Source organism: Vulpes lagopus, chromosome 4 (genome assembly GCF_018345385.1).
Source record: "Vulpes lagopus strain Blue_001 chromosome 4, ASM1834538v1, whole genome shotgun sequence".
Classification (NCBI taxonomy): Eukaryota; Metazoa; Chordata; class Mammalia; order Carnivora; family Canidae; genus Vulpes; species Vulpes lagopus.
In genome coordinates, this window is record NC_054827.1 from 20,749,687 (window position 1) to 20,821,775 (window position 72,089).

Here is a 72,089-nt window from a genome sequence, read left to right on the forward strand (position 1 = left end):
AGAGTTCTCTCTCTCTCTCTCTCTCTCTCTCTCTCTCTCTCTCTCTCATTTTCTTTTTGGAGGGGAATACGGGCAGATTTGCCAACAGGCTACATAAGACTAGAGTTTCCTTGATTTTGAACTTCCTTTCTTGTGATGCAACCCTGCCGTATGCACAGGTAACATCTGGCCTTCATTATGCTACCCTGTAGGAACTGGGGCATGGGGAATTGCCTCAAAGAAGAATTCTAGGCCAAGGTAGAGTAAAGCTAGTAGAACCTCTCCCATCAATGGTTTACAACTAAAAACTCAGAACAAAACGATAAAGGAAAACCCTTAGTTATCTGAGAATTCTGAAAAGTATATATGAGCAAACATTCAAGGAAGACAGTAAAAACCTGAAGAAACAATTGTATGAAGGTAGTTTTATTTTGTTTTTTACTTTTTCTTCATTGGGTATTGTCCTGATGGCAATCCTAATTGCAGAATTGTGCAATGGGCATCAGAAACCCTGTTTTTTTTTTTGTTTTTTTGTTTTTTTTCTGGCAAAAGACCCAGGAAAAGGGCCATTGTAGGTGAAGGCTGTGGGTATAATATCCATTTGTTTTCTCTTGTTTCTCTCATGGTCAGCCTGGAGGTAGCCTCCATAACAGAAATATAAAGTGATAGTGAGGGCATCTAGAACTGAGAGAAACTATTTTTCTGGCCAGAGAAATCAGGGATAAAGTATCCTATGATATGAAGAGTGTGTGTGTCAGGGGCTCACTGTTATTTTTTTCTCTATCTTTTCTATTGCTGTTTTGCCCTTAGGGTTGCCATAGTCACACTGAAATAATTGTATGTTGGCAGAATGAGCAGCTAAAATTCTGAGTGAAACCTTATCTTGCAGGCCAGAGGGCTGGGGAAAATGTCTATTGAGATCCAAGGAGGTAGGCACAATCATGGAGGTGGAGAGGGATATGCCCCAATTCTGGGTATAAGCCAGCATGAGTCTCAGATAGTCTCAGATTGTACATATAAGGGACAAACCCAAAGAAACACAGCAAAAGCACTGAGACATAACATATAATAAAATTTCAGGCTACCACCTTAGGGGTGCACAAGCAGGAAAACCCAAAAACTGTTGGAAAGGCTTTGAAAACTGAAGTGACATATAACCATTACCCCAGAAGGCAAGACAAAACTGTGGTCTGAACCTAACTGATTTGATTCCCTGCTAATAGAAATATCAGAATTCTGCAGAGGATTTTAGTAGAGCTCAGAGTCTCACAACATAGTATTTAAAATGCATAGGACACAGTCCAAACTTACTCAACATAGAACCAGGAAAATGTGACCAATTCTGAAGGGAAAAGACAATATGTTTTAATCCTGAGACGGTCCAGATGTTGACTTATCAGTCTGTAATTTTAGAATATATGTTCTAGAAGATAAAGGTAAAGCACAGGAATAAAAGATAGAAGTTTTCAGCAAATATATAGGAACTATGACAAGAATCAAATAGACAAACAATAACAACAAAAGCCAATCTCTGGAATAAAAAAAATTCACTGAATGGGATAAATAGCAGAATGGAGATCAGAAAAGAAAGTGTTAATGGAAGATAAAACAGTAGATCCCATCCCATCTGAAGAATGGAGAGAAAAATATGAAAAAATAAACTCAGCAATATAAAATTGTCTTCAATTAGTGTCATTGGAATCACAGAGGACAGATGAGGTAAAATTACTGAGAAAAATGGCCCTAAACCCCAAATATGGTAAAAGACATACATTTATAATTTCAAGAAGCTCAGTGAATGCCAACAGGATAAACCTAAAGAAACCTCTAACCAAGCTCAGATACATCATACCCAAACTGCTAAAAACTGAAGAAAAAAATATTTTGAAAGCATCAGTAGAAAAATGGCACATTACTTATAGGGCAGCAATGACTTGAATGGCTTTAAATTTGACATTAGAAATACTGGAAGCTAGGGGGCAGTAAAAACAAGTTAGACTTGATGAATTTAACACTCCCCCCCAACCCCCAGTAGTGAATAGAAGAAGCGTACAGAAACTAGAGAACCCAACAACACAATCAACTTCACCTATTTGACATTTATACAATTCTCCATCCAACATCAATACTAAATTTTACTTCATTAAAATAAAAAAAAATTATATGTGAGAATCAGTGTCAAGAAAATAAAATGTAAACCACAGACTGAGAGAAGAGATTTGCAAATTACATATTTGGGAAAGTAAATGTATTCACAATGTATAAAGAACTCTGAAATCCCAATAATAAGAAACCAAACAACCAAATTAAAAGACTCAAATAGATACTCCACCAGAGAAGGTATACAGATGGCAAACAAGTGCATGCAAAGATGTTTAATATTAGCCACTAGGGAAATGCAAATTAAAAGCATAATGAAATATAACTTCACACCTATTAGAATAGCAAAAACCATCCAAATGAAAAACAACCCCCCTGACAAGACCAAGTTTTGGCAGGGATGTGGGACAACTGGAACTGTTACATCACTGGTAAAATGCAGAATGGCACTGATTATAAAACAATTAACAATTTCTGCGTAGCAGATCCTTATAAAGTTAAATACATACTTACCATGTGGCCTGACAATCCCTCTCAGGAATTTATTCAAGAAAAATTAAAACATCCATTCAGGAGGCGGGGCAGGATGGCGGAAGAGTAGGGTCCCCAAGTCACCTGTCCCCACCAAATTACCTAGATAACCTTCAAATCATCCTGAAAATCTACGAATTCGGCCTGAGATTTAAAGAGAGAACAGCTGGAACGCTACAGTGAGAAGAGCTCGCGCTTCTCTCAAGGTGGGAAGATTGGGAAAAAAAATTAAGAAATAAAAAAGCATCCAAGGGGGAGGGGCCCCGCGAGGAGCCGGGCTGAGGCTGGGGCGAGAGTCCCCAGGACAGGAGAGCCCCGTCCCGGAGGAGCAGGAGCTGCACCAACCTTCCCGGGCGGAAAGGGGCTCGCAGGGGTTTAGAGCAGGACCCAGGAGGGCGGGGATGCCCTCGGGCTCCCGGGGACACTAACAGGCACCTGCGCCCCGGGAGAGTGTGCCGAGCTCCCTAAGGGCTGCAGCGCGCTGGGCGGGACCCGGGAGCAGCTCCGAGGGGCTCCGGCGGAGGCTGTGCGGGGAGGGGGCTGCGCGGCCCCAGAGCGCGACTCCAGAGCGCGACTCCAGCAATGCAGGCCCTGGAGCCCAGGGCGCGGGGGACACAGCCCAGGATCCGGTGCTCCCCCTGGGGCAGGCCGAGGCCGGGGGGGCCCAGGACAGCGAGGACGCTCCTGCCGCCGGGTGGTCCCGAGCTGTGCAGGTCTGCATCCCCCCCACCCCCAGCATCCAGGCCCCTGCGGACTGGGAGCTGCGGTAGTGACTGGGTAGCTGACTCTAGGGCTGGGGAGCTGACCGCCGTCAGTGTGGTTGTTCCTCCTGGTGTCTGTCACCTTGTACCTGGGACTGAGCAGGGGCCTCACAGGATAAACAGCTCCCAATGAGCCGTGCACCTGGAGGGGGGCTGGGCAGCTCCCCAGGTGCACACACCTGACAATCAGCACAGCAGGCCCCTCCCCCAGAAGGCCAGCTGGAAGGACAGGGGAAAAGCAAGGTATTGACCAAGCAGCACTGGAAAGATCCAGGGGAAGTCCAGGGATTTACAGTATATAGAATCAGAGGATACTCCCCCTCTCCTCCTTGTTTTTTGTTTTCTGTTTGTCCGCCGCCCCCGCCTTTTTTTTTTTTTTTTCCTCTCTTTTTCTCCTTTTTCCAGTACAACTTGTTTTTGGACACTCTGCACTGAGCAAAATGACTAGAAGGAAAAACTCACCACAAAAGAAAGAATCAGAAAGTCCTCTCTCCCAAAGAGTTACAAAATTTGGATTACAATTCAATGTCAGAAAGCCAATTCAGAAGCACAATTATAAAGCTACAGGTGGCTCTAGAAAAAAGCATAAAGGACTCAAGAGACTTCATGACTGCAGAATTTAGATCTAATCAGGCCGAAATTAAAAATCAATTAAATGAGATGCAATCCAAACTGGAGGTCCTAACGATGAGGGTTAACAAGGTAGAGGAACAAGTGAGTGACATAGAAGACAAGTTGATGGCAAGGAAGGAAACTGAGGAAAAAGAGAAAAACAATTAAAACATCATGAGGATAGGTTAAGGGAAATAAATGACAGCCTCAGAAGGAAAAATCTACATTTAATTGGGGTTCCAGAGGGCAATGAAAGAGACAGAGGACCAGAAAGTGTATTTGAACAAATCATAGCTGAGAACTTCCCTAACTTGAGAAGGGAAACAGGCATTCAGATCCAGGAGATAGAGAGATCCACCCCTAAAATCAATAAAAACCGCTCAACACCTTGACATTTAATAATGAAACTTGCAAATTCCAAAGATAAAGAGAAAATCCTTAAAGCAGCAAGAGACAAGAAGTCCCTATCCTTTATGGGGAGAAGTATTAGATTAACAGCAGACCTCTCCACAGAGACCTGGCAGGCCAGAAAGGGCAGGCAGAATATAGTCAGGGTCCTAAATGAGAAGAACATGCAGCCAAGAATACTTTATCCAGTAAAGCTCTCATTCAGAATGGAAGGAGAGATAAAGAGCTTCCAAGATAGAAACTGAAAGAATATGTGACTACCAAGCCGGCTCTGCCAGAAATATTAAGGGGGACCCTGTAAAAGAAAGAGGAAGTCCAAGGAAACAATACACAAAAACAGGGACTGAATAGGTATCATGATGACACTAAATCCATATCTTTTGATAGTAACTCTGAACGTGAATAGGCCTAATGACCCCATCAGAAGGCGCAGGGTTTCAGACTGGATAAAAAAGCAAGACCCATCTATTTGCTGTCTCCAAGAGACTCATTTTAGACATCAGGACACCTACAGCCTGAAAATAAAAGGTTGGAGAACCCTGTACCATTCAAATGGTCCTCAAAAGAAAGCAGGGGTAGCCATCCTTATATCAGATAAATTAAAGTTTGTCCCAAAGACTGTAGTGAGAGGTGAAGAGGGACACTATATCATACTTAAAGGATCTATCCAACAAGAGGACCTAACAATCATGAGTATTTATGCCCCTAATGTGGGAGCCACCAAGTATATCAATCAATTAAAAACCAAAGTTAAGACATACTTAGATAATAATACGCTAACACTCGGAGACATGGCACTTTCTGTAAGTGACAGATCTTCTAATCACAAAATCTCCAAAAAAATAAGAGCTTTAAATGATACACTGGACCAGATGGATTTCACAGATATCTACAGAACTTTACATCCAAACGCAACTGAATACACATTCTTCTCAAGTGCACATGGAACGTTCTCCAGAATAGACCACATACTGGGTCACAAATCAGGTCTTAACCGATACCAAAAGGTTGGGATCGTCCCCTGCATATTCTCAGACCATAATGCTTTGAAACTAGAACTAAATCACAAGAAGAAGTTTGGAAGGATTTCAAACACGTGGAGGTTAAGGACCATCCTGCTAAAAGATGAAAGGGTCAACCAGGAAATTAGAAAGAATTAAGAAGATTCATGGAAACTAATGAGAATGAAGATACAACCGTTCAAAATCTTTGGTATACAGCAAAAGCAGTCCTGAGGGGGAAATACATCGCAATACAAGCATCCATCCAAAAACTGGAAAGAACTCAAATACAAAAGCAAACCTTGCACTAAAGGAGCTGGAGAAAAAATAGCAAATAGATCCTACACCCAGAAGAATAAGAGAATTAATAAAAATTCAAGCAGAACTCAATGAAATAGAGACCAGAAGAACTGTGGAACAGATAAACAAAAGCAGGAGCTGGTTCTTTGAAAGCATTAATAAGCGGGCAGCCCTGATGGCTTAGTGGTTTAGCACTGACTTCAGCCCAGGGCGTGATCCTGGACACCTGGGATCGAGTCCCATGTCCCATGTCCCTGCATGGAACCTGCTTCTACCTCTGCTTGTGTCTCTGCCTCTCTCTTTCTCTTTGTCTCTAATAAATAAATAAAATCTTTAAAAAAAGTTAAAAAAGAATTAAATAAACTATTAGCCAGCCTTATTAAAAAGAAGAGAGGAAAGACTCAAATTAATAAAATAATGAATGAGAAAGGGGAGATCACCACCAATACCAAGGAAATACAAACAATCTTAAAAACTTATTATGAGGGATCCCTGGGTGGCGCAGCGGTTTGGCACCTGCCTTTGGCCCAGGGCGCGATCCTGGAGACCCAGGATCGAATCCCACATCGGGCTCCCAGTGCATGGAGCCTGCTTCTCCCTCTGCCTATGTCTCTGCCTCTCTTTCTCTCTGTGACTATCATAAATAAATAAAAATTAAAAAAAATGGTTTAAAAAAAAAACTTATTATGAGCATCTATACGTCAATAAATTAGGCAATCTAGAAGAAATGGACGCATTTCTGGAAAACCACAAACTACCAAAACTGGAACAGGAAGAAATAGAAAACCTGTACAGGCCAATAACCAGGAAGGAAATTGAAGCAGTCATCAAAATCCTCCCAAGACACAGAAGTCCAGGGCCAGATGGCTTCCCTGGAATTCTATCAAACATTTAAGGAAGAAACCATACCTATTCTACTAAAGCTGTTCGGAAAGATAGAAAGAGATGGAGGACTTCCAAACTCGTTCTATGAGGCCAGCATCACTTTAATTTCCAAACCAGACAAAGACCCCACCAGAAAGGAGAATTATAGACCAATGTCCCTGATGAACACAGATGCAAAAATTCTCAACAAGATACTAGCCAATAGGATCCAACAATGCATTGAGAAGATTATTCACCATGACCAAGGGGGATTCATCCCTGGGATGCAAGGCTGGTTCAACACTCACAAAGCAATCAATATGATTGATCATATCAGCAAAAGCAAAAACAAGAACCATAGAATCCTCTCAAGAGATGCAGAGAAAGCATTTGACAAAATACAGCATCCATTTCTGATCAAAACTCTTCAGAGTGTAGGGATAGAGGGAACATTCCTTAGCACCTTAAAAGCCATCTACGAAGAGCCCACAGCAAATATCATTCTCAATGGGGAAGCACTTGGAGCCTTTCCCCTAAGATCAGGAACAAGACAGGGATGTCCACTCTCACCACTGCTTTTTAACATAGTACTAGAGTCCTAGCCTCAGCAATCAGGCAACAAAAAGAAATAAAAGGCATTCAAATTGGCAAAGAAGAAGTCAAACTCTCCCTCTTTGCAGATGACATGATACTGTACATAGAAAACCCAAAAGCCTCCACCCCAAGATTGCTAGAACTCATACAGCAATTCACCTTGTGGAAGGATACAAATCAATGCCCAGAAGTCAGTGGCATTTCTATACACTAACAATGAGACTGAAGAAAGAGAAATTAAGGAGTCAAGCCCATTTACAATTGCACCCAAAAGCATAAGATACCTAAGAATAAACCTAACCAAAGAGGTAAAGGATCTATACCCTAAAAACTACAGAATACGTCTGAAGGAAATTGAGGAAGACACAAAGAGATGGAAAAATATTCCATGCTCATGGATTGGAAGAATTAATATTGTGAAAATGTCAATGTTACCCAGGGCAATTTACACATTTAATGCAATCCCTATCAAAATACCATGGACTTTCTTCAGAGAGTTAGAACAAACCATCTTAAGATTTGTGTGGAATCAGAAAAGACCCCGAATAGCCAGGGGAATTTTAAAAAAGAAAACCAGAGCCGGGGGCATCACAATGCCAGATTTCAGGTTGTACTACAAAGTTGTGGTCATCAAGACAGTGTGGTACTGGCACAAAAACAGACACATAGATCAATGGAACAGAATAGAGAATCCAGAAGTGGACCCTCAACTTTATGGTCAACTAATATTCGACAAAGCAGGAAAGACTATCCACTGGAAAAAAGACAATCTCTTCAATAAATGGTGCTGGGAAAATTGCACATCCACATGCAGAAGAATGAAACTAGACCATTCTCTTACACCATACACAAAGATAAACTCAAAATGGATGAAAGATCTAAATGTGAGACAAGATTCCATGAAAATCCTATAGGAGAACACAGGCAACACCCTTTTTGAACTTGGCCACAGCAACTTCTCGCAAGATACATCCATGAAGCAAGAAAAACAAAAGCAAAAATGAATTATTGGGACTTCATCAAGATAAAAAGCTTCTGTACAGCCAAAGAGTCAACAAAAAGAAAAGACAACCTACAGAATAGGAGAAGTTATTTGCAAATGACATATCAGATAAAGGGCTAGTATCCAAGATCTATAAAGAACTTATTCAACTCAACAGCAAAGAAACAAACAATCCAATCCTGAAACGCGCAAAAGACATGAACAGAAATTTCACAGAGAAAGACATAGACATGGCCAAGAAGCACATGAAGAAATGCTCCGCATCACTGGCCATCAGGGAAATACAAATCAAAACCGCAATGAGATACCACCTCACACCAGTGAGAATGGTGAAAATTAACAAGGCAGGAAACCACAAATGTTGGAGAGGATGTGGAGAAAGGGAACCCCTCTTGCATTGTTGGTGGGAATGTGAACTGGTGCAGCCACTCTCGAATACTGTGTGGAGGTTCCTCAAAGAGTTAAAAATAGACCTGCCCTACGACCCAGCAATTGCACTGTTGGGGATTTACCCCAAAGATACAGATGCAGTGAAACGCCAGGACACCTGCACCCCAATGTTTATAGCAGCAACGTCCACAATAGCCAAACTGTGGAAGGAGCCTCGGTGTCCATCAAAAGATGAATGGATAAAGAAGCTGTGGTCTATGTATACAATGGAATATTACTCAGCCATTAGGAATGACAAATACCCACCATTTGCTTCAACGTGGATGGACCTGGAGGATATTATGCTGAATGAAATAAGTCAATTGGAGAAGGACAAACATTACATGGTCTCATTTATTTGGGGAATATAAAAATTAGTGAAAGGAAATAAAGGGAAAGGAGAGAAAATGAGTGAAAATATCAGTGAGGGTGACAAAACATGAGAGACACCTAACTCTGGGAAATGAACACGGGGTAGTTGAAGGGGAGGTGGGTGGGGCATTGAGGTGACTGGGTGATGGGCACTGAGGAGAGCACTTGGCAGGATGAGCACTGGGTGTTACGCTATATGTTGGCAAATTGAACGTGAATAAAAAAAATTGAAAAGACATAGCAAAAAAAAAAGATTAAAAAATCCATTCAAACAAGAATATGTATATGAATATTTATAGCAACTTTCTTCATAATTGCCAAAAGTGGAAAAAATACTCCAAGTGTGTTCAATTGAGAATGGATAAATAAATGGCGGCACATCCATACAATGGAGCGTTATTCAGTATGAAAAGGAACAAACCATTAATGAATTTCAACTGCATATGCTAAGGAAAATGCATCAGATATAAAAGGTCATCTACACTACTTTATGATTCCATTTATATGTCATTCTGGATAAAGAAAACTATAGAGATGGTTGAGAGTTGGGAATTGGGTAAATTGACTTTAAAGAGATAGCAAAGAGGGGATTTTTTTGAGAGGGGATTTGTCTTATATTTGGGAGTGGTGATCACACACTGCTATTCAGTGTCAAAACTCATAGGACTATGTACTAAAATGATAAATTTTAGGACTATGTACTAAAATGATAAATTTTATTCAATGTACATTAAAAAGTAAAGACATGATTTTTTTTAAGACCTAAAAATTTTTAAAAGTAATGCTAACTGCCAAGAGATGGGCTAAGCTACTCTAGGTTATCACCACTGCCCACCAGGGCCTTCCCCAGTGTGCCACTTAGATTAGACCCCTGTGGAGCTTACCAAAACTCTACTTTTTTTGATTTGTAATGACCAATCTGGCTTTAGCGTGTGAAACCCAAAGCATTCCACCCACAGACCTAATAAAGGCATGTGCCTCAAGTCCTGCCTCTCAATATGATTGTAAGGGCTGTATGGTAGAACAAAGGTATGATAGGCATAATACTTGTAGAAGAATAAAGCCAGAGAAACTTCCCTGAGAGATATGAAAGCATAATATAAAGCTATATGACTTCAGAGCAATGAGACCTTGGCCGTATTGATCAGTATAATAGAGTAGAGCTCTTCAAAATAGGCATATACATCTCTACATAAATAGAGAAATTTTATATATCATCAAGTGGACACTCAAATCACTAGGATAAAAAAGCCATCCTGAAACAACAGGTGTTGCGTGAAAAAAAGAAAAATAAATCAAATTCCTATTTCAATCCATATAGGATGCCACAAAACATCATGTAACCCTTTAAAAAAATGGTGTGGCAAGAGTTCAACATTGGTGTTTCTCTAACAACAGCTGATCTTTTGTCCAGTTATAGTGATATTTCAGATATACTGGGAGGTCCCAGATGGCCCAATATATTGGCTCAAACTATTTGTGTTCTATGGAAATGAAAATATTCCTGCAAGTAATGTTTTAATCTACTGAGTATCATTTATGTCATATTAGGATCAAAGAATATGAGAGTTGGTTTTTCTTGAGATAGATGGAACAAAGTCTTCAAATTATCTTATTCTTTCCTGGAAGTCAATGAGAAATCAGTATATTTTCATTTACAGTTCTATCCTTTCCAAAAGACTTTGAAAAAATCTGCTTATTAAGAGAACATAATTTTTTGGTTTCTTCCTTTACAAGTTTAAAGTATACTGGATTGGTTTTTCTCATCCCTGACAGACATGTTCAGCCAAATATTTCTGAAAACAAACTATAAAGATTAGTTCTTAGTAAGTTTGGGAAGTCCTTTATTGATGTCATGGCCATGAAAGGCTCAATAATATTTTTGTCTCTAGAAAAGTTTCTGTATTTGAAGAATTTATAGAATGAAAATATTATTTCTCAAAACAACTTGACACTCAGATGATGCAATTTATTCAAGTTCACAACCTCGGTGAGGGTCACATCTGAGATTCGAATCCAGATCTGCCTGGTTGCAAAGTCAGTATTGGTTTTCCCCCTTTATCATTCATACACAGAAGGAATGAAATAGCAACTGTATCATGCAATTTAGGTAAATAACCAGGTGAAAATGCAATAAGTTATTTTCGTTTTGCCTTAGAAGGAGATATGGAGTTCATGTATGAGTTCAGGTACAATTTCATTTATGTAACTATAAACTAATGTTTGTATCTGATTGGTGAATATATTCCATCTTAAACATGTGTGTTCTTCCTTCCTATATGCATTTACCATTCCATTGCATAAAATGGATTTGAACAGATTTTTATAGCATAAAGTATTTGATCCGGATGCCCAGGTGGCCCAGCGGTTTAGCGCCTCCCTTAGGCCCAGGCCGTGACCCTGGAGACTCCGGATCGAGTCCCACATCAGACTCCCTGCATGGAGCCTGCTTCTCCCTCTGCTTGTGTCTCTGCCTCTCTATCTCTCTCTTTCTCTCTCTATCTATCTCTGTCTCTCATGAATAAATAAATAAAATCTTAAAAAAGAAGAAGTAAGAAAATTAAAATTAAAATCATTTCCAGTTTACATTGGAGAGTCTTAGGTAAATTACTTTCTTGTGTTGGTCCTTATGCTCTCCTGGACATCACTGAAGTGAGCTTTATTTCAGAAGAAAAGAAATTTGATTCACTTTGATGTCCCACTCTGAATAGAAAGCTTGGGCTTGGCAAATACTAAGGAGATTAAGATGTGAGAGATATTTTGGCTAATTTGAATATACTTTTGTTCATAATGGAAGGAATGGCCAGCCAGAGTCAAAATTTCGATCTTCAAGAATCAAGAAAAAATGACATATTCATAGCAATATCATAAATTGATTCAAATATGCTATAGAAACTTTAGTTCGACCTCATTGATGACAAAGTTTTAGAAATCTATTTTATGTTCATTTTTGTGGCCAATTATCCTTGGTCTGAAAATATTTTTTTTTTTTTACCATTTCTTAGGCTTTAAATTACAGAAATCACTTGAGGCAGATATTTAGAAATCTATTTTATGTTCATTTTTGTGGCCAATTATCCTTGGTCTGAAAATTTTTTTTTTTTTTTTTACCATTTTTACAATTTCTTAGGCTTTAAATTACAGAAATCACTTGAGGCAGATATTTTGGCAAATCATGTTTTGGGCATAAGTTAGAGAAATTTTTATTTTGCCTTTTCCATATTTTATTTGAAATAGGCTAACTATGATTTGGAAAATTCCTTCCAGATATTCCCACTGGAGATACACCAAAGAAATTTTCTCAAAGCTAAGAATTATATTATATATTTCACATGTATTTTTAAGTATTTAAAAATGTGTTTATTACATTTTTGTAACTTGATTGAATGGGGTAGCCTATCTTGATTAATTTTTTCCTTATGCACATAGCCAGAGGACACACAGAAATAGGAAACTAATACAGGAATATTGGACTTTTTCTACTTTCCCACGTAATGAAACAGTGTTATTGAAACTTTTCAGAGCCATCTAGTCCCTAAAAATACAATAGCCATTATAAGAATTTAGATAGATGATTGATGATAGAAAGATGATAGATAGATGATAGATAGATAGATGATAGATAGATAGATGATAGATAGATAGATGATAGACTGATAGTCCCTCTTTTTATTTTTTATTTTTTATTTTTTTTAAAACAAGTTTTATTATTATTATTTTTTTTATTTATTTATGATAGTCACAGAGAGAGAGAGAGGCAGAGACACAGGCAGAGGGAGAAGCAGGCTCCATGCACCGGGAGCCCGACGCGGGATTCGATCCCGGGTCTCCAGGATCGCGCCCTGGGCCAAAGGCAGGCGCCAAACCGCTGCGCCACCCAGGGATCCCGTCCCTCTTTTTAGAGAGGTAACTCAGAGATGTAAAACTTCACCTATTTGGGCATCTACAGGAAGAACTAAGGATTTTAAGAAATTTAAACTGGCTTATTTGCTCTTGGAATTTGGATAGGTATAACTTTGCAACCTCCATGGAGAGGTTTATCAACAAATTAAACAATTGTTTTTGCATTTGTTATCTATTTGCTATTAAAACAGGTCACCCCACACCTTGGTGGCTTAAGACAGGAATAATTTATTCTTCACATGGTTTCTGCTGTTTAGGATTTTAGGGAGGATTCGACTGGAAGTTCTCTCTCAACCAGGATCTTTTACGCAGTCACAAGCATGTGTTGGCTTGGACTACAGAAACCTGAAGTTTGATTGAGGGTGAAGTATATCCACTTTGAAGATAGATCCCTCATATGGTTGGCAATTGACACTAGTCATGGATTGGGGGCCCCTGTTCATCTTTCAGGACTGCTTGGTTGTCTTCACAGCAAGGAGGATACCTTCTCCACAATGGTCTGAAAAAGAATGAACCAAGTAGAAGCCTGGTTCTAATGACCTAGTCTCGGAGTCACACAAGTCACTTCTGCTGCATAAAATTAGTTGAAACAATTACAAAAAGGAAGGAACATAAATCGCTGTTGGGTGGAACGATGCCAATGTCAGATTGCAATGAGAGGCAGTGGGATGGAATGTATATTGGTTTAGTTACCTTTGTTAAATATAATCTGCTACTGTTCTGAATTTCAGATTCAAGAAATGGTGAGCACCCACCATGTTCCAGGCCTCTGCTTTGCTGTTTTGTTTAGGCTAATTTGAACTTTAAAATGACCTTGTGAGGGACACCTGTGTGGCTCAGTGGTTGAACATCTGCCTTCAGCTCAGCACGTGATCCCAGAGTTCCAGGATTGAGTCCCACATCAAGCTCACTACATGGAGCCTGCCCCTTGTCTCTGCCTCTCTCTGTGTGTCTCTCATGAATAAACAAATAAATCTTTAAAAAATAAAAAAATAGCCTTGTGAGCTAGATATTATTTTCTTCATTTTATGAAGAGAAAACTGAGGTTAAGATAAATTAACTAGTTTTTTCAGCTCTTCACATAAGCAATATAGAGGATACAGCATGATGATTTAGATTAACATGAATTCAAATTCTTGTTCCATTACTTACTATATGATTGAAAGCAGTATCAATAATTAGTTACAAATCCCCCCAAAACTTTTAGAAAAATGCATATTTTGTAACGATAAAACACATCACTTATATTGTGTTTCATGGTTTGCAAACGTCATTCACTTAATTAACCATTGTAAATTGTCTGACAGATAGGGAAACTGAGTGAGGCTAAGTGATATTTTCATGTCTAGGAAGAGGCACAGTCAGATTTAGAGATGCTTCAGGCAAGAACTACATCTGGAGTTACATGTACTAATAAATTCCCTATCATTATTGAAGCTATTTGAGTTGAGTTTCTCACATGCAACTAAAAGTAAAATAACGAATGAATGAATGAATGAATGAATAAGTAAATAAAACTAAATTAAAAATTCATGTGAAATCTGTTATTATGTCCTATAAAAATTAATAGTTTACTAAATTTGAAAGACTTGTTTACCTCCAACCAATATTAGTTATATTCTTGGAGCACAGAACTTTGAATGGAAAGAAATTATGTCCACCAACATGGAGAATCATTACAATACATAGTAGGTTATGTTGGGAATTAACAAAAAGACAACTGTGAGGCAGGTTCTTTTAACAAAGTGCTGAAAGAAAAAAGAAACTTGCGGCCAAGAATACTGTACCCAGAAAGGCTCAGAATTGAAGGATAGAGTTTCCCAGACAAACAAAAGTTAAATTCATCACCACTAAACCAGCCTTACAAGAAATGTTAAAGCAGCATCCCTAAATGAAAACTAGTGGCCATAACAAACAGTAAGAAGATTATGAAAAGAGGAAACTTCACTGGTAAAAGAAAACATACAGTAAAGATAGCAGAGCAATCACTCATAAAGCTGATATGAAGGTTAAAAGATATAATGTAGTAAAATAAGTTACATCAACAAAAATTAGTAAAGGGATACATAAAATTAAAAATGCAAAATTTAAATAACCATCAACTTAATATATATTGTTATATACATAGGATGTTATATATGTACCGCATAGTAACCTCAAACTAAAGTCTATAATAGATTCACACAAAATAAAGAGAAAGAAATCCAAGGATAACACTAAAGCAAGTCATCAAATCATAAGGAAAGAGAGCAAGAGAAAATAGAACATAGAAGAACTACAAAAATATCCAGAAAACAATTAACAAAATGGCAATAAGTACATACTTATCCATGATTAATTTATATATAAGTGGACTAAATACTCCAATCAAAAGATGTAAGGTGACTGAATGGATAAAAGAAAACAAAATCTAGCTATATACTGCCTGAAAGATACTCACTTTTGATCTAAAGACACATAGAGACTGAAAGTGAAGAGAAGAAAAGACATATTCCATACAAATAAAAGAGAAAAAAAAGGTGGAGTAGCAGTGCTTTTATCAGACAGAAGAGACTTTAAAACAAAGACTGTGGCAAGAGAAAATAGGAGTACTACACATACAATGGTGAAGGGATCAATTTAAAAAAAAAAAGATATACGATTTTCAGTATCTATGCACCCAAACCTGGAGCACATAAGTATATAAAGCAAACATTAACAGACATAAAGGGAGAAATTGACAATAACATAATAACAGTAGGGGACTTTACCATCCCACTTTCATTAATGGATAGATTTTCCAGACAGAAAATTAATAAGGAAACAGCAGCTCCGAATGACATATTAAACTGGATGAGTTTAACAGATATAAACAATATTTCATCCCAAAACAGCAGCATACATATTCTCTTCAAGTGCACATAAAACATTTTCTGGGTTAAGCCACATATTAGGCTACAAAACAAATCTCCATAAATTTAAGAAGACGGAAATAATATCAAGCATCTTTTCCAACCACAATGCTATGAAACTAGAAGTCAATTACAAAAAAAAAAAAAGATTGAAAAAAATGTGGAAGTTAAACAATATTCTACTAAGCAATCAGTCAATGAAGAACATGAATAGACACTTTTCCAAAGAAGACATACAGTTGACCAACAGACACATAAAAAGACGCTCATCATCACTGATCATTAGGGAAATGCAAATCAAAACAGCAATGAGATATCACTTCACACCTGTCAGAATGGCTAAAGTCAATAGCACAAGAAACAAGAGGAGTTGATGAGGATGTGGAGAAAGGGGAACCCTCTTTCACTGTTAGTGGGAATGTAAACTGGGGCAGCCACTGTAGAAAACAATATGGAGTTTCCTCAGAAAGTTAGTATTAGAACTACCCTAGGATCCAGCAATTGCATTATTAGGTATTTACCCAAAGAATACAAAAATGCTATTTCAACAGGATACATGCACCATGATGTTTATAGCAACATTCTCTACAATAGCCAAATTATGGAAACACACCAAGTTTCCATTGACTGATGAATGGTTAAAGAAGATTATATATATGTAGAATGTAATACTAGCTATAAAAAAGAATGAAATCTAGCCATTTGCAAGACATGGATGGAGCTAGAGAGTATAATGCTAAGCAAAATAAGTCAGTTGGAGAAAGACAAGTACCATATGATTGAACTCATATGTAGAATTTAAGAAACAAAACAAACAAGAAAAGGTGGGGGAAGAGAGAGGCAAACCAAGAAACAGACTCTTAACTATACAGAACAAATTAATGGTTACTGGAGGAGAGGGGGTGGGGGAATGGGTTAAATAAATGATGGGGATTAAAGAGGGCACTTGGGATGAGTACCAGGTGTTGTATGGAAGTGCTGAGTCACTATGTTGTACACCTAAAACTAATATTTCACTGTACATTAACTAACTGAAATTTATTATTTTTTCAAATGTTTTACTTTCATAGCTACTGTCTTGTTTCTTTATGCCACAGCAATATCAGTTTCCAGGTCTGTTCACAGGCTGGTCACAGAGTTGTTCTATCCTGTAAACACTAAGTTGGCATTTTCAAGTTCTTCTTGGGGAACTTTGATGCTGAAGGATTTACTGTAAACAGGATCAGTTATGCCTCTTTAGAAGGAAGTCTTCTTTGTTTTCACAAGCCTGAGTCCATGTATCATTGGATTTCCACAAAGGAGGCTGAACCTTGGCTCACATCTGTCTGAAGAAGTTGCTTGGCTCAAATGACATCAACATTCCATCTCCCTGCACTTGGGAGATAGTTCAGAGACAGAAGCAACTCCCCCAGCTCTACTTCATTCTGAGAACTGGGAATTAGCACTTTCCACCAGTGCCCATCCTTCACCAGGTCAGCTTCTGACAAAGGTAGGGAAACCTTTCCAATGACACAGTGGCAGGAGAACTTCTCAAAATCTACCACGGTTAGCAGCAGGATCCTCCTCCTCTGCACTTCTGGGAAGGGGGTCCCTAAGGTGTAACACTCCTCAAACAAGAGTTTCTGGGTCTTGCATTGGACAAATGACCCACCTCTGTTTAAAGTTCTTTTGGTCAGTTAGGAGACAGATCTTATTTTTTTAATTTTTTTTAATAAATTAATTTTTATTGGTGTTCAATTTACCAACATACAGAATAACACCCAGTGCTCATCCCGTCAAGTGTCCCCCTCAGTGCCCGTCACCCATTCACCCCCACTCCCCGCCCTCCTCCCCTTCCACCACCTCTAGTTCATTTCCCAGAGTTAGGAGTCTTTATGTTCTGTCTTCCTTCCTGATATTTCCCACACATTTCTTCTCCCTTCCTTTATATTCCCTTTCACTATTATTTATATTCCCCAAATGAATGAGAACATACACTGTTTGTCCTTCTCTGATTGACTTACTGCACTCAGCATAATACCCTCCAGTTCCATCCACGTTGAAGCAAATGGTGGGTATTTAGGAGACAGATCTTAATATAAGGGTTTGGGTGGGCCTTATCCTGGCATGAGTCATCATGGGAGGTGGGGGTGGCAGGTCCTTGGCCTAAATCACCCTCACTGTCGGATGGTTGTGCATCAGGTCATACAGAATGCTGAAGTGCAGCATACCCAGCTGATATTTGGACAAGCTCTCCTTATCTGTCAGAAAGTCCACATCATCACTGTTAGAATTGAGGGAGTATAGCTTGGGCTCAAACTTTCTGAAATAGCCAGCTGGAGCATAGGTCTGTCTGAGCATAGGAGCTAGGTGGGCTCCTTTTCGATGTTGAAAACGCCAAGTTCCATGTGTCTAATATCAATGAGTGGGGAGCTGGGTCATATGGATTTAAGACTTGAAATCCTCTAAATCAGGCTATACATAGACTTGGATGTGTCTGAGGATGAGCATCTTTGACCTATTGTAACTAATTAGAATTTAAATATAAACTTAAAAAAAAACCCAAAAATAATCTGTGGTATGCAATAAAAGCTGTTCTAAAAGGGAAGTTTATAGAAATACAGGTCTGCCTCAAGAGAAAAGAAAAATCTCAAATAAACAATCTAAACGTATGTAAATTTCAAGGCCCCAAGTTAGTAGAAAAAAAGGAAATAACAAAGATCAGAGCAAAAATAAATGTAATCAAGAATAATGCAATAGAGAAAAATCAGTAAAACCTAGAGCTGATTCCTTGAAAAAATAAAGAAAATTGATAAACCTTTAGCCAGACTCATGACAATAAAAAGGACTCAAATAAATAACATAGAAACTGAAAAAGCAGAAGTCACAGCTAATACCAAAGAAATACAAAGGATTATGAGACTACTACAAAAAATTATATGCCAACAAATTGGACAATCTAGAAGAAATAGATGAATTCCTAAAACATACAATCTTCCAAAACTGAATTAGGAAGAAATAGAAAATCTGAACAGACTAATAACTAGAAATGAAATTGAATTGGTAATCAAAAAACTCCCAGAAAGTACAAAAGTACAGATTGAGATGGCTTCACAGGTGAATTCTACCAAACATTCAGAAGAGCTAATATTTATTCTTCTCAAAATATTCCAAAAACTAGAATAAGAAGGAGAACTTTCATCTTTTGGGGCCAGCATTACCTTAACATCAAAACCAGATGAAACCACTACAAAAAGAGAAAACTATAGGCCAATATCCCTGATGAATATACACACAAAAATCCTCAAAAAAATATTTGAAAGCCAAACTAAAAAATACATTAAAAAATCATTCATCACAATCAAGTGAGATTTATTCTAGGGATGCAGAGAAGGTCCAATATATGCAAATCAATCAATGTAGAAACTACAATTATAAAATGAGTATGAAAATTGCGTGATCATCTCAATAGATCCAGAAAAAGTATTTGACAAAATTCAGCATCCATTCATAATAAAAACTCAAAACAACTGGGTTTAGAAGTCACATGCCTCAAAATGATAAAGCCCAAAATGACAAAACTATAGCTAATATCATAATGGTGAAACACTAAAAGTTTCTCCTCTAAAATGAGAAACAAGACGAGAACGTCAGTTCCCATTTTTATGACTAGGACTTCACCTGTGCCCATGGCTTGCTGAACCCAGTTTTACTGAGTATCCTCTGATCCATGATATGTGAGCATAATCCTTATCCCCCTATCCTTGATATCTAGGTCATTAATCTGCCTTTAGTAGGAAATCTGTTAAACCAGTTAAGGTTGATATCTCTTAGCATTTTTTTCATTCACTGACCTCTCCATTCTGCTTGTAGGCTATAAATCCCTACTGTCTTTGCTGTATTAAGAGTTGAACTCAGTTCTCAATTGAATTCAGCTGAACTAAAGTCTTTTTCCTCTACTTCAACAGTCTGAATAAAATCTGTCTTGCCATTTCTAACAAGGGTCTGATGCAAAGCTTTATATTAGCAATTGATTGATGCAATTGACACATGCAAACATACACTTATATTTTATTCAGCCTAACCATATGACTCATTGCATCTTTGCTTTATGAAATAGACTACTTGAAAAGTAAGAAGAGGCTCCATGTCATGAAAGAAAATAATTATTCATGAAACTTTTTAAAGAAAGTGAGGTAGGTTTTATTTAGAAGGACTCTTGCAATAGATGGGGCTACTGCATGGTTTAACAATAGGAAGAGTGGGCTCAACTGCAAAAACAAGGAAGAATGGAAATTTATAGCCAAGGAGCAGGGTGTGTGTGTGTGGTCAGTGGATGTAAATTACCAAAAGGAAACACCAGGGGTAAGGGGGTATTTTCTGGCTAAACTGACCTAACAGAATTTTGCTGTGTGCAAGCCAGTGTGATCAAATATCACATAGGGGATCATGGAGAATGAGGAATCTGATCAGATATTGAGCATGCTTAGATATTGAGGGTGGGAAATCTGGCTAAGCTGATGTAGTAGGATTTCCTCTAAAATTAGACAACGCAGAAATAAACAGGAAAGCCCCAAATTAGGTCCTACTCAAGAAGAGAGCTCAGAGAGAGAAGCCTCACCAGAGTTTGGTCAAGGAGAAAATCTTTGTCAATACCTCCAAGTATTTCTTCTCTAATTCAGAAATTTGAAATTTATTATATCTAGAAAGATAAATATTTCCCTATAATCTTAAAAATGATATCCAATGGGGCAGGTAGCTATTACTCTCCTGTCCCTTGTCTCTCTGCTTGTTAGTTTCCTTTATTTTAAGAGAAATGCAAAAATCCCAGCAAACTATTGAAAATAAACTAGGAGTGGATTGCTGGTAGAGAACTTTCTGGTAACTTCACACTCAGGAGAAGGACAAATGGAGAAACTTACTTTTTCCTGCACCATGTCAGTTTAGGTACCAGAGGACTGGGCAGTGGAGGAAAGAGGCAGATTAACCAGGAAAAATCTTATTAGAAACAAGAAATTTGACATGAAGACATTAACATCAACAGCCCTACAACTGTAGAGGATAGAGGTCAGGAACAGAGAATGAAGGTAAATGAAACAATCCCATGTCTGTATAGATTTCCTTGGCTCAAGGATAGGTAAGAATAGAAACTAAATGTAGGCTATTAAAATCATTGTAGAATGAGGAAGAAAAAAAATGTCTCCTGGGAATCTGGAAAAGCAAAACTCTGCAAAATGATTTATTAGAGGATCTATTTACAAATTCCAGGGAGGTGTTTAGAATAATCTACAGAATAAATAGAGATATGGTCTCTTTAGAAAAGGAGCAGCAGGTCACACAGAGAGAACAAACAGATAAAAAGTGAAGAAAATGGAAGTGTAGGTAACAGAACAGCATGAAAAAGAAGGTAAATGAAGTAAAGTAAAGATTTCAAATAAATAAAAATACAATATTTAAAGGCAAATTCATACTGGCAGTAAGAAATGGAAATGCTTCAGAAGAAAAATCAAATGTAAGGCAGATAACAACTTCAATAATGTTTCTTAAATGCAGATGAAGAAACATAAAATTAAACTAATGAGATGACAGAGAATGTAGAGTGTTCATATGCATAATAGATGTTCCTAAATTTAGTTCAAAACAAACTAGAGGGAAATCTCAAGAACATCTGTATTAGTTTGCTGGGACAGGCAGTGTTGTTTTCTGGGGAGATACCTCCTCCTGGCTTGCACACAGCTGCTGCCTTTTTTTTTTTTTTAAGACTTTATTTATTTGAGAGATAGAGAGCAGGGAGGGGTAGAGGTGGAGGGAGAAAGAATCTGAAGCAGACTCCACACTGAGCTTGAAGTCTCACTGAAGCTCCACAACCTCAAAATCACTACCCCAACCAGAAACAAGAGTTGGTTGCCTAGCCTACTGAGCCACACAGGTGCCCACAGGGCTGCCTTCTTGCTGAATCCTTACATGGCCTCAGTTTTCTCTGTGCGTGGAGAGAGAATCTCTGAACTATCTTCTTGTTTTCAGAAGACACCTGTCCTACTGGATTAGGGCCCCACCCTATGTCCTCATTTAACTTACCTAACTTACCTCCATAAAGGCCTTATCTTCAAATATAGTCACATGAGCTTTAGAGTTTCAATACATAAAATTTAGAGGAAACAATTCAGCCCACAACATCATCCATTTAGGAAAAAAAAAGTTTCAAAAGTCTCCCAAAGCAGTTAGTATCATAGTTGAAGAATGCAACCTTAAAATCCAGAAAACAGTGGAACGAGGCATAAGAAGTTTTGATGGGAAAATGTTATATAACTCAATTAATTTATATGTATGTTAGTACTTCATCTGTTAGAAGAACAAACATTAAACATAAATAAAAGCACACAAATGAGGAAGATATGACATTAATGGAGATTAAAGACACAAATAAAATGACTATTATACACTTCATTATAAAGCTAAAACTAAATATTAAAAAGTTTTCTAGGATGAAAGTTTAAATGTGGTAAAATATTTCTTAATTGAAATACTCAAAGACTGGAGAGTTGGTAACTAAGAAGCAGCAAAAAGAAGAAATAAAAATATGCCACATGCTTTGTTTTTTTTTTGTTTTTTTTAAATATTTATTATTTTATTTTTATTTTTTTAAATTAATTTTTATTGGTGTTCAATTTACCAACATACAGAAAAACACCCAGTGCTCATCCCGTCAAGTGTCCACCTCAGTGCCCGTCACCCATTCCCCTCCAACACCCGCCCTCCTCCCCTTCCACCACCCCTAGTTCGTTTCCCCGAGTTAGGAGTCTTTATGTTTAAAGTAGGTTTGACACAAAGATTCTCTGTCATTTTTGATACTCTTGATATTAACAGACTCCAGGAATTAGGCTAATGATTACCTATGAAAACATAAAAGTAATTATATCACTTATTTAGTTATTTTTATTTTTCCTATCTGGGAGAAGTTATATCCAACTTTCTGCAGGAAATCAAGTGTATATGATATAAAATATAAAAAAAATCATTGCCAGTAAAGGAAGTGGTAAAGGGTGCCATGCAAGAACATACAAAAACAGAGGTAGCCTTATAATATTCATGTAAGATAATGATTAAGAAAAAAAGTCATAAAAGATGTAGAACTGCATTGTTCAACATGGTATAAATATGGGTATTTAAATTTAAAATAATTTAAAATAATTAAAATTAAAAGTCCTTTCCTCAGTCATACTAGCAAGATTTCAAGTGATCAATAACCATGTGTGGTTAGTGGCTCCTATATTGTATAGCATAGATATGGAATATTTTCATTATAGCAGAAAATTCTATCGTATGGTGCTGTTCTAAAGAGCACATTAATATAGACAGAAGATGAAATATACATATTATATTTGCCTTTGAATTCTTTTCCTATTTCACAGAGGGACCCACTCAGTGTTTTCCCTATTCTAATATTTGAAGAAAATACTAGGTGAAATGTGAAAAAAAGTATACATAGAAGTGTATTCATTATGCTATTATTTCCAATATTGAAATATTAGAGACAGTTTTTTGCACAATACATTATATTGTCTTGGCCAAATAAATATGTATCTAGCACCATTAGGTATGCAGTAAAATTAGTTAGACTTTTTAATTGAAGTGAAAACATATTTATGATCCCTTGTTACAAATAAAAAGAATAATGCAAAAAGAGGAAGTACTTCTACAAAAAGTCCAGAAAAGAACTACGAAAAATCTAGAAAATGATTAGCAAAATGGCAATAAGTACATATCTAGCAATAATTACTTCAAATATAAATGAAATAAATGCTTCCATCAAAAGCCATAAAGTGCATTCACGACCAAGACCTAACTCTATGCTGCCTACAAGAGACTCACTTTAGGCCTAAAGACACATAGAGACTAAAATGAAGGGTGGAAGAATATACTCCATGCTTATTGAAGCTAAAAACCACTTGGGACACTTAGAGTAGCAATACTTACATCAGACAAAATATAAAAATATAATATATATATATATATATAAAATGCATACTATGTATAATGTATTAGACTTTAAAACAGACTGTAACAAGAGAGAAAAAATGATATTACATAATGATAAAAGATAAAGGGATCAATCCCAACAATGATCAATAATAATAGTAAGTATCTATGCACCCAACCTAGAAGCACCTAAATACATCCAGCAAATAGTAGCAGACATAAAGAGAGAAATTGACAGTAATACAATAATAATAAGGGACCTTAGCACCCTAATTACATCAATGTATAAATCATCCAGACAGAAATCAATGAGGAAACAGGGGGCTTTGAATGACGCAATTAGAGCAGATGGATTTAATAGATATACACAGAACATTCCATTAGAAAACAGCAGAGTACACATTATTTTCAAGTGTATATGAAACATTTCCAGGACAGAGCACGTTATCCCACAAAAAGTGTCAGTAAAATTAAGAAGATTGAAATGATATCACATATATTTTCTAACCAAAATGGTATGAAATTAGATATTAGTTACCAGTAGAAAACTGGAAAAAACACAAACATGTGGAGGCTAACCAATATACTATTAAACAATAAATGGGCCATGAAGAAGCCAAAGAGGAAATAAAAAAAACGCCTGGAGACAAATGAAAATGGAAACGCAACAGTTCAAAATCTTTGATATGCAGTAAAAGCAGTTCTAAGGGGGGAAGTTTATACCGATAACAGGCCTACTCCAAGAAAAATGTTGAATAAACAATCTAACATACACCTAAAGAAACTAGAAAAATAAGAACAAACCAATCCCAAAATTAACAGAAGGAAGGATATAATAAAGATCAGGACATGAATAAATGAAATAAACATGAAAACTACAGTAGAAAAGATCAATAAAACAAAGAGCTGGTTTTTTTAAAATAAACAAAATTGATAAACCTTTAGCCAGATTTATTGTGATGAAAAGAGAAAGGGCTGAAATCAGAAATGAAGGAGGAGAAATAACAAGCAAATCCCAGAAACACAAAGGATTATGAGAGACTACTATGAAAAATTTTATGCCAGTATATTGGAAAATCTAGAAAAAAATAATAAATTCCTAGAAACATACAATGATCCAAAACTGAGTCAGAAAGAAATAGGAAATCTGAACAGACCAATTACTAGTAATGAAATTGAATGAATAATAAAAAATTCCTAAGCAAACAGACCCAGCTGGCTTTATGGATGAATTCTACTAAACATGTAAGAAAAGCTAATATTTATTCTTCTCAAACCATTCCAAAAACTAGAAGTAGGAAAACTTAATTTCATTCTTTGAGACCAGCGTTACCCTGATACCAAAACCAAAAAGACACCACAAAATAGGGACAACTATAGGCCAATATCCCTGGTGAACATAGCTGTAAAAATTATCAATACAGTATTGCAAACCAAATTTAAAAATATATTAAAAGAATAATCCACCCCAATCAAGTGAGGCTTATTCCAGAGGTACCAGAATGGCTCAGTATCTACAAATCAATCATTGTAGTACAGCACAGCACAGTAACAAAATGAATGATAAGAACCACATGATAAAATTGATAGATTCAGAAAAAAGTATTTGACAAAATTCAACAGCCATTCATGATAAAAACTGTCAATAAAGTGTGTTTAGAGGGAACATACTTCAACATAATAGAAGCCATATATGAAAAACCCACAGCAAACATCTAGATAATGGTGAAAAACAGCCTTTTTCTAAATTAGGAACAAGACAAGGAATTCCATTCTTGCCACTTTTATTCAACATATTACTGGAAGTCTCAGTTACAGCAATCAGATAAAAAAAATGAAGAAGAAAAATAAAAGGCATCCAAATTGGTAAGGAAAAAGTATAACTGTTACTATTTATTGATGATATGATAATTTACATACAGAAAACCCTAGACTCCACCAAAACACTATGAGAAATAATAAATGAGTTCAATAAAGCTGTAGGGTACATAATTAACATATAGAAATCTATTGCATTTCTATATGCAAATAACATAGTAGCATAAAGAGATATTAAGTAAACAATCCTATTTGCAAGCAAAATATCTAATAAGGAGTTGATATCCAAAATATATAAAAAACTTACACAATTCAACACTAAAATAACAACAACAACAATGTGATTAAAAAGTAGGACTTGTGGTTGACTTTTTTCCTGCTTAAGAAATCTTTTTTAAAAAGCACAATGTTAATATATATCATACACTATTATGAAGAGGGCTTCAATAATGCTCAAATTCTATTAATCACAGATCTTAATTATACATAAACATAAATTGATGCTGACTGATTTTTTTAAGCAGAAAATAAGGATATTAAAAGGATATTGGGTAGCTTATAGAACCTCTAGAGGGTTAAGGAGGCAGCCTTAGAGTCTGCAAACAGAAAAAATGCCTGGAATCACCCATCCTGAGGATACTGCTGAATTCTGAATGGCTGGCTTGCTAGGTTGACTGTATGGGCAGTGAATCAGACACAACAATAGCACCATTGACACTCCTATCTGATGACTGTAGTGGCCAGTGAGGATGCACCACAAACCTCTTTCCTGGATATCATTAGCTCTTGGTTGAAAATCTACTTGATGATGTTGGGTCATGAGGCTGTGCCCAACCTGCAAAGGAAGTTCAAGGGAGCAAGTATCTTTGGCTTTTATGCTGTGTTTCTAGATCATGGGCAGCCCCCAAAGAGTGATGATGTCTCAAAGAGTATCTAGAATAAAATATGAAGGTATTCAGCACCATCACCATTGTATGCCTCCTTCCAATTCTTTCATGTGCCTACAGCAATTATGAATTAATGGTGATAGCATTTTGTTTGAATTTAACAATGAAATCATTAAGGATTTGCCTTGCATGTAAAATATTTTTTTTAGTTTTAAATGTAAGATTACATTTAATTTCTATGAACAAACATACATATCAAGTAGTTTTTATTAGAATTCTCATACATTTAGCCACAGAGAAGTTATGAAAATTGGCCAGAGTCACAGAGCTAATGAGCAATATAAGGATTTTAATCCAGGAAATCCAGTACCAATGCTCACGCTCTGAAATCTGAGGCTAAGATGCCTCCCATATATCTTAAAATAACTTTTTTTTTGGTGGTGATGGTGGTGGGAAATATACATATATTTATTCTTGACCAGATTTATTATATGGAGAGGTTTTTGTTTTAATTTATCTTGGGCATAAGACTGTGATATCCATGGAAAGTGTTGGAATTTTTTCCCAGGGAAGAAAACATTTGTTAACAATGGAACATTTTCTTTACTGATTTTCTTCCCAATTCCTCTCCTTTCCAAACCTGTATAAAAATGTTTGACTTCTTGGTTTAAATACTGCATTTCTCAAGGTCAAAAAAGAAATTTGGATGAATTTTAAATTAAATATTAAACATCAGAAGACCCATTAATGAAGGCAAAAGGCAACTGACTAATTGCAAAGGGCAATGAATGCCTTTAATTAATCAGATGTGGAAATTACCCTCCCATCCCCCAGAGTAAGAGTTCACCAGTTGGATATATTTACTTAAATGCTACAACTATCCCAAACTTTAAGTGAAGGCAAAACATATTAGATATTTCTTTTCAACTAAAGGTACTACAGTATACAGATGAACTGTAACTAGAGTTAGTGGCTAGGATATAACATAATATACAAATGGACTGGTGACTGGTGTACATATACATGGGTGACCAGGTATACCCATCTTGCTTTCTGGAGATGGGTGATTTGCAGAATGGCTAATACATGTGATTGCTCAAAAACTGTCCATAGAGACAATGGTTTTAAAGAATGTCTGCCTAAGTGACTTTACATTTGTATGGTAATGATTATTATTTATCATAATTATTTCAAATTGTAAGAATGTCCCTAAACTATGAAAGCAGTAGAGTCTTATTCCTCAGAAGTAGACTCTTATTCCTCAATATTTAAAAAATGAATTGAGTATTGGGACATCTGGGTGGCTCAGCAGTTGAGTGTCTGCCTTCAGTTCACCATGTGATCCCAGGTCAGGGATCAAAATCCTACCTACCTCAGCCTCCCCACAGGGAGCCTGCTTCTCCCTCCGTCTGTGTCTCTGCCTCTCTCTGTGTTTCTCCCATGAATAAATAAATAGAATTTTTTAAAAAATAGAGATTCTATACTTACTAAATGTCCATTTCAGTCTCAGTAATTGTGGCTATTTACTTTTATGGCACCACTAAAATAACAAGTAGTTCCTTTTCTGCCAGCATCTCAAGAAAAGTGAGTTTTGATCAGACTTTTGACTTGTCAACTTGTGTACATTGACTTTGATGCAACTGCTCTGAAGCATTTAACAAATAACTTTCTTTTTTTATCCACTTACAGTTTCATTAGCTATGATGGCCACATTTTCAACACAGGCATAAATGCATGGATTTCCTGAATAGCAAGATGCAGACAAACAAGATTTAAATATATTCATAGAACATTCTACTTGGAGCAATCACTTGGGACTTTATAAAATTACATAGAGGACTAGTTCTCAGGAATAGGGTAACTATTCCCAATGTAGAGCCTCTAGGTTATGTATAGATTATATTTAGCTAAAGGAATCTATTTTGTCTTGCCAGATTTTCTGTCAGGTATTGATGTTCCAACTAGCTTCCAGCTAGCTATTTGTTTCAATTCTGTTCTCTATCAGGAACACAACTTCTCTGGCTAGCTATTCAATTTCTTTTCTTAGGGTTCCTTTTACTCTGTAAATTCAATCAAATATTGCTATAAATCAAATGGGGCCCTTATTGTGTATGCATTATGTAACCATAAATAATTTGGAGGAAGTATTGAACTTGCCTACTTCATTCTTACAGCCAATTAGGCAAAGTTTATTTGGAAAATTACAGCCTAAACTTTGTCAGGATATGACTCCATCAGTGATTTAAACAAGCATATCAATTGGCTTGTGTATATTTTTGATACTAAATATAAACTTTTTATGTATAATTTCTTTTAGCAGCTGTTACTGGCTCCCTCGTCCAAGATGATTCCAAGAGCAGTTGAAGACAAAAGAAAAAAAAAAAAAGTACCAAGAAAATTGTGGGAAACCCTTAGGTCAAGGGGTGGGGATTGAGATAATTGGATGAAGTGATGACTCTGATCTGGGCAGTAGATAGCCTCATTAGGCTGTGGCAGAAGTAGTAAAGGACATATTTCTTGGAGTTCCTCTTTGCTTATCCACATATTACCTTGAGAAATACACCTGTAAATGAAGATCTCAGAAAAATAAGTGCTTCCTAACTGATCTCTAGTATTTTCTTTTCCAAATTCACAGGGCTGACAAATCATAATCTAAGGAGTGCCTTCTCTTTGGGAAGTGAAGAGTAAAATCCTAATATGTAGATCTGTTTTATAGACTGAGGATCTGGTGACTGGCTTTCTAATGCTTAGGTTTCTTCATCATTGGGCCTGGAGGTCAAAATGATGAGATATTTAAGGAGCCTAACAATTTAAAAGGGGAAAAGAGCATATTAAACCACAGATATCCATTGGGAGCAGACATATTAGAAAGATAGACCAAGAATATAAAACTAATCTAATGAAATATTCTACAAAATTATTAGGAAAAGACTAACAGTATGTCTATGAACAAGAAAACATGTTAAAAGAACAAGAATAGATATTAGGCAAAACTTTTTTGAAAGAATGAACAATACATATGAAGTAAATATCTGAAAACATAAATTTGAATAATGAATTAATTAATTGAAAGTAGATTGAGTAAATCTTCTAGAATAGAATTTGGGGAACTTCTTCTGTAAAGGGCCAGCTATTAGAGTTTAGGGCTTGTGGACCACACCTGGTGTCTGTCAGATAACTATTTAAGAATGTAAAAACCAATAAATAAACAAATAAAATGTAAAAACCACCAAGTCTCTGGCCATATAGAAGTAAGTTTCAGGCCAATATGACCCCTAGTTTGCTGACCCCCCTCAACTAGAAAGAAGAAGAAAAGAAATTGAATAGAAAGTATAAAAGTACACCCTAAAATATACATGGAAAGTAAAGGAATAATAATAGCCAAGATATTACAGAAGAATAAGAGCTGAGAGGAAGACTTGCCCAGTCAGCCTTAAGTTATGAACTTAAGGAAGAGCGTTATCAGGATGCCTGGGTGGCTCAGTGGTTGGGTGTCTGCCTTCGTCTCAGGGCATGATCCTAGGGTCCTGGGATCAAGACCCACATAAGGCTCCTTGCAGGGAGCCTGTTGCTCCCTCTGCTTATGTCTCTGCCTCTCTATGTCTCTCATAAGTAAATAAATAAAATCTTTTTTTTTTAAGAGTGTTATCTCTTAAACATTGTTTTCCATGAAGGAGAGTGCAGAGCCTGGAAATATAGTCATCCTATGGAAGTTTGATATAGACAAAGGCAAGGAAAAGAGAAACTCTTCAGTAAATAAAACTGGAATAAGGGTAAGTTGTCTATGTGGATAAAGACAAAAATGGATTCCTGTTTCACAGGTATTATTAGGTAAAACAAATTAAAATGAAGAAAAAGGGAAAGAAAAGAGGAAGAAGAGAAGGCAACTCAACATCTTTAAAACTATCAGAAGAAAATTGGTTGTGTAATGTTTACAGCTGTGGCAGACAACTATTTCTTTTTTTTTTTTCAGACAACTATTTCTTAAAATAAGATTAAAAATCATTGTCCTAAACAAGAAAAGATAGATATTTTTGACTAAATTAAATTTGTACACTTATTCACTGAATAAAACCTTTATGAAAATGAAAAGAAATTGCAATTTCATAGAAGATATTCATAATACAGAAAACTGGCAAAGGATTAATATCAAAGATATATAAAGAACTCCATAAACTAATTAAGAAAATAAAAAACAGATAGCAAAGTGAATTTCCGTGAAGAGAAAAACATATGGCTAGTAATCATATATGATCAGTAAAATGCAAATCAAGACCACAATGAAATATTATTTTATAACTCTTTTATGGCCAAAATTTAAAGGTGCACAATGCCATGTTTTGGAGAGAGTATGGGTTTACAACTACATACCCTCTGACCCAGTAATTTTTGTAGCCAAGAGAAATTTTTGCACGTATACAGCATAGATATACAGAAATGTTCATAGTACTGTTATTCATAATAGCAAAAAATATATATATATATCTTGTATTTGACTTGTATCTAACATATGTGAATAACTATTACAACTCAATAGTAGAAAGACAACCCTGAAAATTGGGCAAAGGATCTGAGTAGACATTTCCTGTAAGAATATACTGCTATTTTCCTTTTATAGAAAAGGAAACTGAGGCACATGGTGACTGAAAAGATTTTCCATAGTGACAGAGTCAGGATTGAATCTATGCAAACTGGATCATAACCTATACACAGATTAAATCTTGAAGATATGTCCCTTATGGTATTAAATCCCTTTTCAGATTTTAGGATGATATTTCTCCAGAAGGATCTAAGTGTCACTGTCCTAAAAACCTGCATTATTTTGACTACAAGCCAATGTTATGTTTAAAACAAGATTTTTGTTGCTGTTTTTGTTCTCTAAAGTCATGGCAAAAAGTTGGTTTAGAGGCATTTAATTCTTAAAATTCAGTCTATTTTAGCGGCATGTGATGGTACTGATGTCTATTTCCTGCCTACCAATTTACCTTTGCACCTGTACAAATCTCTTAAAGCTCTGGCTTCAAAACTACAATCCAACAATGAGCAGAAGGGATGCTGTTATCTTAACAGCAATTCTGAGTTACCAACTCCCTGGATCAAAGAAGCCAAGAGAAAGAGATTTTTTTTTTTCCTAGCAAGTGTGGAAAAAGTCCAAAATCAATTTCCCAATTGTAAAGGGACAGCAAAGGGAAACAATAAAATGAGTATCTTTGGGTAATGACTTAAATTCTTTTCTCTTTTCTATCCTCATCCTTTCCTTTTCATTCTTTTCCTCACTCCCCCTCTCTGGTTTACAGATATTTAAGGGACCATTGTACACACAAGTACCACAACTGAGTAGTTATGGAATATATAGAATAAAAATCTTCAGCAGGAGACTGGTTTACTACAAATCATTTGGTATGAATTTTAGATAACTATACATATTGGTAAGGCAAACATGTATGCTGTTATTTTAGCTGGTCTAAATTTAGAGAAGTCTTTCATCTCTATGATTCACATAGTTAACTAGCCTCATAGGATTTTTTTAGTGGTTTAAAATAGTGTCAATATAAACATTGAGAAAATGATTATCTTGATAAAATTGTAATAAAATATAATACTTATTATTGGCACCAAAATTGGACTAGATAAATTCACCTGATTGTGCAATTCATGTTATTCTCCTTTTATATGCTCTTAATTAGAAAGCATCTGGCAAATGAACACCTGAGCGGCAGAAAGGTAGTAGCATGGAATAATAGCTCTTCATATTGTTTAATGGGCTGTACTGAAACAACTTTTTCAGATCATGAAACCTTTTGATTATTACCAAATAATTAGTGCTGCAAAGCACCATTAAGTTAAGTTTTTTTGTTCATCTGCATTAATGAGAATGACGAAGGGAAAACTCACAAAGCTTAGCTTCCTTTCTGGTGTCAGAGATGGTTATCTCAGTTTATAGTTTCCCTAGTACTTGATTATTATACTGCTACGATGAAGTGGTTTATTCTTGTTTCTAAGTGTCCCCGAGTTTGCTATGACATCACATCTTTTCAAAACTGTACATACCAATTTCTTTTATTTTCTTCCTGTCAAGACCTACTTACCTTTTTGATAATTAGTGGACTTGTGTGTTTTTAAAGTTTTAAAGTAGTGTATCTTGACTACAGTCTTATTTATGAAGGAACTGTTGGGCTTGTGAAAAAGATTCCTGAAGTTCCTATAAGATGTCATTTAGCAAGAGTGTATAAAACTTCACCCAAGCCTCAAAGAGTTAACCAATCCATAAGTCTTATGGTCAACTGGAGCATAGCATATTGGTCATATATAGTTTACTGATTACCAAACTTAGTGATTTTCTTTCTAATATTTTATTTATTTAAACATGAGAGACACAGAGAGGCAGGGACATAGGCAGAGGGAGAAGCAGGCTCCCTTGGGAAGCCCAATGCAGAACTTGATCCCAGGACCCAAGGATCATAACCTGGGCCAAAGGCAGACACTCAACCACTGAGCCACCCCAGGCATCCTGACTTTGAGATAAAAAATAGAGAATATCTCAGAGCAGATATGGAGTGACTATTGTCAGCCAGGTTGATGGTTCTGCTTACTGAGTTGCAGTTTCATTAAATTGACCAAAGCATGAAAAAAAGCACAGATCCAAGTTTCAGCCACTCAATAATTCAGGAGGAACTATATGATACATATAAAAATAACTATTCATCATTGGATATAATTTGACCAATTAATTAATAAGGCAACAAACTGTATCCAGAAAACTGGATTTCCATTTACAAAATAATAAAATTGGACCCTTAGCTTACAATCAAATTGAATGAAAGACTTAAGTATAAAATCTGAAACCTGAAAATTCCTAATAGAAAACACAGGAGGAAACATCCTTGACATTGGTCTTGACAGCATTTTTTTGGATTTGACACCAAAACGTAGGCAACACAAGCAAATATAAACAAGTGGGGCTATATATATATATATATATATATATATATATATATATATATATAACAAGCTGAGAAGTCTTCGCACAGCAAAGGAAACAAGTGACAAAATGAACAAACCACAGAATGGAAGAAAATATTTGTAAATCACCTATCTGATAATGGGTTAATATCCAGACTATATAAGGAACTTATACAACACAATAGCTAAATCAATCAATCACCCTATTTAAAAACAGGCGAAGTATCTAAACAGACCTGTTTCCAAAGAAGACATACAAATGTCCAACCGGTATATAAATGATGATCAATATCACTATTAATCAGGGACATGCAAATCCAAAGCACAATGAGCTGTCACCTTATGCTTGTTAGGATGGCTATGACCAACCAGTGAAGAAATAACGAGTGTTGGCAAGGAAGTAGAGAAAAGTGAGTTCTCATATACTGTTGGTGGGAATGTAAATTGGTACAGCCAGTTGTATGGGAAACAGTATAGAGCTTTCTCAAAAAGTTAAAAGTAGAACTATTATATCATCCACCAATCTCACTTCTAGTTATACGTCCAAAGGAAATAAGTATCAAAGAGATATCTGTTCTCCCATGTTCACTGCAGCATTATTCATAGTAGCCAAGACATGGAAACTAACTGCCAATCAACAGATGAATAGATAAAGAAAAGGCAATAAAGAGAGAGAGAGAAAGAGAGAGAGAGAGAAAATGGAATATTATCCAGCCTTTTTAAAAAAGGAAATTGTCATTTGCAACATTTATGAATCTGGAGGACATTATGCTACATGAAATAAATCAGACACAAAAGACAATGCTGCGTGTATCACTTCTATATGGAACCTAAAATAGTTGAACTCATGGTTACAGAGTAGAATGGTGGTTACCAAGGGCTGGGGAATGGGGGCAAAGGAGAGTGTTAGTGAAAGGATGTAAACTTTCAGTTCTAAGATGAATAAATTCTGGAGACCCAGAGTACAGAATGATGACTCTAGTTAATAATAAGGTACTATATACTTGAAATTTGCTGAGAGTAGATCTCAAGTGTTCTGAACACACACACACAAACCTGGTAACTGGGGCACCCAGGTGGCTCTGTGGTTGAGTGTCTGCCTTTGGCTCAAGTCATGATTCTGGGGTCCTGGGATTGAGTCCTACATCGGGTTCCCTGTAGGGAACACAGGCAGAGGGGGAAGCAGGCTAAACAGTTTGTTGAAGAGACTACATGTCGGCCTCCTTGCATGGAGCCTGCTTCTCCCTCTGCCTGTGTCTCTGTCTCTCATGAATAAATAAATAAAATTTAAAAAAAAGAATAAAAAAATAAAAATAAAATAAAATGATCTCAGTATATCCCAACAATGATTGAAAGACACTATTGATTATATAATGGAAACTGATTTAAGAGATACTAAATATTAAAAATACATCTTATATTTAATAAAACAATCAAATTTATGCTGCATAAAACTACATATATTATTTCTAATATTAAATTATAAAAGACTTATTTTTCAGATAAGGAAGTCAAGTTTATGTAAAACTTCCATCTGTAAATACCTTTTTATCAAGACATGTTTAAAATAATTTATAAAATAATTTGTAAAATTTTGTAACTAAAGATCAAACATAAATTCACTTTATGAATTACTTTTCTGTACTGCATACCTGTTTATTTGTTTAAAGTAATTTATATATTGAATTGGTTAGTTTTCTCTTAACCCTGCTTGTATTCTAGGTGCCCTCAAGGTTGGCAAGCATTTTTTTTTTTTCATTTTCTGTCAACAGTCTACCTGGTGGCCTCTAACTCAGTGAAGAATACTCAGGGAATTCTGAGTTTATAAAATGGAGTATTTGCTTCTTTTATTTTCCATTAACAACACCTAACATTATATACAGTTAAATAGTTCAGTTTTACTGAAACAAATTGTAATGAGATCACTATTATTTTGAAAGGTGGATTTTGAAGTTACTTTTCTCTTAAAGATAATATATTTTCTACCAGAGCCTAACTGTAGTAGATACATTCCTTTGGAACATTTTCAATACATCTAAAGAACTGTTAACATCAAAAAGAAATTGTTTACAAGTGGAGGATTCAAGATGGTGCAAATCAAAGCTTCAATGAGGTATCAACTCACACCTGTCAGAATGGCTAAAATCAACAGCACAAAAAACAACAAGTGTTGGTGAGAAAGGGGAACCCTCTTGCACTGTTGGTGGGCATGCAAACTGGGGCAGCTGCTCTGGAAAACACTATGGAATTTCCAGAAAAAGCTAAAAATAGAACTACCTTACAGTCCAGCAATTGCACTACTAGATATTTACCCAAATAATACAAAAATGCTAATTCAAAGGACACATGCACCATGATGTTTATAGCAGCATTATCATCAATAATGAAATTATGGAATCAGCTGAAGTGTCCATCAACTAATAAATAAATAAAGAAGAACTGGCATATATACACAATGGAATATTACTCAGCCATAAAAACGAATGAAATCTTGCCATTTGCAATGACATGAATGGAGCTAGAGAGCATTATGCTAAGAGAAAGAAATCAGAGAAAGACAAATGCCATATGCCTCTCATATGTAGAATTTAAAAAACAAAACAAATGAGCAAAGGGGAAAAGAAAGAGAGAGAGAGGCAAACCAGGAAACAGACTCTCAACCATAAGGAACAAACTGATGTTTTCCAGAATAGAGGTGGGTGGAGGGATGGATTAAGTGGGTAAGCGAATTAAGGAGTGCATTTGTGATGAACACCAGGTGTTGTTTGGAATTATTGAATCACTGTGTTGTACAGCTGAAAGTAATATTGTACTGTATGTTAACTAATTGGAGTTTAAATAAAAACTTTTAATTTTTTTTTCATAGAGTAGGAAACCATCAATGAAACAAAAAGGCCACCTACAGAATAAGAGATGATATTTCCAAGTGATATATCTGGTAAGCGATTATCATCTAAAATATATAAAGAACTCATACAACTCTATACCGGAAAGAACAAATAATCTGATAAGAAAATGGACAGAAGACTTGAATAGACATTTTTCCAAAGAAGACATATAGTTGGCCAGGAGATATATGAAAAGATACTTAACATCACCATTCATGAGGGCAATGCAAATCAAAACCACGATAAGATATTACCTCATAATATCTTTCGGCTTGTATCAAAAAGACAAGAAATTTCAAATGTTGTTGAGAATGTGGAGAAAGGGGAACCCTTTTGAATTGTTGAATGATATGTAAATTAGTGCAAAAACTCTGGAAAATAGCTTGGAGATTCCTTTAAAAAATTTGAAATATAGGCGTTGTGATGGTGGAGTAAGTAGGAGGAGGACTCTATGCTTGTCTTGTTCCTTGAACACAGCTAGATACATATCAAATCATTCTAAGCACCCATGAAATTGATCTAAGGACTGACAGAACAAACTACACAACTAGAGGGAGAGAAGAGGCCATATCATGCAAGGTAGGAGGTGTGGAGGCAGGATCTGGGGGAGAAAATGACTGTGGGTACTGTGGAGGGGCAGGACCCCTGATCACAGAGAGATAAAATAGAGACACAGACAGACAGACAGACAGACAGAAGAGAACAGCGTACAGGCATCACACAAGGAAAACATAAAACCATTGTGCAAAATTTGCAAAATACAGAGATACGGAAAAAATCCTAAAAACAGCAAGGGAAAAGAAATCCTTAACTTATGAGGGAAGACAAATAAGGTTATTGGTGGCAGATCTTTCCACAGAAACTTGGCAGGCCAGAAGAGAGTAGCATGATATATTCAACATGCTGAATGGGAAAAATATGTAGCCAAGAATACTTTATCCAGAAAGTCTGTAATTCAGAACGAAAGAGAGATAGAGTTTTCCAGCCAAACGAAAACTAGAGTTTGTGACCACTAAACCAGTCTTGCAAGATATATTAAAGGAAACTCTTTGAGTGGGAAAGAAATACCAAAAGCAATAAAGAGTAGAAAGGAACAGGGACAATCTCCAGAAGAAATTACTTTACTGGTGATACAATGGCACTAAATTCATATCTATCAGTAGTCACTCTGAATGTAAATGGACCAAATGCTCCAACCAAAAGACGTAAGGTATGAGAATGGATAAAAAATAAAATAAAAAACAAGAGCCATCTATATGCTGCCTACAAGAGACTCATTTTATCCTTAAAGATACCTGCAGACTTAAAATGAGATGGAGAACCATTTATCATTCTAATGGATGCCAAAAGAAGTTAGCCATACTATATATAACTAGATTTTAAACTAAAGACTGAAACAAGAAATGAAGAAGGGCAATAATAAAGCGGTCTATCCAACAAGAAGATCTAACAATTGTAGATATTTATACCCCCAACCTGGGAGCACCTAAATATATAAAACAATTAATAACAAACATAAAGAAACTCATTGATAATAGGTTACTTTAATACCCCACTTACAGCAATGAACAGATCATCTAAACAAAAAATCAACAAAGAAACACTGGCTTTGAATGACACCCTGGACCAGATGGACTTAACAGATATATTAAGAACATTTCATCTTAGAGCAGCAGAATATACATTCTCTTCAAGTGCACATGGGATGTTCTCCAAAATAGATCACATACTGAGTTACAAATCAAGTCTCAACAAATGCAAAAAGATTGAGATCATACCATGCATATTTTCCAAACACAATGCTATGAAGCTTGAAGTCAATCACAAGAAAACATTTGGAAAGACCACAAATACATGGATATTAAAGAGTATCCTACTAAAGAATGAATGGGTTAACCAGAAAATTAAAGAAGAAATAAAAAAAAACATGGAAACAAATGAAAATGAAAACATAACAGTTCAAAGACCTTGGGATGACCAAAAACAATCATAAGATGCAAGTATATAGAAATACAGGCCTACATCAAGAAGCAAAAAAAAAAAAAAAAAAAAAAAAACAAACAACAACCTCAAATACACAAACTTAACCTTATATCTAAAGGAGCTAGAAAAAGAAGAGCAAATAAAGCCTAAAGCTCACAGAAGAATGGAAATAATAAAGATTAGAGCAGAAAGAAATGATATAGAAGCAATGAAAAAAATCCCAATAGAACAGATCAATAAAACTAGGAGCTGGTTCTTTGAAGGAATTAATAAAATTGATAACCCCCTAGCCAGACTTATAAAAAAGAAAGGAGAAATGACCCAAATAAATAAAATAACAAATGAGAAAGGAAAGATCATAACCAACATGGAAGAAATACAAGTTTTGTTTTTAGAGAGGAAGAGAGTGAGTGGTTGGCGGGGGAAGGGGCATTTAGAGGGAGACAGGAAGACAGAGAATCTTAAGCAGGCTTCACATCCAACCTGAAGCCTAATGCTGGGTTTGGTCTCATGCGTCTAGATCATGACCTGAGCTGAAGAGTTAGACACTTAACCCCCTGAGCCACCCAAGTGCCCCAGGAATACAAACAATTATAAGAGAATATTATGAAAAATTATATGCAAACAAATTAGGGAATCTTGAAGAAAGGGATAAATTCCTAGAAACATAAACTATGAAAACTGAAACAGGAAGAAATAGAAAAGTTGAACAGATTCATAGCCAGCAAAGAAATTGAATCAGTAATCAAAAATCTCCCAATAAACAGAAGTTCAGGGCCAGATGGCTTCCCAGAAGTCTACAAAACATTTAAATAAGAGTTAATATCTATTCTTCTCAAAGTGTTCCAAAAAACACAAATGGAAGGAAAACTTCCAAACTCATTTTATGTGGTCAGCATTACTTTGATTCCCAAATCAGATAAAGACCCCATTAAAATGAAGAATTATAGGTCAGTATCCCAGATGAACATGGATACAAAATTTCTGAACAAAATACGAGCAAATAAAATCTAACAGTACATTAAAAGAATCATTTAACACAATCAAGTGGGGTTTATTCCTGGATTTGCAAGGGCAGTTCATTCACAAATCAATCAGTGTGATACATCATATTAATAAAAGAAAGGATAAGAACTGTATGATCTTCTCAATAGACACAGAAAAAGCATTTGACAAAATACAGAATCCATTCTTGATTAAAAAAAATCCTCAACAAAGTAGGGGTATAGGGAACGTACCTCAACATCATATATGAAAGACCACAGGTAATATCATCCTTAATGAGGGAGAACTGAGAGCTTTTCCTCCAAGGTCAGGAACATGATAGGGATGTTCGCTCTCACCATTATTTGACATAGTACTGGAAGTCCTAGCCTCAGCAATCAGACAACAAAAAGAAATAAAGGGCATCCAGATCAGCAAGAAAGAAGTCAAACTTTTACTATTCACATATGACATGATACTCTGTGTAGAAAACCGAAAAAGACTCTACCAAAAAATTGCTAGAACTGATTCAAAGTCACAGGATACAAAATCAATGTACAGAAATGTGTTGCACTTGTACATACCAATAGTGAAGCAGGAGAAAGAGAAATCAAGGAATTGACCCATTTATAACTGCACCAAAATCCATAAGATACCTAAGAATAAACCTAACCCATTTATAACTGCACCAAAATCTATAAGATACCTAGGAATACCCTAATAAACCTACAGAGGCAAAAAATCTGTACTCTGAAAACTATGGAACACTTATGAAATAAGTTGAAGATGACCTAATGAAATAGAAAAACATTCCATACTCATGGATTAGAAGAACAAATATTGTTTAAGTATCAATACTACCCGAGGCAATCTAAACATTTAATGCAATCCCTATTAAAATACCACCAGCATTTTTCACAGAGCTAGAACAATCTTAAAATTTGTATGGAACCAGAAAAGACCCCAAATAGCCAAAGCAATATTGAAAAAGATAAGCAAAGCTGGTGGCATCACAATTCTAGGCTTCAATTTATATTACAAAGCTGTACTCATCAAGATTGTATGGCACAGGCACAAAACCAGACACACAGATCAATGGAACAGAATAGAAAACCCAGAAATGGTCTCACAACTACATGGTCAACTAATTTTTGACAAAACAGGAGAGAATATCCAATGGAAAAACAACAGTCTCTTCAAAAAATGGTGCTGGGAAAATTGGACAGTAACATGCAGAAAAATGAAACTGGACCACTTTCTTATACCACACGCAAAAATTAATTCAAAGTGAATGAAAGACCTAAATGTGAGACAGGAAACCATCAAAATCCTAGAGAAGGAGGGACGCCTGGGTGGCTCAGCGGTTGAGCATCTGCCTTCGGCCCAGGGCATCATCCTGGAGTCCCAGGATCGAGTCCCACATCAGGCTCCCTGCATGGAGCCTGCTTCTCCCTCTGCCTGTGTCTCTGCTTCTCTCCCTCTCTGTGTCTCTCATGAATAGATAAATAAATCTTTAAAAAAAATCCTAGAGGAGAACATAGGCAGCAACTTCTTTGACCTCAGCCATAGCAGCTTCTTACCAGACATCTCTAGAGGTAAGGGAAACAAAAGCAAAAATGAACTATTGTGGCTTAGTCAACATAAAAAGCTTCTGCACAACGAAGGAAACAATCAATAAAACTAAAATGCAGCCTGAAGAATGGGAGAAGATATTTGCGAATTACATAGCTGATAAAGGGTTAGTATCCAAAATCTATAAGGACTTATCAAACTAAACACCCAAGAAACAAATAGTCCAGTTAAGAAATGGACAGAAGGCATGGATAGACATTTTTCCAGGAAAGATATGCAGATGGCTAATAGACACCTGAAAAGATGCACAATACCACTCATCATCAGAGAAATACAAATCAAAACAATGAGATACCATACCATCTCTTTCAGAATGGTTGAAATTAGCAACACAGGAAATAACAGATCTTGGCAAGGATACAGAAAAAGGGAAACCCTTTTACACTGTTGGTGGGAATGCAGTCTAGTGCAGCTACTCTGGAAAACAGCAAGGAGCTTCCACAAAAAGTTAAAATTGAACTATCCTACAACCTAGCAATTGCTCTACTAGGTAATTACCTAAAGGACAGAAAAATACAGATTCAAAGGGGCACATGCACCCCAAAGTTTATAGTGGCATTATCAGCAACAGCCAAATTATGGAAAGAGGTCAAATGTCCATTGACTGAAGAAAGGATGAGGAAGATGTGGTATATATACAAATATAAATAAATATATATATATGATGGAATATTACTTATCATAAAAAATGAAATCTTGCCATTCACAATGAGATGGATGGAGCTAGAGAATATTATGCTAAGCAAAATAAGTCAGTCAGAGAAAGACAGATACCATATGATTTCACTCATATGTGGAATTTAAGAAACAAAACAGGTGACTATAGGGGTAAAAAAGAGAGTGAAACTGTAAAAGAGACTCTTAACTATAGAGAACAAACTGAGGGCTGCTGGAGAGGAGATGTGTGGGGAGTGATGGGCAAGATGGGTAATGGGGATTAAGAAGGGCACTTGTGGGGGTGCCTGTGTGGCTCAGTGGTTGAGTATCTACCTTTGGCTCATATTGTGAATCACAGGGTCTTGGGATGGAGTCCTGCACTGGGCTCCCTGTGGGAAGTCTGCTTCTCCCTCTGCTTCTCTGTGTATCTTGTGTTTAAATAAATAAAATCTTAAAAAAAAAAAGAAAGAAGTGCACTTGTGATGAGGACTGGGTGTCATATGTAAGTGATGAATCACTGAATTCTATTCCTTAAACTAATAAACTAATATCACTAATATTAAACTAATATTCCTTAAACTAATAAACTAATATTATAAGTTAACTAAGTAGAATTTAAATAAAAACTTGAAAAATTAAAAAAATTAAAATATAAGTGCCATATGATCCAGCAATTTGCTCTTAGATATTTATCTGAAGAAAATGAAAACATTAATTTGGAAAGATATACACCGCTTTGTCCATCACATTATTCACAATAGCCAAGACATGGAAGAAACCTAAATGTCCATCGGTAAATAATTAGGAAAAAAAAGATGTGGCATATATATATATATATAATATATATCCATTGAATATATATATGTATATATATACATATATATATTCAATGGAACATTATCTAGTCATAAAAGGAATGAACTCTTGCCATTTGCAGCAACATAGATAGACCTAGAGGATATTATGGTAAATGAAATAAATCAGACAAAAAAAGGCAAATACCATATAACTCTACCTATGGGTGGAATCTAAAAAATAAAACAAAACAGAAACAGACTAACAGATACATACAGAGAGCAAACATTTGTTTGCCAGAGGGAAGAGTCGTGGGCAGATTGAAGAAATAGGTGAAGGGATTTAATCTACAATCTTCAAGTTATAAAATAAATAAGAAACAGGGACTTAATGTACAACCTAGGGAATACAGTCAATAACATTGTAAAAACCATGTATTATGCCACATTGAAACTAGACTTATGGAGATCATTTTATGATGTATATAAATATCGAGTCACTATATTGTGCACCTGAAACTAATATAATATAGTGTCAGCATGCTTTAATCAAAACAAAAAAGCAGTAATCCCTTAAAAATTACCTTCCTCAGGACGCCTGTGTGGCTCAGCTGTTTAGTGCCTGCCTTAGGCCCAGGGCGTGATCCTGGAGTCCCGGGATCAAGTCCCACATTGGGCTCCCTGCATGGAGCCTGCTTCTCCTTCTGCCTATGTCTCTGCTTCTCTCTCTTCTGTCTCCCCGTGAATAAATAAATAAAATCTTTTAAAAAAAACCACCCTCTAGGGAATTTCTTTGGAAATGAAAACAGCTTTATAAAACAGCACAGAATCTTAACACTGAAAGTAATTATATGACTTTGTGTACATTAGAGTCTTATATAAGTTATAAAAATTTAAAAATGATAAAACCTAATGTTATTATCAAAGAAGTATGTCCAATATAAGAAAAGTGCTTACATAAATTTTAAAAATCATTCTTAGCTTATTTTTATGTAAAATCCAATAGTATATGCTAAATTAAGTATTAATAATCTTGAAGCGGTTTTTATTCTCAACTTTTGAGTTGAAAGACTTTCAATCTTTTTTTCAACTTAAATACTAGCTATCTAACTTAAACGGGGCATTTTTAAATATTGTTTTGCATTCATCTGAACAGTAGATGAAGACTATTCTACCAATTTTCATTTAATTCCTTGCTTTAAAATGAGTTTAAAAAATTTTTTTTGTTTGTTTGAGAGAGATAGACTGTGAGCAGGAGTGGGGGCAGAGGGAGAGAGAGAATCCTAAGCAGGCTCTACCCTAGGTGTGGAGTCTATTGGGGGTGAAGTGGGGGGCTTTATCTCTGGAACCTGAGATCATGAGTTGAACTGATATCAAGAGTTGGATGCTTAACTGAGCCACCTAGGTGACCCTAAAATGAGGGTTATTAAAAATTTGTTATTTATTTTTCTTGTTTTCCTTTGAGAGAATGTATTTCTCCATGTTCTAATGGAACATAGCTATTCTTAATTGTTTCACAGATCACTGAATACTGTTTCTTTTCCATTCATAAAGGACACTTCTCCTTCAGTTAAATTAGTTTTTGATATTTAAATTTGTGCCTTCACCCTCATTTTGATAGTAATTTCATTTACATTTGAGAGGTAGTCTTCCCAGTGTATTCAGCAAGGATTGGCCAGGATATGTGTACAGTTTTGTCTACACAATTTAAAAGTTTGGAGTATTGAGAAAGGATTCAGAAAAGGTCTCTAAATTTGATGAAAAATTAATAAAATAAAAGCTATGAGGAATGATTGGAAGGCAACGTGGATAGGTTTTCTAGTATTCAAGAATATTTAATGTGAATTATGATGACATTCTACTGGTATCATCCAAAGGTATTAAATAGGAGAGTTCTTTAGTCAACAAAAAAAGTAAGTCCAAACTTCTCTCTATTGCTTTTCTTTTCTTTTGTCACTGTAACCATTCTGTGTCTTGGACTCAAAATGAACAACTTGAGTTGAAACTATGTTATGAAGAAATTCAAGTGAACCCACCCTAATCAGAATCAATTGCAGTAAATTATAAATGCAGATCCATGGGATAACTCTGTTTTAGGCTAGCACACTTTTCTGATCCCTAAATCTTGTTGTTGCTGTTCTTTGCTCTAATTTTTCTTGCTTTCATCATCCAGTTTCAATGAAAATTACTAGTATTGGCCCTTAAAGAGGAAAGCCATTTCTTGTTTGGCTCATAAGAACACACGTATTGGGCTTCTAGTGGAAACTTCTGCCAGTATAATAAATTCCTCCACTGAAATTAGCAGTGGTCCATGGTTTTGACTTGAACCCTTCCTAAGTCTTTTAATCTCTAAGGGTTTCATATGTATAGTCAATCATCTTAAATTATCTTTCTTCTCAGTTTCTCATTTTTAACTCTGCATTTTTGCAGAACACTGTATTTTATTTTTCATGCATCTGCTTCTCATTTGGACTTGTTATTCACAAATATCTTTCTACAATTTTCTTATTTAGAATCTAAAAGTATACTCACTGTCTTTCCTGTGGAAGAAGCTTGTAGCTTTACACAGATAAAAAATACTTAAATCTAGATTTGATGACAAGATGGTGGTGCCAGCACAGGAATTACAAAATATATCATAAAATAGACAAAATATTTAGAAGTAGGTAAAATATAGATTGGAAATTAAAAAGAGAATGAGTATCATGTGCCTATCAGAAATCTGAAGTGTATCTGCTAAATGTATTGTGGATGAAACTGTGTGAAAAAGCAAAATTGAGGACCACTGTATATTTATCTTCCTGAGAGAAAAAGAATGTTCTTCATTCATTCCCTGCCCTGGAAAGAGGGAGACAGATACCTAGAATCCTGTAGACAACTCTTTTGTCTGAGAACTAAAAATTGTGTTTTCCTAAGAGATGGAAGCCCACAGGGAGTTCAGGAGCTAATCAAAGATTTCCATTTCACTATCACATACCTCTGTGAACAAGGGCATTGTGGCAGGCACATTAAGAGTGAGCTACTTCTAAAGAAGATAGACCAGTCATAACGATGGATTCTTCTCTAAGGGGACTGGCTATATTTATGTAGCGATGTAATAACTCATGATCATGGCTCTGCCAATGATTAATGTTTCATTTTCCTTTCTACTCTTTTAAATGATATACTGTCAGATTTTTCTTTTTCTTTTTCCCCCCCTTAAATTAAGACCTGATGTGTCCTTTAGGAAAAATTCAGATTTTGAATAAAGCAATGCTTATCTTGGTTTTAAGTAATTTATTTCTTGCCTGACTGTAAGACAGCTCTGGATCAGCATGGAGACTTCTCTCTCTCTTTTTTAAAAGATTTATTTATATATTTATTCATGAGAGAGAGAGAGAGAGAGAGAGGGAGAGAGGCAGAGACACAGGCAGAGGGAGAAGCAGGCTCCAAGCCAGGAGCCTGACACGGGACTCAATCCTGACACTCCAGGATCACACCCTGGGCCAAAGGCAGGCGCTAAATCACTGAGCCAGCCAGGGATCCCCAGCATGGAGACTTCTAAAAAAGGATGAATAAACAAAGCGAAGTGAAAATAGGCATGAAAAAAGCCTTCATAATCAGTAGAAGGGCTCCTGCTAGAGATTCAAGACATTTATCCCTTTTAAATATATAATTTAAGGTATATTCACAAAATGCTTCAACTTTGTTTTCAAGATCATTTAAAAAATTATTTTCCATGAAACTTCTCAATGAAAACATAGGTATAGTTGTATAGAGTGAGGCAGATGAATAGAAGATGTGATTCAGAAAAAAAAGGAATTAATGAAAAGACAAAACACACAAATTCTCAGAACACAGAGGAAAAAAAATGAGAATAAAGACAAGAAGATAATAATAAAATAGGCATCTCACTCTGTAGGTCATAAGTTTCTTAAGAGATAACAAAACAATTAGAACCACAAAGACATGATCTATTAAAAAATGGTAAATTGGACTTCATTAAAATTAAAATTTTCTGCCCTGCAAAAGGTAATGTTAAAAGAATAAGATAAACCACTGATGGGAGAAAATATTTGAAGAAGACACATCTGACAAAGGACTGTTATCCAAAATATGCAAAGTACTCATAAAATCCAACAATAAGAAAATGAGCGATCTGACTAAAAAATGGGCAAAATTTTGAACAGATACCTTCACCAAAGATGATACACATATGGCAAGTAAGTTTATGAAAAGATGTTTCACATTGTATGTCACTAGAAATTTGCAAATTAAGACAACAATGTGATATCACTGCACATCTACTGGAATGGCCAAAATCAAATACACTGTTAATACCAAATACTGTTGAGAATGTTGGGCAACAATGTTCACTGTTGGTGGGAATGCAAAATGGTACAGCTACTTTGCAAGAAAGTTTGACAGTTTATTAAAAAAATAAAACTAAAGATATTCTTACCATATGATTGCTCCTTGGTATTTATTCAAAAGACTTGAAAACTTATGTCCACAAAAAAAACATGCACAAGGATGTTTTTGAAGCTTTATTCATAACTGCCAAAACTTGTAGGCAAACAAGATGTTCTTCAGTAGATGAATAGATAAACTGTGTTATATGCAGACAATGGAATATTAGTCATCTCTAAAAAGAAATAATCTAACAAGTTCTGAAAATTTATGGAGAAAAGTTAAATGAATATTACTATGTGAAAGAAACTAACTCGAAAAGGCTAGCGATTGTATGATTCCAACTATATGACATTTTAGAGAAGGTAAATATGGAGATAGAAAAAGATCAGTGATTTCAAGGAATTATGTGGGGAGTAAGGGATGAATAGTCCAAAAACAAAGGATTTTTAGGGCCGTGAAACCATTGTGTACGATACTACAGTGATGATACATGTCACTACAGATCTGTACAAACTCATAGAAGGCACAGCACCAAGAGTGAACGAACTCTAATGTAAAACATGTGAATTCTGGGTGATAATGGTGTGTCAGTGTATGTTATCAGTTGTAACAGATGCACCACTCTGGTGGGGGCTGTATTAATAGTATAAGGAAGTCGTGTTTTGGGGGCACCAGGGATATATAGGAATTCTCTGCACTTTTTGCTCTGTTTCGCTGTGAACCTTAAAACTGCTATAACAATTATTTAAAAAAGAAATCATTCATAGTCTAAAAGTTTCAGTGAAGTTTACTGCCATGATAAGGATGATGGCAGTGTGATTGGACTACCTGTGTTTATATATATATATATATATATATATATATATATATATATAATGATGTTTGTCATCATTAGGAGGAAATTTCTAGAGAATTACAAAACAAAAATTCCAGTGTTTTCACTCTGAACACATAACAACCAGAACTGACCACTTAGATGAGGCACACATCCTTGAGAGGATAGAATTATCACAGGAGAGAACATGCTGGAGGAGTTGATAATTTCTATATGGCTGGAATGTGTAAGAATGAGTACTTTAAGTATTGAAATGAATATATTTGCATATTTTAATTGTGAGTTGTGATGTAGAATAAGTTGCTGATATTTGTCAGAAGGTATAGGCAATCAGGCAGTCTCGCACAACCCCTATCTTTTCATAGGCTGTGTTAACTGGCATAGAAATTTCTAGTCATAAAAACAAGGCTATTAGAAATTTTTCTGAGTAAAAGGTAGAGAACAATATAATCTTTGGTTCTGGTCCATGAGCCTTCAGCACAGAGACCCTTGAAATTGGTGCACTAAAAGCTCAGACTCAGCACTATGAATTTACACAAAAACATCTCTTTTCCCAAGGTCTTCCCATTGTGCCTGAGGGATGAGTTTTCCAACTAACAGACTCTACTTGAATAATCATCTCTCTTGCCTTCTGCATCTCCTAATTCCCACCCAATTCACAAAATCTCCTTTTCTTTCAGTCCAGAAATCTTCCCCTAATTTTTGTCCTAGGATTATGGCCCCTGTTCTGTGAGGAAATTTTACCTTGCTGTACATCCGTTTGTTGCTACCAATCCTAAATAGATGCTGCTAAAGCATTCCTAAGGAAAACAAAATCACACAACTATGAAGGTTGTGTGACTTGACAAATGACAAATTTGTGTACCATGACCAATTTAGTTCCCAACCTCAACTGGGCACTGAATAAATACTGCTTAGTAGTTTTTTTTTTTTTTTTTGCTGCTTTCTTTTTCTCTAGATTTTTTATTGCAAATTAAACCTTTACTACTCCACTTAATCCCCCATTTCCTCACTAGCAGGAGATGATCTTTTATTTTAACCATGCTATTTCTTTGCCTACCTTAGCAAAGTTTACTTATTCTTAATAAGATCTCATTTTTTACCTATTTCTGGAAGATAGTTTTTTGACCTCCACAAGCCTAACTTAATTGAGCACTTCTACCCCTAAGGAAATAGCATATTTTTAACACCTTTGTTATAGCAGCATCACTGAGACAATTATTTTGTACATGTCTATTCAATCCCTAAAGCTAGTAATGGAGGAGTGTGCTAATGAATTTTTATTCAGCTTGCATCCCTAAGGCTGAACATTGTAGGCCTGGGTATACAGATAGTTACAATGGGCAGATGGCCCTATTGTTGCCCATTAACATTCATTGGGAAAATCACATTTATTTCATTTCCTATTGGTTTTGTGGGTAGGATATCATTTTTTTCTCCCTTTCTTTAGAAATAGTCAAGATTTGGTTTGTAATGTTCTATTTTGAGGTTAATAAACAAATCCTGGGAAAGGAGAAAAATCCTTTCATGTGCTAGAGTTGATAAGGTAGGATGATTTAATTCTAGAGCTACCAATGACTGCCTTCTTTGATTATATAAAAGGTGAAGACAGAAAGAGAAAAATGAAATTCCCAGAAACATCTGGGGGCCAGTAAGAAGATCTAGACAATAGGAATGATCTCATCTTCTCCCAACAGGAATACTAAGCTCTATGAATGGGGACTTGTCCTTCTTTTGTTATAAGGGCTTGAAGGGGCAAGAAAGGCTATGGAGCTCATAAAATTATCCTTAGGTGTACTTTTTAAGAAAGAGGGCAAAGGTAAATCTCTGACTTGTCTTTTCACTTGGAGAAGCCTACCCTACTCTTTTACGAGGGTCAGGAGTGAACCCTTAGAAGGACTTAAACTTCCTTTTTTTAGAATTTAAATTCCATTTGCTAACATGTAACACCCAGGACTCATCATGTTATGTACCCTCCTTAATGCCTGTCACCCAGGTACCCCCCCCCTTTTCTGCAACCCTTTGTTTGTTTTCCAGAGTTAGGAGTCTCATGGTTTGTCTTCCTCTCTAATTTTTCCTCAGTTCCTCCCCTTTCCCTTATGGTCTTTTCCACTATTACGTATTTCCACATATGAGTGAAACCATGTGATAATTATCTTTCTCTGATTGATTTATTTCACTTAACATAATACCCTTCAGTTCCATCTAGGTCAATGTAAATGGTAGGTATTCATCCTTTCTGATGACTAATATTCCATTGTATATATACACACCACATCTGCTTTTTCCATTCATGTTTTGAAAGACATCAAGGCTCCTTCCAGTTTGGTTATTGTGGACATTGGCTGCTATGAACGTCGGGATTCAGGTGTCCTGTTGTTTCACTACATCCGTATCTTTGGGGTAAATCCCCAGTAGTGCAATTGCTGGGTCATAGGGTAGCTCTATTTTTAACTTCTTGAGGAACCTCCACATTGTTTTCCAGAGTGGCTGCACCAGCTTGCATTCCCACCAATAGTGCAAGAGGGTTCCTCTTTTTCCACATCCTTGCCAAAGTTTATTGTTTCCTGTCTTGTTAATTTTAGCCATTCTCAGTGTAAAGTGGTATCTCATTGTGGTTTTGATTTGTACTTCCTGATAGCAAGTGATGTGGAATATTTTTGCATGTGCTTGTGTAGATCTTCTTTGGAGAAATTTCTGTTCATGTTTTCTGCCCATTTCTTGGCTGGATTTTTTGTTTTTTTGGGTGCTGAGTTTGGTTCTTTATAGATCTTGGATATTTGCCCTTTATCTGATAGGGACTTATACTTCTAACAATGGTGAATAGCCATTTCTGACTTACTTTCCTGCTTAAAACAACTGGAAAAACTGAGTAAAATTTAACAAACATTGAGAGCTAACAAGGAATTGCAAAATTATTAGACCAAAATCCAGAAGATGGAAATTGAAAGAAACAAATTTAGAATTTATATATACTGTTCCCTTGTACAGTACATTGCTGATTCCCAAAGAAGCCAATGAATTTATGACACTTGCAGAACCCACCATATAGGGGAAAGGCTAGTGTGAATACCCTAGAAGTAAGGCTGATCTTTTTTTTTTACTTTTTTTTTTTTATTTATGATAGAGAGAGAGAGAAAGAGAGAGAGAGAGAGAGAGAGAGAGGCAGAGACACAGGCAGAGGCAGAAGCAGGCTCCATGCACCGGGAGCCTGACATGGGATTCGATCCCTGGTCTCCAGGATCGCGCCCTGGGCCAAAGGCAGGCACCAAACCGCTGTGCCACCCAGGGAACCCAAGGCTGATCTTGAAGTAGAAAAGGAGAGTACATAATCTGATTCATCTTCAAGTTAGCAAGAATAATCTTTAAAAAATTTCTTTAAGAACATTTCAAGAAAGGATAATTACAGACTAATCTCTCTCATCATTATAAATGCAAAAATATTAGCAAAGCAAATCCATGTATATATATATATATGTATACCTTTATACAAATATATATGTATATAAATGCACATATTAGTATATGTGTATTACAGGTGATGGCATGTATATACATTCATGTGTATTTGTGTATGTGTTATTAACAAGCTGATTTTAAAATGGAAATAAATACAGGGGTGCCTGGCTGGCTCAGTTGGTTGAGTGTCTGACTTTTGATTTCAGCTTAGGTCATGATCTCAGGGTCATTAGATCAAGTCCTGTGTCAGGCTCTGTGCCTAAGATTCTCTCTCTCCCTCTCTCTGCCCTCTCCCCATTCACATACTCTCTCTCTTTACAATCTTTAAAAAATAAAATAAAATAAAATAGAAATACAAAAAGCCAACTTTAGAAAAGACACTCTTAAAGAACAGGAAAGTAATAAACTCTCTACTTGATAAAAAGACCTTTATAAAATGATGATAGAAATTGAGACAGTGTGCTATTGAGTCAAAGGGAAAAAAATAGAGTAATAGAAGAGAATAGGCCAAAAGACTTGCTGAGGACATTGTCTCTTTACTAGTTTGTATCATAAATTCATGTGAAAAAAATAATAGTAACACAATACTAATGTAGTTAGCACATAAAAAATACTATCTTATATAGTTAATTGGTTATAGTTTGAATTCACTTAGCAAAATTCAGAAAAACAAGTATTTTAACAGAGTAGAAGTAAAGGAAAGAGGTACATTAGAATGAGGAAATAGAAAAGAATCCAGAGACAGTTAAAGCACAATATCCTTTGAAACACAGGGTAAGTAATAAATATAATTAGTAGATGTGTTAGTAGGATGTTCCTAGGAAAGAGGGGAAAATGGTCTTTAAAAAGGAAAAGAAGAACAAATTAAGTTCAAGATGCATTTGACAAATAATTATATGTTTAATTATAAGAAAAAATAGTCAAATTAGTTATACTAAATCAGAAAAATTTAAATAATATAAATCTGAGCATATGTCACCCTATCATAATGCCCTATATGCCCATGATTGAGGGTCTCAAATGACATACTTATCTTTTTCTCTTTTTCTTTCAGCTCTATTTCATTCATGCATGTGTGTAATGAATAGTCACCTGTGGTGTTCAGTACATGCTCTGTTCTTTGTTCAGTGTCACATGAATGCACATGACTGACAAAAATTCCCATTTGTGTGGAACTTTCATTCTAGTTGTGAAATAGAGAAAATGACAAATAATGTAATAAATAAATTTTATCATTTGTTAGATGGCATTAAGTAGTAAAAAACAGAATGGCATGAAGGAGATTGGGAGTACAGGTTGCTATTTTAAATAAGATGATTGAGGATGCTTCTTTGAGCAGGTGATAGTTGAACAAAGACATGGAGCAAAGAAAGTAGAATAGTTGACAATTAGCATATCTGAAAGTATATCGCAGCCAGAAAGAATATCTAGGATAATGGCCTTAATATGGCCAGTGCTTCACGCCTTCTTTGTAGATAAATAAAAAGTAGTAGAAATTCCTTTGGAAAGATAATGAAGTATCAGACATGGTAGGTCCCATGAACCACTTAGAGGACCTTGGCTTTTTCTTTGACTAAGATGGGAGGATACTGGAAAGGCAGAGGAGTGACAAGATCTAACTTGTGTCTTTAAAGGATCACTCTGGCTGCAGTTGAGAATAGGCTGCAGAGGAGTCAATGTTAAAAGCAGTAAAACTACTTTGAAGGTTATTGGGGGGTAATCCAGCTAAATGCTGATGATGGCTCTAACCATAAAGGGAACAATGCAGATAGTGGCGTGAGTTATTTATTCCACATATGTTTTGAAGGCCATAAAATTTTTTTATGACTGATTGGATCAGTCGTAATCATCTTAATGAAGATGATTAAGAATTTTAGCTTGAGCAACTGAAAGGATAGAATTCCCATCAAGTATGATAGGGAAAATTATAAATAGAATACTTTGGGAAAGGGGGTGAGAACCAGTGGTTTAGTTTTGGACACATTAATTTAGATCTGGCTATGCCATATTCTAGCAGAGATGTTGAGTGAGCAGTTGGATATATAAGTCTAGAGTTCAAAACAGAAATCTTGGTAGGAGATTAATAAAAATTAGAGCCATTTGTGTATAAAGGGTATTAAACCAAAGAGACTAGATGAAATTACCAAGAGACTGTGCATGAAAGAAGAGGAGAAGATATGACTGAGTCCTTGGCCCCTCCAAAGTTAGGGTGCCAGGGAGTAGAGTGGGCATTTGCACAAAAGGCCAAGAACCAGTGACCTACAAGGTAAAAACAAAGGAGAGTAGTGTTAGTCCAAGTGAAGAAAGTGTATTAGTGAAGAGAGAGTGAATCTCATTTTTCAAATCTGCTAATAGGGATGTCTGGGTGGCTCAGTGGTTGAGCGCGTCTGCCTTTGGCTCAGATCATGATCCTGGAGTCCCTGGATTGGGTCCCACATCGGGCTCCCTGCATGAAGCCTGCTTCTCCCTCTGCCTATGTCTCTGCCTCTCCGTTTCTGTGTCTCTCATGAATAAATAAATAAAAATCTTTAAAAAATAAATTAAAAAATAAAACCTGCTATTAAATTATATCAATGGTAATACTGACAGAAGCACTGCTTAGAAATGTGGAAAAGAAGCCTGATTGGATATGATCTGAGAGAGAACAGAAAGAAATGAAGTAAATAGAGAAGTTATAAAATTTTGAGGAATTTTGTAGGAAAGGGGAGCAGCAAATGGGTGATAGTAGGTGGGGAAAATGAGGCCAGAGGAGGTTTTGTTTGATACAGAAGCAGATTCTGCATGACTTTTACTTAATGTGACCTTTATAAAAGTCAACTATTTTATCACTAAAATATAACTTTTCAAAGGTGAATCTTCAAAGGCCAGCACAATATTCCACTAAGTACATATAAGATTGGTTAAAATGTTATCTTTTGTAACATTACATTAAAAAATTAAAATACTGATTATATGCTATCCACAGCTACACTTTATTATTTGTTAAAAAATGAATACTTAAAATGTGTATATTTTGAATGAATCCTTTGAAATATATTGACCTTTACCTGGTGATTTTAATTGAATATGTGGAACAATTTGAGATATACAAGTTGATGGGTTTATAAAAGACGGTACAAATATTCTGTAAAATATAAATGATTTTGATGTTTTCAATATGATGCATTGTATTAAATAATCTTCTTACTTTTACTTTCCAAAAACAATGGGCTGACAAAGATAAGATATTAAACACATATCCTCATTTTACAAGTGGAGCAACTGATGCTTATCATATACACAAGTCAAATTGTATAAGTTTGTACAGATATTCTAGTCTTCTTCCTAATACTCTATATTCTAATTATATGGAATAAACATCTTTGGCATTGATGTTTATGTGAGTTCATTGCTTCCATTGCTTTGTATTCTTTCATACATATACCTCTAGACTGGAAATTTTTTGTCAGGAGAATTGGATTGCTCTTTCTTTTTCATAGGTTTACCACACAAAATTTGGTACCATATGTGTTTAACAAATATTGCCTAAGTTTATGAATAAACATTCTAAAATATTATGATTGATATCTCCTCATAAAAGCAAAGACTAAAAATTAGAAGATAACTGACTTTAGATATAAGATACTCAAAACTCACACTGTCCTTTTAGGCATTTAGTGTAGCAAAAGTTATACAGGGGCACCTGGGAGGCTCAGTCAAGTAAGCACTTGACTCTTGATTTTGGCTCAGGTCATGATCTCAGGGTCAGGAAACCAGCCCTGAGTTGGCCCCTGCGTTAGGCTCTGTGCTCAGAGTGAAGTTCACTTCTCTCTCTCCCTCCCTCTGCTCCACAACCTGCCCCCTCCCAACACCATGTTCTCTCTCTTAAATAAATAAATATCTTTTTAAAGAAGAGTTATGCAAACAGCTAAGATAATGCAATAGCTCTATCTTCTCTATCAGCTGTTGTGACACTCAATAATTGTTGAAAGTATTTTCAGTGTCTTTATGCCAAATCTTTTATCATGGGACAGAAAGTTTTTCTCTTTTCTTACCATTACCTTCAATCTCTTGTTCACTGGGATGAGATAAAATAGACTTCTTGACAGAGAGACTTCAAAAGGAATGTTTGGAAAATGAGAAATGCATAATCCTTTTGTCTTATGATGCCCAGATGAAATTTAACTGAAAACATTTATAACATTTTGTTCCTAATTTTAACTCTTAGATATTGACAGAAACAGTAGTGAGCTCTTATGCTTAACCTTATTGACTTCCCTCATTATACCCCTTCCTTTCCTGCTCTTTTACATTTTTCTCATTGCCTTTTGGGGCCAGTTTTATCAATTTTTATTTTCTGACATAAAAATCTTCTGACTACTAATTTCTCCTCTTTGCTATCTATTAATAGTGTTTCTTGACAGCCCTGTGTGATTAATGACAGCTTTGTAAAATAAACGTTTCACACGCAGCAGTAATTTGAGGAGTACTGCTTGAAGTAAATACTTGTAAAGACCTAAAACTTTTAGGACTTTTGGCAGATGAAAAGGATTTTGTTTGTAAACTTGTATAATATAAGTTGGAAAATGTGCATTCAGAAAGTGCTTTTGTTGACATTTCTCGGTCTGTTCAGATATGAATACTACCTATCTTAATAACAGGAGAGACAAACTAGGTGCCTGTTGCTAATAGACTACCACAGGAGCTGACCAAATCACAGGAGACCCCAATACATTTAGTGATGAATTTCATAGTAGGTTCTCAGTGACTACTGTTGACTAGTTGACTTATTGCACTTATTTGTTAGATGATTTCTTTTTCTTCAACATGAAACATGTGGTGCTTCTATCTTTTTTATTAAATATGAAATTCTCATACCTATTTATCTAATGGAACAGATACCTGGAAAGCTTTACTTTTTAAGTGTTATAAAATGTCAGTTACCCAGCCTTCTAGAGTTTTAATAATTAGTTCTGCAATGTTGTTAAGAACCTTCACACAGCTTATTAATATGGGCAGGTTTCTATATTTTCTCCCTTTTCCTGGACTTCATTAAGATAGCTCCATACTGAGAATAGAAGAAAAAGACCAGCCTTATTTAGCAGTAAAACAACTTAACCATAAGCCAACACTAATAAGGAACCTTAACTGTTCCTTAAAATGTTACAGCTGGCTCCCTCAGGGAACATCTCACCAATTGTGCATGCCATGTCTTTTAGGATCTTGGAGCATAGCTTTCAGATCAAGGCTGCTTAGCATTTCACTGTGAATGTGTAGTAATATTTCCTTAGTGCAAATTTACTCTAACTCTTTCTTCTTCTTTCTTCTTTCTTCTTTCTTCTTCTTCTTCTTCTTCTTCTTCTTCTTCTTCTTCTTCTTCTTCTTCTTTTCTTCTTTTCTTCTTTTCTTCTTCTTCTTCTTCTTCTCCTTCTCCTTCTCCTTCTTCTTCTTCTTCTTTTCTTCTTCTTCTTCTTCTTCTTCTTCTTCTTCTTCTTCTTCTTCTTCTTCTTCTTCTTCTTCCTTTCTTCTTCTTCTTCTCGATTTCATTTATTTATTTTAGAGAGAAAGAGAGCATGTGTGAATGGTAGAAGGGGCAATGGAGAGGGAGAGAATCTCAAGCAGAATTCCTGCTGAGTTCAGAGCCCACACAGGGCTTGATCTCATGACCCTGAGATCACAACCTGAGCCGAAAACTAGAGTTGGAGTCTTAATTAACTGAGCCACCAGGGTGTCCTCAACTAATTCTTTACATTATTCCCTGGTTAAAGAGTTTTGAGTCCTAATTGAATAAAAATCCTGCAGTGGCTTGCCATCACATACTTAGCTGAACATACATAATTTTGCTGGTTAGAACCCAAATTTATGTTCTAGCCTCATCTGACACTTGACCTTATTTAGTCCACTGTAGCATTAACCCGAAGTACTCATTTTGACTATGCATAATCTGTTTTCTGTGCCTAGATGTTCTTCTCCTTCTCTAGTTGATGAATTTTTGCTTATTTTCAGTTCCAGTGTTGACACTACTCTTAAGCACTTCCTATTTTCCATGAAGAATTAGTCATTCCCTCTTTTTTTGAATCATATACATATCTCTTATAGCATCATGTTGCCATAATTAGTTGCTTGCCTGTTTTTCTCTCTTCACGTGTGGAAATCAGAGCTTATACCTTGTCCATTTCCAAGTACAGCACTTGCATAGTATGAAGTCTCCTCAATGTTAAGAAATAGATGGCTCTTGGGCTCTTGTCAATATTTTAATTTTAGTATTATTTTATAAACTACTACTCTCTTATATCTGGGACACTTTTCTTAAAATACTTTATTAAATAAAATAGCATATAATTTGGGATGCCCTTTTTGTCTTAAAAGCTTGAAGCTGACATGTAAATATAGGATCAAGAAAACAGAAAGGATAATGAAGAATAACCAGCCTGTGCAATGACTATGGATTATATTACACATCCCATAGAGAAAAGTAGTCTCTGCAAGTCACGTAAGAGTCATCCATTCTCCAGAGAAGCAATACAATATCCTTTCCTAGTGGTTAGGAACCTTGAAAGTCATAGAAGTCTTCTTATGGGCCAAATGAAATATTTCTTAATGAAGTTTAATTTTGTTTCTTGGTTCATTCCTCAAGGGTAATTGATAGTGGCTGAGTCTCATCAATCAATTAAGAAATCAGTAAGTACTATTTATTGAGTTATTACCACACAGTCATAACTGTAATTACAAAATTGGGAAACATAAGATGTATAAGACACCACAGTTGTTCTTTTGCAGTTTTGATCTCCTTATGATATGCTCCATGGAAAAATCATTTAGTAACTAATCCAAAAATATTTGCTGAGAACCTGATTTGTTCTAGGGACTCAGCAAAGCACTAGGGTTACAGAAAGATTTAATCTTTTTAAGAAATATGAAAGAGTCTATCCTCTCCCAAAATGCAACCTTCTTAATATGAACACTTGAATCAAAATGACATGAGTTTTGTTTGAGGCATGGATGCTGACTATATTCCATAGTTACAGAAGTCAGGGTTGGTAGAGGAGCATTGATTGTTGCATGTATCAATTATCCGTTGCCACTATAATACTATATATCAAAGATACACAAAATTTAGTATATTAAATCAATAAACATTTATTATTTCTTTCAAATTTATAGGTAAGTTGCTTTTGCTGAAACAAAGCTTAGCAGTTTATTCTTGTATCTTTGGTTAACTATGTGTTGGCACAGTCAGTGGGCTGATGTTGGCTAGGCTCTCTCTATTGTCTAGGTTTCCACTTAAGACAACTGACTGGGCTTTGCTTAACATATATTACATTCTAGCAACTTAACCTGGGCATGTTGGCATGTTATCAGGGGAAAGGCAGAGGCACAAAATGGAGAGAGAAAGGGAAGAAATGTGCAAGGATTTCTTTTCAGATCTTTACTTGAAAGATCAACTTACTAATATCCCATTGGCCTAAGCAAGTGACTCTGAACAAGCTAGGAGTCAGAGTATATACAAAAGGGCAAATATGCAGAAAAACATGAAAAATTTGGCACTAGTGGGATGCCTGGGTGGCTTAGTGGTTGAACGTCTGCCTTTGGTTTAGGGTATGATCCCGGAGTCCTGGGACTGAGTCCCAAACTGTGGGGAGCCGGCTTCTCCCTCTGCCTATGTCTCTCATGAATAAATAAAATCTTTAAAAAATTGGCACTAGTGTGATCAATCTGCCACAATAGAGTAGCTCATCATTGAAAAGAGGATTCCAAGTTAAAGTGCCCAGAATCCTTATGTTTAAGATTTTTATATCTTTTTTCAATTTCAAATGCAGGAGGTAAAGGAGTTTGGACTACTTTGATTTAAAAAGATGATGATGGATGTGACCACAGAATCATTAATTGCATATGAGCATACTGTAACAAGTGAATCTTTCTGGCCAAAGATGGAGGCTATAGGAATATGAAGGACCTAACTATACCACAAATCTATCCACAGAGTTCATGTCTACACTATAGCAATAATGGATTTCTCTGCTCCAGCTGCTATCTTTACTTGGTTCTTTTTGGAAGGGTGATTTCCCATGGTCACACTTAGTTGAAGGGCCATTGTGCCTAGAAGGTCTGAGTTAATGACATTTTTTGAATTATATCTTGTTGTAAGTTGAATTGTGTTTTCCAAAGAGATATGTTGAAGATTTAATCCTCAGTACTTCACAATGTGATCTTATTTTGGAAATAGGGTCATTGCAGATCATTACAGGGTCATTGAGGTCATACTGGAGTAGGGCTAACCTACTTTATTTATTTATTTATTTATTTTTTTAAATTTGTTTTTTATTTATTTATGATAGTCACAGAGAGAGAGAGAGAGGCAGAGACACAGGTGGAAGGAGAAGCAGGCTCCATGCACCGGGAGCCTGATGTGGGATTCGATCCAGGGTCTCCAGGATCGCGCCCTGGGCCAAAGGCAGGCGCCAAACCGCTGCGCCACCCAGGGATCCCAAGGGCTAACCTACTTTAACATGACTAATGTCCTTCCAAGAAGAGGGGAGAAAAACACAGAAAGGAGAGTGTCATATGAAGACATGGAGAAGCCTAGGGGGAAGATAATCATGAGATGACAGAGGCAGAGATTGGAGTGATGCTTCTACGAATTGAAGATTGCCAGGAATTGCCAATAACTGCCAGAAGCTGGGAAAGAAGCATAAAATAGATTCTCTGAGCTCTCAGAAGGAACCAATCCTGCTGACACACTGATTTTGGATTTCTACCCTCCAGAATTGTGAGAGACTACATTTCTATGGTTTTAAGTCATGCAGTTTGTGGAATTGACTTTGGAATTGGGCAATGAATAGGACTAGCTCCAGAAGAAGTGTTTGGGGCATATTATAAGTGTCTAAAGCTCCCTAGAACTAGAACGTCTGTTTGCTCTTCCTCCTCTGTAACCATCTCTCTAGGTATGGCATAGCTTTCAAAAATTCTCAAAACTCACATATTATTCAGACCATTTTCCCAAGACTGTTGAAACTACTCACTGTGTACCATGTCTCTAAGAGAATGTTAACCCCAGTGATTTCAGGGGGATTGGCCCAACTTATTTTTACTGTGAAATTTTTTTTGTTATTATTCTAGCTTTAAAAATCAAACATTTAATCTCTGACTACTCTGGTAGGGCCACTTGCTAACTATACATCCAAAAAACTTTACCTTTTGAAGGTCTGAGCAAGTCCCATGGCCTCCTATATTTCCTCAGGTGCCAAACTCTCTGTAGAATGCTTCTTTTCTATAACCCCTTCAGCCTTTATTACAAGTACCCCTAGAGGAGCCTGTTGGCTTATTTTGTTCTCTAGTTGTTATCAGGGATTAGGATTCTTGTTTTACAACCACTATGAGCTTTGACTACTTTTTATATTCCCAAGATGCCTAGCACATTGTAAGGAACATATTGGTGCTGTTAGCTTGCTGATTAACTGATTCTTGACCTTTTTATCAGAACAGTTATTGTCATAAATCCATGGAGAAAATTCTCTGGAGGTTTATTGGTGGTGGCAGCAAGGAGGAAGGAGTTGAATAAAAGGGAAGGAAAGCATTACACAGGGCTGATGAGGCAGCTGTCACTATGCTCCAAGTACTCTCTCATCCTAGCCATTGACCAAAAGTCCTGAAATGATTATGACTAAAGTTATTTCTGATTATTTTTGAGAGATACTAAATTCTAACTGGTAAATGGAAGATCTAATGCATTGAGAAACCAGAACAGGAGACATGCTATGAATAGGTATTAACTCTTTGTTCCATAGAGTCCAGAGGGAGTAGAATTGGGGAGAGAGGTTTCAGTCATGGGGGTGTAGATGTCTAATAAAAAGCATCTTCCTTTGCTCCAGAAATTTGTTTTGAATGACAGGAAGTAGTTTGGGGGCAGCAAGGGAGAAAAGAGGTTAATCAGCAGGAAGATATTAAAAGTCATTAAATAGAATAGGATAGGGGAGAACAAATTTTGCCAGTTTCTTAAGGTGAATCCATAGAGAGAGAATTGGGGTGTTCATTATGAGGATAATTTTCTTGCCCCATTGTAGTTCCCAGTAGTTCTGACAGGAGGGCATGTATGTCTAGATTCCTGCTTCATTTATGAAAGCTTTTACATGACAGAAAATGTACTTTGAATATATTTTAATTTTTTTAAGAGCCTAAGGTTTTCACAGAAACAATTAAAAAGATCTTTAGCTTTGATTCACTCCTTTGCAATATTTTGGTTTTAAATCAGACATTTGAATCCTCTATGAAAATAGCAGGCAAATTTCACAAACACAAATATACATTTTAAAGTCTCTAAATGTCGTCAAATCATATTTAGGATAAATCAGGATTAGCTTCATTTTTAAGTAAAAAAAACCCAACCCTATACATTATGAATATATTTTGATTTAGAATTATTAAATGACTTAAGCAAATCAAAGGATTTTTATGCCAACATGAAACTTTACTATAAGAAAAGCACTTTTAGTGCCAATGTTTTTCTTCATGTTTAAATATGAAGGGAAATTAAATCTTTGAAATAGCAAGTAGCCCTCAAGGTACTAACACTGCTTGACAAAGAAAATACCTCCTTATTTCAGATGTGGATTCTAAGAAATAATCTCAAGAGGTTAAGGACTTTAGAATTGAAGGCCTCTGACCCAAAGGGATTTTTAGTGTTTGCCCGAGCTTGTGTTTTATGGAAATGGTGGTTAGAAGCAGAATTACTTGAACAAGATTGAGAATCTGTAATTTGTAAATCCAGACAGATAAAACTACTCTAAAGTCTTGGAATAGCTATGACAAATAACACAGGCTTTTGACAGGCAATCATTTTATCCTGTTGATGCTCTGTTATCTAGTAAGCACCTTTCCTAGATACTAGAAGTAACTAAAAAATAACACTGAACATTTATTCTACAGTTTCTTCAAACATCAACTGAAAGAAAAAAGAAATTTTATTTGAAGACCTACCTTTAAAACCTCTTAGGGAACAGGGTTCAAGATAGTAGCATATGGAGACCCTGAACACACTTCTTCTCATGGACACACTGAATCCACACCTAGATATATAGAAATGCCTCTTGAAGAAGAACCAAAGCCTAAACCAAGAGCTTCTGCACAAGAAACAAAAGAGAGACCATATACAAAAGGAAAAGACAGACATGGTAACAATGGGGACACTACTCCCAACACTGCAATCTATAGTGGGAGATGATATTACTGAGGGGCCTGCATGTAGATTTGTTCACATTGGGACACAGTGGAAAAATAGTGGTTTAGAGAGCAACTAGACTATGAGTGAAGAAAATCTACTTACTAACCCTAGAGTGTCTGCCAAACAGGTGGAGAAGTGCTGGAATTCCTTCCAGGATTGTAGATTCTCGTTAACACTATTCTACATTGCCTTTCCACCTTGATAGTGTGGTAGGAGCAGGATACAGTTGCTCTAGCCAATCTGCTATGTCCACCCTAGAAGCTCCAGCCACCTAGCCCACATCAGCTTATGCTTTCCCCCAAGGTGACTCTGGCATATTTCACCCTGGTGCATATCCTAGCTGCTGCAATTTCACCAAGGTGACCCCAGTACTGTATGCTCTTAGACTCCCTGGACTGCCCTGGGTACAGCTATCCTACCAAGGTAGCCCCAGTGCAATGTGCTCCAAGACCTGTGCCTGATGCAGCTCCAACTCTCCTGCCAGGGTGACCCCAGCCCACACCTGCTGTAGCTGAGCAGTCCCATCAAGGCAGTCACAACACCTGTGTCTGTGCCAGTCCCACTTGTTCCACCTAGGTGGCCCTGGCAAACTGAGATTATCCAACTCTTGTCACTCTAGTTCTACCTATCCCACAAAGGAGCCAGGCACATTTGGTCTACATAGGGTACACTCCTATACAAAGTGACTCCCTTGAGACTGAGAGAGGTAGCTGTCGCTACCTATTCATAGAAAGAAAACATAGAAAGTCAAGCAAAATGAAGAGACAGAAAAATGTGTCCTAAACAAAATAAGATAAAACCATAGAGAAAAAGCTCTAATGAAGTGGAGATAAGCAAACTATTTGTAGAAGAGTTCAAAGTAATGGTCATAAATATACTGACCAAAATTGGGAGAAGAATGGAACAACACAGTGAGAACATTAACAATGAGTTAAAAAATATAAGAAATCATCAATAAAAGCTGAATAATACAATAACTACAATGAAAAATACAATGGAGTGAGTCAACAGCCAATTAGATGATATAGAAAAGTGGATCAGGGATCTGGATGATAGGACAGTGGAAACCACCCTATCAGAAGAGCAAAAAATAAAGATAATTAATTAATTATTTATTTATTTTAATAAAGAGAATTTAAAAATATGAGGGTAGTGAAAGGGACTTTAGGACAATATCAATTGTACTAACATTCACATCACAGGAGTCCCAAAGGGAGAAGAGAGAAAGAAAAGGGTAGAAAATGTATTTGAAGAAATAATGGCTGAAAACTTTCCTAATCCAGGCAAGGAAACAGAAGTACAGGTTCAGGAAGCACAGAGAGTCCCAAATAAGATGAACCTAAAGAGATCCACATCAAGGCATAGTAAAATGGAAATGACAAAAGTTAAGAATAAAGAGAGAATTTTAAAGACAGCAAGAGAAAACAAATAGTCATATACAAAGGAAACCTCATAGGACTGTCAGCTGATTTTTCAGCACAAATTTGCAGGTTAGACAGAAATGGTGGGATGTATTTAAAGTGTTGAAAGGAGGATTAGCACTGAGTAATATATGGAATTGTTGAATCACTGTATTGTACACCCAAAACTAAGATAATACTGCATGTTAACTACTCTGGAATTAAAATAAAAAAAAGGGGGAAAATTGCTGAAAAGAGAAAACTTATAACCAAGAATACTGTATTCAGCAAGGTGATTATTCAGAACTGAAGAAGAGATAGTTTCCCAGAGAAGCAAAAACTAAAGGAGTTCATCACCACCTTATAAGTTATGTTAAAGGGTTGTTTTTAAGCAGAAAAGAAAAGGTCATACTAGAAATAAGAAAATACATGACAGAAAAAAATCTCACTGGTAAAGGCAAACATAAGGTAAAGACATTTGATCAGCCATTTAAAAGCTAACATGAAGGTTAAAATACAAAATAGTAAAATCAACTATAACTACCGAAAGTATTTAAGAGATATACAAAATAAAAATGTCAAATATGATGTTAAAAAAATAGGAGTAAAAATGTAGTGCTTTTAAAATGTGATCAAACTTAAGCAACTAACACTTAAAATATATGTCAATATATTAATGTCTTGATAACCACAAACTAAAAACCCACAATAGACACACACACAAGAAATAAAAAGTATGGAGCCCAAACATAACACTAATGAAAACTATCAAAACACAAGTGAAGAGACCAAAAAAGAAAGGAACAGAGAATAAATACAAAAATTCCCAGAAAACAACAAAATGACAATAAGAATATACCTATCAAAAAGTACTTTAAGTGTAAATGGGCTATATTATCCTATCAAAAGACACAGTATTTAGATGGATAAAAAAGGTAAGATCCATCTATATGCAGCCTACAAAAGACTCATTTCAGATCTAAAGTCACAGACTGAAAGTGAAGGGAGGAAAAAATATTCCATGCAAACAGAAATGAAAAGAAAGCTAGGGTAGCTTTATTTATAACAGAAAAAAATAGACTTAAACACAAATACTATTACAAGGGATAAAGAAAGATATTACCTAATGATAAGAGGCCAATCCAGGTAAAGCTGCAACATTTGTAAATATTTATGCACCCAAAACAAGGGCACCTAAATGTACAGTGCAAATATGTACAGACCTAAAGAAAGAAATTGACAGTAATATAATAATAGTAGGGGACTTGAATACCGTATTTACATCAATAGATAGATTATCCAGAGCAAAAAAGTCAATAAGTAAACTTTAGCCTTAAATAACTCCTTAGACCAGATAGACTTCATAGATATAAACAGAGCATTTCATTCAAAAATACACATTCTTTTCAAGTGTATATAGAACATTTTGTGAGCTAGATTATTTGTAGGCACAAATCAAGCAGCAGTAAATTCAAGAAGATTGAAATTATACCAGGCATCATTTCCAATCACAACAGTATAAAATAAAACTAAAAATCAATTACAATAAAAACTGAAAAAAAACCCACAAGCATACGGAAGCTAAGTAACATGCTACTAAACAATCAATAGGTCAACAGAGAAATCAAAGACAGAATAAAAAAATACCTGGAGACAAAATAAAATACAATATTCCAAACTCGAGGAGAGACAGCAAAAGCAGTTCTAGAAGGGAAATGCATAGTGATATAGACCTATCTCAAGAAACAGACATCCCAAATAAACAATGTATGTTTACGCTTAAAGGAAGTTTAAAAAGAAGAACAAACAAAGCCCAAAATTAGTAAAAGGAGGAAATAATAAAGATCAGAGAGGAAATAAATGAGAGACTTTAAAAATAGGGGAAAAAAATCAATGAAACTAAAAGCTGGTTCTTTGAAAAGATAAACAAAATCAACAAACCTCTAGCCAAATTCATCAAGAAAAAATAAAGAAGGCCCAAATAAATATAATGAGAACTGAAAAAGAAGTTACAACTGACACCACAGAAATACAAAGGATCGTAAGAGATAATTATAAACAATTATACGCCAACAAATCGAAAAATCTAGAAGAAATGGATAAGTTTTTAGGAACACATTACCTTCTTAGACTGAACCATAAAGAAACAGAAAATCTGAATAGATCAATTACAAGTAATGAAATAGAATTAGTAATTTAAAAACTCCCAAAAAACAAAAGTCCAGGGCCAGATGGCTTCACAACTGAATTCCTTCAAACATTTAAAGAAATTAGTAACTATCCTTCTCAAATTCTTCCAAAAAATAGAAGATGGAGCACTTTGAAATTCACTTTAGGATGTCAGTGTTATCCTGATACCAAAACCAGACAAGGACAGCATAAAAAAAATTACAGGCCAATATCTCTGATGAACACAGATGCAAAAATCCTCAAGAAAATGCTAGCACACAGAATGTAACAATACATTAAAAGGATCATACACCATTATCAAGTGAGGTTTACTCAAGGTATATGACTATGCTTCAACATTTGCTAATCAATCAGTGAGATACACCAAATTGACAGGGTGAAGGATAAGAATCACATAAGTAGATAAACCATTTGACAAAATTCAACATTCATTTATGATTTAAAAAAACCCTCTTTTTTTTTTTATAGAAGATTATTTACTTATTTGAGAGAGTGAGCAGGAGCACCTGGAGCAGTAGGCAGAGGGCAGGGCAGAAGCAGACTCCCAGCAGAATAGGAAGACTGATGTAGGAATTGATCTCAGGACCCGGGGATCATGACCTGAGCCAAAGACAGATGCTTAACCAATTGAGCCATCCAGACGCCCCAGGATAAAAACTCTTAATAAAGTAGGTAAAGGATTTTTGTATCAGGGTAAAAAAACAAAAAAGCTAAAAGCTTTTCTTCTAAGATCGGGAACAAGACAAGGATGTCCACTCTTGCCACTTTTATTTAACAAAATATTGGAATTCCTGGGCACGGTAATTAGAGAATAAATAGAAAGCATCCAAATTAGAAGGGAAGAAATAAAACTGTCAGTACTTATAGATAATGCGATACTATATATAGATGTACAAATTTAACCAGAGAGGTGAAAGACCTGTACTTTGAAAACTATAAGACATTGATGAAAAAAATTAAACATGACACAAATGAATGGAAAGATTTACTGTGCTTATGGATTGGAAGACTTAATATTGTTAAAATATCCTTTCTACCCAAAAACAATCTACAGATTCAATGCAAAACCCCATTAAAATGCCAATGGAATTTTTTTTTTTTTTTTTTTTTTACAGAACTAGAACATCTAGTCCTAAAATTTGGATGGATCCATGAAAGGCCCTGAATAGCCCATACAAAAAAACTAAAAAGGAATGAAATTAGACAAACCATGAGAGGCTCATAACTCTGGGAAACAAACAAAGGGTTGCAGAAGGGGTGGAAGGTATGGTATGATTGGGTGATGGGCAGTAAGGAGGACACTTGATGGGATGAGCACTGGGTATTATACTATATGTTGGCAAATTGAATTTAAATAAAAAGAATTTTAAGAAAGAATGAAATTAGACCACTATTATACCATATATCAAAATAAATTCATGTAGTCAGTGAGCTGTTTGATATCAGTCTTAGCAATATTTTTTTTAGACCAGTTTCCTCAGACAAAGGCAACAAAAGCTAAAATAAACAAATGAGGCTATATTAATCCAGAAAAGTTTTGCACAGTGAAGAAAACTCAACAAAATGTAAAGACAATATACTGAATGGGCACTCCGGTTGGCTCAGTGGTTTAGTGCTACTTTCAGCCCAGGGCTTGATCCTGTAGACCCAGGATCGGGTCCCATGTGGAGTTCCCTGTATGGAGCCTGCTTCTCCCTCTGCCTGTGTCTCTGCCTTTCTCTCTCTCTCTGTCTCTCATGAATAAATAAATAAAATCTTTAAAAATATATACTGAATGGGAGATGATATTTGGAAATCATATAAGGGGCTAATAACCAAAATATATAAAGAACTTACACAATTTAATATTAAAAAACCCCAACCCAATTAAAAAGTGGGTAGGCAACTCCAAAAGATATTTTTCCAAAGAAGACTTACAGATAGCCAGCAGGCACATGAAAAGATGCTCAAAATAATTTACCATAAGGAAACTGCAAATAAAAACCCCAGTGTAATATCATCTCATATCAATCAGATGGGCTATTATCAAAAGGACAAAATAAAACAAGTGTTGGTGAGGATGTAGAGAAAAAAGGGAAACCTTGTACACTGTTCATGGGAATGTACACTGGTGCAGCCACTGTGGCAAATAGTATGGAGTTTCCTTAAAAAATTAAAAATAAAACTATTATACAACACAGGATTCCACTTTTGGATATTTATCTGAATATAACAAAAATATCAACTTGGAGAGATAACCCCCACATTTATTGCAGCATTATTTTCATTAGATAAGGTATGGAAGCCTTACCTTATCTGTCTGTCAATAGATGAATGGAGAAAGAAGATGTGGTATATGTGCACAATGAAATATTAAGTCATAAAAATAATGAAATCTTGCCATTTCGGATAAACTGGGGGGGGTGTCTAGGAGGTGTTATGCTAAAAGAAGTAAGTCAGATGGGGAAAGACAAAAACTATACAATTTCACATATATGTGGAATCTAAAAAAAAAAAAGAACAAACAAAATAAAACAGAAAAGGACTCTTAGATATAGGAAATGAACTGTTTGTGAGCAGAGGGGAGAGGAATTGGAAATGGGTGAGACAGGTAAAGGGAATCATGGGGTACAAAGTTCCAGTTGTAAAGTAAATAAGTTATGCAGATGCAATGTACAGCCTAGAGAATACGGTCGATAATATCTTGCTTAATTTGTATGGTGACAAATGGTACCCGAGGTTATCGTGGGGATCATTTTGTAATGTAAACAAATATCAAATGACTATGAGGTACACCTCTAGTTAATAGGATATTGTATGTCAATTACACTTAAAAAAATCCCTCAGACCTCTTTAACGGTCTAAGTCTAAAAATACTGTACAGAAGATCACTAAGAAAATTAATGTGCCTTGCTTCAGCAATGATAAAACATGATGTAAATGCTTAATAGAGAGACATAATAGTGGCTTCGGCCCCCTTTGCTGGTGTTAAACTGCTGATGTTAAGCAGGCATGCCATTTCACTCCCAAGGAAGGCAGTCCACTCGAAGAATCCCTCCTGGCTATTTTGTAAGCCTAATACAATTCTTTCTGTTTTCTTGACATTTGCTTCTGACACCCCAACCAGTTTCTTGTCTTGTTTAGGATCCCTGTGGAGTCAATCTGAAGGCAGAAGGAGAGGGGAAAGGAGTCCAGTTGTTAGGCTGTGGCCAATATAGATGACCTACATTCCTGCTCCCAGTGGTTAGGCCTATAAACCTGGAGTGGGTCTGTGTAGGTCGTTGCAAGGAATGCAAGACATAGAACTTGTCTACAAGAAAATAATTTTCAAGAGGCTTTGGGAATAGTTTCTCTTACTGAAAGAAGCTACTTCTAAAGGAAGGAAGAGAGAAATCTTTAGAAATAAAGCATAAACTCCCTCCTGTGCGTTTAGACACTAAAGTCTGCAGGTAAACAAGGCAGCAGGGAGCATCTGCACACAGGGTGAGACGAGAGGCAGGCAGGGGGAGATTACCACTTGTTACAGCACTTGACATTAATTAAGCCTGCTTTAAATAAAGAAGGTGTTGGATTATTTTTCTATTGCGTGCAATATTTACATTAATTATGCCAAATGCTGAAACTGTTTTCTATAACCAAGTCATCTGCACTCTTAATAAATTCATGCATTTTGGAGACCAAAAGGATATGCTAGGAGAGGATTCTAGGATGCTGTCCTCTGTGCGTGTGAAATTAAAATGCTCTGCTCCAGAGAGCTAGTCGTTTCCACATCAGATACTACTCTTCTTTCTTCCTCCCCTGCGGAATCGTTAGTGAGCAAAAGTCCTCTATAGCATACTGGCGTAAGGACTCATCTCTTCTATTCTCTCAGTTTATAGTCTGAAATGTTATTTCCTGGGGCTGAAACTTTGGCCAAGGCCTGTTTGGTTTATACAGACAGGAGGTGGTTCTGGCAGTTTCCTCTCTGTTTCTTGTTGGCCTGCTCTATCTATTGATTTCCAATGCTTCTAATTATAAGCCAGTTAAGATGGCAATGGACGGCATTCCATACAAATCCATGTTTCTCAACTCTTTCCTCCATCCATATAGGAAGGCCTGCTTCTAGTCCCTTGTACCCACCTTGTTCCCTCTCTGCATAGATTTTTGCACATGTCAATCACTTGAACAGGAAGACTATTCTTTCACACTTTGCCTGGTTACCTCTATTCTCTTCCCATAGACACCTTAACCTCTTTTTTGGCCATAAAGCAATGACAATTATACATCTGTGGTGTGATTATTTGAGCAACCTATCTCTCCTCTTAAAATATGAGCCTCAAGGGGCACCTGGGTGGCTCAGTGGTTGAGCGTCTGCCTTTGCCTCAGGTCATGATTCCAGGGTCTTGGGATCGAGTCCCGCATCGGGCTTCCTGGGAGGAGCCTGCGTCTCCCTCTGCCTGCGTCTCCCTCTGCCTGTGTCTCTGCCTCTCTCTCTCTGTCTCCCATGAATAAATAAAATAAAATAAAATAAAATAAAATAAAATAAAATAAAATAAAAATATGAGTCTCAAGGGACAGGAGTATATCTCTTTTGTCTACCAGTGTGTCAGAGTCTCTCACTGATCCCAGAGGATCTGGCATAGAGAAGCTATATAAAAATATCTGTGAATTAACTGAATAGATGAACAAATGGAGTGACTGAACTAATGAGAATAAAAAAAAGTAAATGTTATATCCATATTTTGTCTTAAATCAACCTTCTGCTTAGAATACCTTCTGGTTTTCAATATTTTTATTACCTTCTTCCTATAACTTGAGATGTCAAGTCCCAAGTCCTGCATGAAGCAATTTTTAGCTATTAAATCCTCACCAAATCCCTTTTTTCTCCAAATGTCACATGCCATGAATATACATGGCCTTGAATTTTATGATCATTTTTTTCTTCTCACATCTGTAAAATATGTCTTCCCCACCAGATTGTAGGTCAGTGATGACACACAGAAATATTTCCTACCATGCTTAAAACACCTAACATACAGAAGATATAGAAATAAATTGGATTTATTTCTGGATTCATGGAGATTCTAGCTCTTACTATATAGAACAATGCATTCATGGCTCTGGGGATGACTACTCCACTCTTAAAAACAGTGGACTAGATTGAAAACAAAGTGGATTTGGTTGGGTTAGGGAAGAGGACTGGGAATAACAGTACAGTGAGAAGAAGTGTATCTGTCTAGGTCCAGTCAGGACAACATAGCCACGCCAGTTATTTTAACAAAGAATTTAATTCAGGGCATCAGTTAAACAGGTATGAGGGAGCTAGAAAAGTGAAAAGGGGACCCTTAGGTAGCACAGAGTCAGTAACCATAATCAACTACCATCCTCAGGGGTAGAACAAAAGAGATGAGTTTGAGATTATTAGAGCTAAAGCTTGGAGGAAGCATCCTGAACTTGAAAGTCAGATCTCTGGGGGGAGTCTGCTACTCAACGGGGCTGGTGTCCCAGAGGAGTCACAAAGAGGCCAGTCCTGGGAGTGAGGAACTCCCCTGCTATGGGAGTGACCCATGGCCACTCAGCCACGCTGGTAATAACAAGGAGCATTGGTGGGTTCTAGCTCCCACCTCCTGCCCGCTGGTCTTCATCCTGGCAGTGGCCAGCTACCAGGGAGAAGGGATAAGTGTCCCTTGAAGCATCCCAGCTCCCGCATCACAAAGCACAGTAAAGGCGAGGAGGTTCAGAGCTGAGAGATAGTAGCTTCACAAGGGCACAGGAGTAAGAGGAGCAATGGCATTCCCTGCTACATTCAACTGCCCAGAATACACACATATTTGCAAAATACATTTAACATAGTAATCCTTATTAAAGTGATAATTTAGGATTTAAAAATGACCTTTTTTAAAAAATTAGTTGGTTTTAAAACAGATGGCTCCCTATAATGGTTATTTGGGGACTAGTTGTTTTTTTTTTTTTTTCAACTCTTTCCACAGAATTTACTAGTGGACCACAGAATCATCGGTAAATTTCATCACCTTGAGATACTCTGGGGCGGAGGAACATCTGGTATTTAAGAGAAAATAATTCTGCGCTCTCCCTTGGCATCTTTCCCTTGGCGGCAACGGGGGATTATCCACACATGGCCAAGATGAAGCCTTCAGACCTTCCAGGCAAGAGGCAGGAGCTGCTTAAGCAGGGGGAAGACCAGAAGGTGGAGCTGTCCCAGGTGCGCATCCCCAAAGTGACTGTCTGCTGCGTGGCTTCCCAGTTCTCTGAGATCTGAGTTGTTTGCAAATCTACCCTGTGTTCTCACCGTCATCAGCCAGATTCAGAAGGAGAGCCTCA

The 72,089-nt window shown here is 36.1% G+C and overlaps 1 pseudogene; it reads right to left on the bottom strand.

The window, feature by feature from the left end:
* Positions 1–16,891: 16,891 nt before the first annotated feature.
* On the bottom strand, positions 16,892–59,073 carry LOC121488686 (annotated as a pseudogene).
* Between the last annotated feature and the right edge of the window lie 13,016 nt (positions 59,074–72,089).